The 57116-nt window shown below is 41.2% G+C and overlaps 2 protein-coding genes across 4 annotated transcripts; one reads left to right on the top strand and one right to left on the bottom strand.

The window, feature by feature from the left end:
* Positions 1-26177: 26177 nt before the first annotated feature.
* TIFA (TRAF interacting protein with forkhead associated domain) lies at positions 26178-31023 on the top strand. 3 transcript variants are annotated; one of them, XM_063135246.1, is made up of 2 exons: positions 26178-26265; positions 29196-31023. In XM_063135246.1, the coding sequence occupies exon 2, from the start codon at positions 29220-29222 to the stop codon at positions 29757-29759; it is 540 nt and encodes a 179-aa protein (XP_062991316.1). In that variant the 5' UTR covers positions 26178-26265; positions 29196-29219; the 3' UTR covers positions 29760-31023. The 3 variants fall into 3 exon arrangements, with proteins under 3 accessions (XP_062991316.1, XP_062991314.1, XP_062991315.1); XM_063135244.1 differs by lacking the exon at positions 26178-26265 and adding an exon at positions 27062-27316; XM_063135245.1 differs by lacking the exon at positions 26178-26265 and adding an exon at positions 27062-27327.
* Positions 31024-33113: 2090 nt separating this feature from the next.
* AP1AR (adaptor related protein complex 1 associated regulatory protein) lies at positions 33114-53052 on the bottom strand. The gene is made up of 10 exons (XM_063135405.1): positions 52912-53052; positions 48234-48282; positions 47576-47602; positions 45705-45730; positions 44183-44279; positions 42190-42288; positions 39756-39808; positions 38907-38980; positions 38026-38154; positions 33114-36194 (listed from the first exon to the last, which is right to left on the bottom strand). Exons 1-10 carry the CDS (start codon positions 52989-52991, stop codon positions 35929-35931), a joined length of 900 nt encoding a protein of 299 aa, XP_062991475.1. The 5' UTR covers positions 52992-53052; the 3' UTR covers positions 33114-35928.
* Between the last annotated feature and the right edge of the window lie 4064 nt (positions 53053-57116).

Raw genomic sequence — 57116 nt, 5'->3', positions numbered from 1 at the left:
CCTACTTTTAGTTTTGTCGCAGACTTGAGATCAGAACACTATACAAAGAGTGTTTCTTTTCCTGCTTTTCTGCTATATATCCTCTAGGTGGCACTGTGGTATAGCGGAATAGCGCAACTACACAAATGAAAAAAGCAGTTTCTTTTGCATTTACAATTAGATGCCGCTCTAAAAAAAACTTGTCAAAAGTGTTTGCTAGACAGAGAAGCGAAACTGGAGGCTCATGGCATCATCTAAACAACCTATAAACAACGTGGATGACGAGCACACGATAAATGCTTTGTGTAGAAAAGGTATTTGTGAAAGATCCATTTCTTTCCACAGTTATGCTGTATAGGGCTTCCTGCTGCAGTGCTGTTTTACTATTCTTACACAAAATGTAGAGGACCTACTAGAGTTGCTATTCAAAGACTACAATCCTAAACACAGTTGTTTGGGAGTAAGTTCCATTGAAATAAAGGATCATTATGCTGCAAAGCATCATGTATTAAAGCACAGAAATGATATTCCAGCTATGCCACTATAGGTTTACCACATATTCTAACTCCCAGGGTCCATACTATAGCTATGCTACCTCCTATGATTTCCATATGACTTTATGATATTGGATGCTTATAATATAAATTAGGCATAGTGCCTACTATGGGCTATGCTACTTCTTAAGTTTATATCTTTAGGCCTTGTAATAGTCAAGAGTTGCTAGCATGTTCAACAGTTACTCCAGAAGAGGTTAGAATGTGAGAATTGAGAAGTCAATTTTTAATTCAAATTATAGTCCATGTTGATACAGATATTTGAATGAACTAATGAATATACTTCCATATGTGTGTATAGAGAGGGGGACATCCTTCTATGACCACCACACCTATCCAAAAACCAGCTTCTTCCAGGAGGAGGAGGAGTGGGAAGCAGATCTGTAATCCCATAGAGGCATGATCACATGCTACCTTCATGCCACCTACTGAAGGCTACAGAAACTGCTTCAGTTGCTGTGTGTGTGTCCTCCTCAGATGGGTACATGTATACTATCTAAGGTGCCCATCAACTCAGGGCCTCAGTGTGCCTCTTAGGAACCCCATTGCACAGTGGCTGGGTCCTCTAGCTACAATAAAATCAATTCCAGAGCTATGTGATCCAGCATTTTCACCACACAGATGATTGGGGGCAGTGATGACAAATCACTGGCCTCAAGATGGAATTCCCCCATATGAAAGAGACCAAGTGGCATCTCCATACCAAAGGGGACATGTGGCCCAGATTTTACAATGTCAGAGTTGAGCTCTTCATGTTAGAGTCAACACAGTCAAGACAGGGAACAAACCAAGGCTCTGGAAAGTCTATCATTGTCCATACAAAGGCCCACCCTTTACAAGAATGTAGGGTTTGGGTCCAGCTCCTCTGTAGGTGCACCCCAAGAAGACATGGGAACTGATTCTGAGTTAGATGGATAAGGGAAGGGGGAAGGTGTTCACAAGGTTGCAGGACCTGGAGTTCTGTGAGAATAACAGAGAGGAGGATACCCAGGTGCAACTTAATCATCTGCAGGATGGCCAACCAGGGCCCCTTGAACTCATGAGAATGCAGGATCCTAATGAGGAGGAGAGGCTGAGAGTAAAGGGATAGATGTCAAATGAGAAGGGAGAAGCAATGCAGAGTCACAAGGAGTTCTACGAGGTTGCGGAAGGGACACCGCAGTTTGCATAATAAAGCTGTTTGACTGTCAACACAACTGGGCTGCTCGACTACAAAGGATGCCAGTAGTTGGGCACTCAACAAGGAAGTCTTCATTAGCAGTTCCTGTTGAGCAAAGCCAATGGCAAAATCAGGTGGGGTGAGCCACTCTAACACTGGAAACTGTTCGCTGCCCAGGCTGTCCTGCACAGAACCATGGATTCCAAGTTCTGTCCCCAGAAGCTCATACACTGACTACGCCAGCACGGTTTGAAATGAAGACATACCCACTTATGTATCAACGCATTATCATAAAGCATAATGTTAGGTTGGTGTTAAGAAGACATTATGTTGGCATTGCAAGCAGTTTAAAATCTGCAAATGTTTAAAATCTGAGAATTAGTTGATCAGCAGGATTGGGTGGGAAGGATGTGGTAAGAGCTTGTAAACCTTAAAATACAAGAGAGAAAATTCATCACAGGGACACAGACAAATGTAACCTGTACAAATGTACAATAACAAATGTAAATTGTCGTAATCTCTAAGGGAATTATAATCTTGTAAGTAGAAACACAGAAAGCTGCCTTAGACTGAGTCAGGCCATTGGTCTATCTAGCCTGGTATTGTCAGCACTGACTGGCAGTGGCTCTCCAGGGATTCAGGCAGGAGTTCTTCTTGCCCTATCTGGGGATGCTGAGGATTGAAGTTGGAGCTTCAGCATGCAAAGTGCTCTACCACTGAGCTTCAGCCCCTCCCCAAATCATTTCTCTTTCTAGATGTATTGTCCTGTAGTTTATTACACGGAATGTGTGTGTGTGTGTGTGTGTGTGTGTGTGTGTGTGTGTGTGTGTTGGAAGTGTTTCTCTCTACTTGTCTAAACCACAAACAAATATTTGTCTAAAACCACAAACAAATTTAGAGCAGAACTAACAACGATGCCTGAAAAGTACAGCTGGTTACAGATTCTTTTTCTTTCCCTACAGCACTTTGAAGCATGTGCTTGTTAAAACTACTTTGAACCCGTATCATTACGCTACACTGCATTTTGTATCTACTCACTCTAAACGACTAGTTTTCGTCCCTTTGGAATTGAATAGCAAGAGTCCTGTGGCTCTTCAGAGGGGAGCAGGTCTGAGCACCAAGCACACAGCTTTTTAAAAGGTCAGATTCAAATTTTAACTTTCAAGATAATGAGGTTTGTTTCCTTATCAAAATTAGCAGAGCCACATTTTATATAGACTTCCTTGCAGTTTTAATTTGAACTTTAATTCAAAACTGAGTTAAGATGATCGGGGTGTATGTGTGTAAGATACCAGGTGTGTTTTTAAAATGGATTTAATGGTGTGTGTGTGTATATATATAGCTTAGGTCTGGATGGTATTAACTGGATTAATGCCATTGACATCTCTACCCATTTATACCTGCTAGGCATTGGGTTTTCTTTTTACCTTGCTAAATTTTTTAAAAAATAACCAGAAACTCCTTGGGCTTCCTGTATCAGTAACATGCCAAATGGAAGTCAAAACCGTTTTCTTAGAATAGTCCACCAATATCTTTTGTTTTTTGCCATTTTGCAGATATAGTGTAGAACACAGCTAAAAAAAAAACAAAAAACCAAAACCTGGTGTAATGAGAGAATGAGAGATGAAGCAGCTATTTGCTCGAGGCTCTATTTCCATCTTACTTTTCTGGTGAAAAGATTAAATGCTTTCTTTTTGCAATGCTCCGTACACCAAATGGCACTGGCTGTATTAAAATAAGGAAAACCCGGACTCAAGGAAAGCCCCTCCTAAGGCAAGCTCTCTTGTTAATATGCACGAACTTGAAAGGGTTCCTTTTCTCCTATACAACTACAGTGTGTGTGTGTGTGTGTGTGTGTGTGTGTGTGTGTGTGTGTGTGTAAATTGCAGGGGGCTCATTGGCATAAATCTCGGCTGTGACCTCTGAGGTAAACGGGATTTACATTACTTTCTGACAAGAATTAAATGAAGGCCTTGTGGATATATGAACAGCCTTCTAGACTGCAACAGATGGGCATGAATGTGCTCCCTAGGCAAACTATCAGTGACATCTGTGTCCTCCAAATTCTGGTGGTCTCAGCCAATTAACAGGCAAAATGGGGGGGGGGGAAGGGGCATAGGAGGAGGGCCGGTCCCTGCACAGTCTCCCTTCTTCCTTTAGTAAAAGCTGAAGCAGAAGTGCTTGTGTTTAGAAATGAGATCAAGAGTAGCCTGAAGCAGAGAGTGGGTTTTTTTTTTAAAGGAACTATAGAGATAAGCTTTTCAGGAGGGACTTAGATTATATTAGATATTACTAAAGCAGCATAAACCAAATGACCTTTATATATCAGTCTTCCTCATCCCCCGAAGACGAAGAACCTCCAATGCATGGGTGGCATAGTTTATTCTGGATTTACAGAAATGAGGTAAAGTTTAGAAGCGGGGTGGTACGTAGGATTGCAGGTAGACGCAAAGCAAAAACTTGGTTTCTCCAGTGTTCTAAATTTTGTGCACTTCCTGGATTCCTAAATGGTTCTATTTCATTTCCAGAATCTGGAGCCAAGTGTTATGGACTTTATGGCTAGCCTCCCTCTACGGACAGATTATGGTGCAACATTCTTAGGCTCACACAATGATTTTTTTTTTTAAAGTGAGCCACGTGAATTCATGCATGTGGAAAGGCTATGACTGAATGAGTTAACCACATCAATTCCAGAATTATTATTATTATTATTATTATTATTATTATTATTATTATTTATTTATATAGCACCATCAATGTACATGGTGCTGTACAGAGTAAAACAGTAAATAGCAAGACCCTGCCGCATAGGCTTACAATCTAATAAAATCATAGTAAAACAATAAGGAGGGGAAGAGAATGCAAACAGGTACAGGGTAGGGTAAGCAGGCACAGGGTAGGCATCCCAGTCTTTGACTGGACCTGTGCACCTATCTCTGAGGTGAAAAAACATAAAACTTGGAATAAAACTTTATAGTAACATATTTGCAGGGCACTCTAAGGAATATTATAAAAAGGCTATTTAAAGAAATTGCAGCATTTAGGGCCAAACTACACATGATAATAGAGGATTCCATTATTAAACACAACAACAAAGCTTGTTGACAATACCTCACTTTTAGGCTATAATCCTATGCAGTTTCCTATGAATATGTGTTACTGATTACTATGGAGCTTATATATGGATGTTCAAGAAGTTGCATTTGCTAAGGTAATACAAGTGCAGCTATTCAATTTATAAGGGAGAATTGGTAGGTAGCTTGTCGGTTCCACGCACTTCCTCCTCTACAAATCCGCCCTCCCAGGCTGTTAGCTGCCCACCCCCCGCAATTGCTTTTACCAATCTCATGCCCAGATGGGGCAAAATGGGCTAAAAATAGCCTGGAGTCATTTGCAGGGGAAAATGAACAGATGGTTGAATTACTCTCTGCCTGCCTATGCTCTCCTTCAAGTCCCCTCCTCACCCTGCATTAGGAGGCAAACACGGGGCCAAATGCATAACATTGATGGGGAACCACTCGCCTAAGGGCCTAAGCTGGATCCCTATCTGACCTGCTGGTTTCCCTGTCTTATCCCTGATCAGTGAGTGGAAATAAAGCAGTTTCCTTGCTCCTCTCCCCCCTGCTGTAATCATGCTTCATAAAACACCCTAGTGATGCCAATGGAGGCTTTTTAAAACATAAGAAGAGCCATGATGGATAAGACCATGGATCCATCCTGTCCAGCATTCTGTCCACACAGTGGCCAAAATGATGCTCACAGGAGACACACAAGCAAGACATGAATGCAAGAGCACCCTTCTGCCCTCTTTCTCCAGCAAATGGTGTACATAGGCATACTGCCTCTGAGCATCATCAGACGGGGGTGGTGGTAAATCACGTTTCCTTACTGTCACTCCCCCCCCACTTCTGTCCCACGATGCTTCCTCTTTCTTCACACAGGGGAAGAAAGAGGAAGTAAACAATGACCATGTGACCCATTCAGTGGCTGTTTTTATCCTGCCGCTTTTCCTGCCCACAGCAGAAAATGGTGGCACATTTCATTTTTTAAAAAAATTGGATTTAAAGGGGTCTATTTTGTGATGGAAAGAAGGCAAGAAGGAGCATGGGAGGCGGACGTCATTGTCAAAAGGACCCACAAACATCTGTAAGTGGGAAGTAACGAGCATGCAATACAACGCTCATCTGATGACGCTCTCTGATACTGGAGGTATTATACAACCATGATGATGATGATGATTAATTAATTTATTTAAAACATTTGTATCACTAGGATCTCAGGGCGGCGTACAGTAGCCTTTGTCCAATCCTCTTTTAGAACCTTCCAAATTGGTAGTCATCACTACATCTTGGATTCCATACTATGTGCTATGTGAAGAAATACTTCCTTCTGTCTGCAATGTGCGGGAGGTGGCACTTTGTGGGGGTGGCTGCTAGGGAGGAAGGGGTGAGCCCTCCCCCAACACTGATAGGTGAATCACTACTGGTAGTAAGACATGGCCCAGTGGCCCATGACAGAAACCTTGGCATACAAGATGGAGCATGTGTACTCTACATTTCCAGCGTGTGTGTGTGTTTGTGTGTGTGTGTGAATGCTGGGTAACCATATGGGAACCCCCACATTGCTTGAGATGAAATTTAGTCATAGAATCATAGAATAGCGGAGTTGGAAGGGGCCTAAAAGGCCATCGAGTCCAACCCCCTGCAATGCAGGAATCCACCCTAAAGTGGAAGCATAGTGTTGGATGGCAATCTCAAAACACACCCACTTTTCTCGTTAAGCTTCTGTCAATGAATTCATCTATTCATTAGCCCCACATTCAGTCTACCCTCCATGTGCAATAACATGGAGGGTTTTACAAAGTAAAAGAAACATGTGGCCAAAGGCAGGCTCAAACGAGTCACAATTTAAGGAACAAAAGCACCTGTTGTTTTCCACTAGTAATGACCTTAGTAGTACAAGTTTGGACTGTTTCGCTCTAAATACAGCCATCTCACAAACCACGGCTGCATGCGGAAAAGGGAATCGACATTAAGAGCAATAAATTTAAAAAGCTCGTTAAAAAAGACATAATGAATTTGGTACACCACATATTTCTACATCAAAGTTACCTTTGAAGTGACCCAGCTCCAATCCATGAACGAGGGAAACTGCTTCCTTTCTGATCTGATCTTACTTGGTGGTGTCCAATAAAATAGAAGTTAAGGAAATTGTTGTTATCGGAATATGGCCAGAAGAAGCCGTCACTCAATGACAGCCTTGTCCCACAACAACAATTGGGGAAATCATCAGGAAGAAGGCGAGGCCAAGTTTTGCAAGAAATGAAATTGTGGGGGTTTTTTTTGGAACTAATCTTGTCCTGCCGCTGTGGTCACCCACAACTTGCTGTGTGAAACAGCTTAGCCTTTGTCAATGTTAACAGGGTCTTGCAAAGGCTCGTCTTTCATGAATATGTATCATCAGCCCTCCATGTCTACAGAGACAAACTCTTCAAAACCGCAATAATATTAAAACAAAACAAAACAAAACCCCTCACCAACCAACCACCAAAATCCTAAGCTACTGGGCCGAGAGAGCAGAAATGCTAGTAAGTAATGTGAGCTCACGCTTTTGAAATGAAGCAACGGAAACTTTCTCTTCTAAACCTTTCTTAGGGCTCGATGAAGCCTATAGAACCTCCTAATTCTTCATGTGCAAATGTGCAAAACCTGCCATGACCTCTCAGGGGAAGAGAGATGATTATGCATTTTAGAGCTCTAGCAACATGCATATATAACAAATATTTGACCAGATGCATTGCACAGGTACCGAATACTCAGTTTTGCTTACAATACTAACAGTGTGTGAACGTCCAAGTTGCAACGTCCAAGGTGCAAGTTTCCTCACATGGATTAGCAGATCTGATGTGAATAGGGCTCCTCGTGTAAGTAAAGATTCCTGGCAAATCATAACATTGAATTGGTCTCATAATAATAGGTAGGACCTTTGCAAGCAATTTTTAATAATAAGCTAATGTTTCATTAATATACTTTATATATTTTAACATTTATTATGTTTTGAGAAACAGATGAAAGAAGGTTGTCTGAAGTGTTTTGTATTTGAGATTAATTTATAACCTGGTCCCACTTTGAATATCTTAGAATATTAAGTGCTCTTCCTATAAAAAATGAGTCTCTAACAGTGCAATCCTATAGATATCTACTCGCAGTTAAGCCCAATTCAATTCATTTTTATAGGCAGGGCAATGCTTTTCAAAATCTTGGATTCCCCCCCCCCCCATCATTTTTGCAACATTTTTTTTATCGTTTGTACAAACCAAGGCAGCTTAAATGAAATTTTCGAACTATATTGTATGACTATGGGTGATTCCAGGTGAGGCTTTTATTGTGCAATCACACTGCCTTATTCATGGAATTTTGTAGGGGGTACAGATATTGGCCCAGTTCACATGTGATGATAATATACCTGCAGTAAGAGCAGCTAAATAAACCACATACCTCCCATCTGAGGTTTGTTCACCTTTTAGTGTGAACTGAGAACCCTAGCTTGTCTGTTGCACATCTCTGCATCACTCTGGCTGCCTGCATTTCCTGATATGAAAAGGGTTTATGGGATGAATTACCTCATGATGTCTTTTCCTGGGCTTTAATTGAACTGCAGGAAGCTGGTGAGGCGACCAGCTGCCAGAGAGAGTTGTACAACAAAAGTCACAACACTCACACACACTCCTTGGGCACCTCATAAGCAAGGTAAACAAAAAAGAAAACCCCCAAACCGCATCCATGAGGAGTCCTCCAAAATTTTCTTCTCTTTTTTTTCTAAAGCAATTTTTTTTCTATCTAATTGAATGAGAATGGTAAAAAAAAAATGTAAGGCATTTTTGGCTCAGTGCTACTTTGAACACATTGATTTACAGGGCTGTTTTAACGCTAATTTTTTTTTTAATGGACCCCAGAATTATTGTTTTACATGGATACTACTGTTTTTATACTGTTGTTTTTATGTCTCTGATGGTTTTTAAATTTTGTATACTTTTAATGTTTACTGTTTTTAGCTTTTGTGAACCGCCCATAGAGCTTCGGTTCACAAAAGGGATTGTATATAAATGTAATAAAATAAATAAATAAATATTGCAAGATAATATGTGAAGGGTGTTCTTCCTAATGTTTAGTCAAAGAACTTTCTGACAGTACAAGCTGTTTGATAGTGGAACAGGCTACGTCAGAAGATGGGGGACTTTCCTTTGTTATAAATTTTTAAACTGAGGCTGGATGGCCACTTACCAAGGATGCTAGAACAGCAGATTTCCTGCATCAGCTAGATGATTTCTTAGGTCCCTTCCAACTATGATTCTATACTATATGGATGATGATGACAATGATGATTAGCAGCAGCAGCAAAATATTTTTTTATATACTGTAAAACGTTAAAGCAGGGGTTCCCAACCTTTTTGGACTCATGGGAACACCTGGGAATTTCAGAAACTGCTATGGGCACCACCACAAAATGGCTCCCATGGAAGATGTGGCTAGTCACATAATGGCTGCCTTGGGACCGTGGCTTATGAAAACTGGGAGAGAAATAGTGAGGCTAGAGACTGGGAGGGAAATAGCAAAGGAGTAAAGAAAGAGCAAGGCGAGAGGCTAGGAGGGGGAGAAACAGTGAGCTAAAGAGGAGGAGAAGGAGAGAGAGAGAGAGGGAGAGAGATCAAAGCTAGAGGAGAGAAAGAAGACTGCTCTAACATCTCCCAAGGATTTTCTAAAACATTTTTTTTTTTAAGGGAACAGGTAGGGGAGCCTTGTAGGGGATGCTGGAGGTCCCTGCGGGTGCTATGACACCCATCAGTGTGCGCTGGGGACCCCTGTGTTAAAGTGTGCATATTAAAGTGTGCATGTTTCTCAAATACGCGCCAAGAAACCAGTATTAGTATTTGCTACTCTGTAATGTCTGAAGTGGCCTTGTGCTTCTCACACTGCACTCTGTGTGACCAGAGGCTGACCAGTTTTCTTCAATGTTCTTTATGCGTAACTGTAGGAATAAATAATGCAGTGAAGTAATGAAGAAAAAGGGGAAGCTGTATAGGAACGACTTTAGGTATAGTATTTATGCACAATACGTTTTAGACTACAAACTCCTCCGGACAGAGATCTGTCCTCTTATATTTTGTAAACAAGCATGTACATTGATGGCCCTACATTAATATAGAAATATCATACAGTACTTGAAGCAATGAAGCATGAATGTGATTTAGGACAGGTAAGCAGATTAAAGGGGCAGGGAATACCCCTTTAATAAAGGCGAGTTGCAAAAAAAAAGTTCCGCCATTATAAGCCACAAAATTCTATTGCATATAAAAAATGACACCTGTTGTGCTAATAACCTGAAATTTTGCACTGTCAGGCATTGAGAACATCTGCCCTGTGGACCAGATAGCGCTCATGGGGATTTCCTACCTGGCCAGCTTCTAACCCTACCCCCTCTGGGGGCAGGAAAAACCCCTTATAGCCAATCACCAGTTACCTGTGAGTAGACCTGTAGTGTCCTCGTATTCGGGATGCTATTCAATCCTCTTTACTTATGAGTAGACATGCAATCCTCAGAAGTAAACCCTACCATATTCAATGCTGCTTACTCCCAGTATGTGTGTATAGGATTGCAGCCCGAAATGGGTAAAATAGATGCAATGCAATAATTTAAGATATAGTGTGCTCTTTCTTTTCCAAAAAATGGCCCAAAATTGCTACTCGTTGTGAATCAATTCATCTTAGGTTGCTCGTGACTGTTATTTTAACTACGTGAAATAAAACAAAGGGAAACCACAACTGAATTTAGCTTTACTTAATTTGGGGAGGGGGGAGTCGGGGTGGTGGTGTTGGCCGCCGCCGTAATCTATCTCAGACAAGCTACTGTTGTAAAAATCTCATTTCCACCCTTCCCATCTGATTAACATGAAGATAAAGAAATTTGTTTCTCAGAGTGGACTATCAAGGCACTAAGCTCGGTTTCGAGGGTTTATGTTATAGTGCAATGTTTGCTGTAGACATTTCCATTTCATTAGCATATTCTGCTTTACATGAAACCCAGCGATGAATACTCCCCCTGATCTGAAGCTAATCCTCTTTAAAGAGCTACGGGCTATATTACATGTGGCCACAGCCGCAGTGATGCCATCACTGAATCGCTTTGAAGCCTATTGAACAGTGTTCTCTTGTGAGACCTTGCCCAGGCCTATAAACGAACTGTGTTGTGAAAGCCCACTGTTTTTCATGAGGAAGAATTTTTATAAGGGGACAGAAATGACCCCCACCCCTCCAAACGAGGTCACAGCACTCATGAGAGAAAGTTGGTGTTGCACCACTTTCACTACTTCTAAGCAACAATTCATAATCTCCATCATCCAAGATTAAAGAAAACTTTATGTATTTAGTAATCAAATACAGCTGGGCAAGCAAAAATTAAAAGAAAATTGCTCATTTAGCACTTGAAAATTCATAATTTACCAAGATAGTCATCTTCTGGGGATCACAAGGATTTATAACACAATTTTAGGGGGATAGCTTTCTGTAAAAAGGAGCTGCTGTGCGGTGTACCGCAAGGTGCCATCCTTTCCCCAATGCTATTTAATATTTACATGAAACCGCTGGGAGAGATCATCCGGAGGCATGGGACGGGGTGCTATCAGTATGCTGATGACACCCAAATATATTTCTCTATGCCTTCAATAACAGCGTCAGCTAAGGATAGTGTGTCTCCTCTGAATGAATGCTTGGAGGTGGTAATGGGCTGGATGAGGAAAAACAAACTGAAGCTGAATCCAGACAAGACGAAGGTGCTCGCTGTCAAAGGCCACAACCTAGGTTTGGAGGTGTGTCAACCGGTTCTGGACGGGGCTACACTCCCCCTGAAAGACTGTGTTCGCAGCTTGGGGGTGCTTCTGGATCCGTCGCTCCAAATGACAGCCCAGATAGATGTGACAGCCAGGAGTGCCTACTATCAGCTTCAGCTGATACGCCAGCTGCGCCCCTTCCTAGAGTTGGAAGACCTAAAGACGGTAGTGCACGCACTGGTAACTTCGAGGCTTGACTTCTGTAATGCGCTCTACATGGGGTTACCTCTGTGCCTAGTCCGGAAACTTCAATTAGTCCAAAATATCGCAGCCAGGCTGGTCACTGGTACACCTAGGGGTGACCACATTACACCAGTTTTAAAATCTCTTCACTGGCTGCTGATTAGTTTCCGGGCGAAGTACAAAGTGTTGGTTATTACCTTTAAAGCCCTACATGGTTTGGGTCCAGGCTACCTGTGGGATCGCCTTCTCCCTTACAATCCGCCCCGCACACTCAGGTCCTCTGGGAAGAATCCACTTCAGCTAGCAAAAACTAGATTAACAACTGTTACCCAGAGGACCTTCTCTTCTGCTGCTCCCAGACTGTGGAATGGCCTGCCGGAGGAGATTCGTCAACTTGACAGTCTTTTAGAATTTAAAAAAGCAATAAAGACTGATCTATTCCGGCAGGCCTATCCAGTGAAATTTTAGAATGTTTTCAGGATGTTTTAATCATGTATGGTAAGTTTTAATTCGTTTTAATGTGTATTTTATCTCATGTTTTTATACTGTTTGTTTTACACTTTGAATTGTTTTAGTTTTTGTGAACCGCCCAGGGAGCTTCGGCTATTGGGCGGTATAAAAATGCAATAAATAATAATAATAATAATAATAATAATAATAATAATAATAATAACAACAACAACAACAACAGAAAACCAATTTTCTCTTGAGTTAGGATCCTTACATAGCCAAAACAGCACCTTCTATATGCAAGAGAAAGGTAGCAGCAGGCTCAGGGAAACCCCAAGGTTTGCAAAAATACTACTACTACTACTACTAATTAAAAAAAACCTGTGAGGGGAAAATAGCCCACACAGCTCAATTAGGACTGAGCATGCTCAATGTTCACAGAATTTTAACTGGTATTTTGGGGGTGAGGAGAATAGAAAACTGTGGGGGAAGGGGAACAGAATGGTGTATCCTGGGAAAGGTCATGGCTGACTGGCTAGAATCCTTGTCAAGAGCACTCCACATTGTAACACTTGGACATTTATACTGCATGGTTTTAAATAAGCATAAAATAAAAGGGTAGATTTCAAATTCTTGGGGGGCGGGGGCGGCGGCAAGTTTTACGGCATTTTTATCTGTTAGGAATAAAATCCCAAAGAGGGATTTTAAAGAGAAATTATGGGTAGTATCCAATGTTAGTCCCACGTACAGTAAACACATTGAAATGAATGAGACTTAAATTAGTCACTTAGGTCGCAATCAACAGATATGCAGGCGATGCGTGTGATACAGCACTTAAAAAAACAAAACAAATGACCACGTGTAGCGCATGCAGTTCATAATTTCTTATAGATTTTAAAATTGTAAAAATTCTAACATTTAAAAGTCTCATTCATTTCAATATGTCTATTCTACATAGCACTAACTTTGGAATACGACCCTATGTGTTGAACTAGACTTGTGAGAGCTTCAACGCATATCAATATGCTTTCCAAAGGTTTCCTATAATGTGTTGTGTGGCACACATGTAGAAGCATCCCCAGAACCACCTCAGCATGCACAGGGGATTCCAGCAAGATTAGGGCCCATCCTTTGCCTAGCAGATGATTGGCAAGTGTCGTGCACCGATTGAGCCAGTGTGCTGTAGTGGCTAAAGTGTTGGACTGGGAATTGGGAGACCCGGGTTCTAGTCCCCACTCAGCCATGGAAACCCACTGGGTGACTTTGGGTCCGTTATGTACATACTCTCAGCCCAACCTACCTCACAGGGTTGTTGTTGTGAGGATAAAATGGAGAGGAGGATGTACACCGCCTTGGTTTCATTGGAGGAAAAAAAGGTGGGATATAAATAAAATAAATTGTGTTTGGGGGTGGAAGGAGAACCTGTCCTCAGTTTAGGCATCCAATAATAATAATAATAATAATAATAATAATAATAATAATAATAATAATAATAATTTCTTATCCGCCTCCCCCTTTGGATCGAGGCGGGGAACAACATTAGAACAGTAATCAATACATCTTAAAAATTCTTGATTTTACATTGATCTGGATAGGCCTGCTGGAAAAGGCTAGTCTTTAAAGCTGCCTTAAAATCATACAGAGAGTTAATTTTATGAATCTCCTCCCGCAGGCCATTCCACAATCTGGGGGCGACAGAAGAAAAGGTCCTCTGGGAAACTGATGTCAGCCTAGTTTTAGCTGACTAAAGTAAGTTCACCCTAAAGGACCTGAGTGTGCGGGGCGGACTATATGGGAGAAGGCGATCCCGCAGGTAACCTGCACCCAAACCATTTAGGGCTTTAAAGGTAATGACCAACACTTTGTACTTTGCCTGGAAACTAATTGGCAGCCAGTGGAGTGATTTTAATGTTGGGGTAATATGCTCACCCCTAGATGTACCGGTGACCAACCTGGCTGCCATATTTTGAACTAGTTGAAGTTTCCGAACTAGGTACAATGGTAGCCCTATGTAGAGCGCATTGCAGAAGTCAAGCCTTGAGGTTATCAGCGCGTGCACTCTTGCCCTTCCTAACAAGATGATCAGTGATGTGATACAACCCGGCTCATACACTAAAGACCAGGACTGCAGAATAGGGACACATCCAAAATCTATCATGTCCAGTGTGTGTTGGCCATATAAAAATGTTCATGAGCTGGCTTGCAGTCCTGAACTTAAGGAAGATAGGTCAGTAAAATGAAAGCGCTGAATGACACATCTTCTCTTCTCCGCATGGCCCTTCCAAATGCTATTTTTGTGCCAATAATATCGGCAGGCTCAGCCCCTAAAATTGCAGTGAATGTGCAGCAGTTCTATACTGCTCTGTCAAAAAAAAAAGAAAAAAAGAGAGAGTTCAGAAATAAAGTAAAAAGCAGAGCCAGCTAAAAGTGCAGGGAGGATTCAACAAGGCTCTTGATCTATCTTCCCTGTTCCAGCAAAGAGGGCCTTGAGCTCTTTAATGACTACAGCTGCTCATGAGGACTACAAAGGCTAATAGCCGTATCGTGAGATGAGTCATAAACACTGTGGTTGTCACAGTCATGCCTACCTCCAGTAGACTGATTCCCTTTATACACCAATGTATTGGTTTGGCACTCACCCATGTAATTACCGATACCACTTGTGATATAATTAAATAAGAGGGAGGGGCCATAGCTCAGTGTGACAGAGCACCGGCATTGCATGCAGAAGGTCCCAGGTTCGATCCCCGGCTTCTCCAGGTACGGCAAGGAAAGAATCCTGGAAGAGCCACTGCCAGTCAGTGTTGACAATACTGGCCTAGATGGACCCATGGTCTGACTCAGTATAAGACAACTTCCTATGTTTCTAATCTGGCAATTTCATGTTAAATGCATGTGGGTTTTTTTTAAGCACTTAATAACGGCCACCAAATGCAGGGCTGTTTTAGGTTGTTTGTTTTATTAGTGCAGCTATAGTTGTCCCCTCTCTCCAGATTGGATTGTATCTTCACATTGGACATATAAGGCCGCCTTTTATGGAGTTCGACCATTAGTGTATCTAGCTCAGCATTGTCTATTAGCAGAAGCTCTCAAAGTTCTTTCCCAACCCTACCTAGAGATGCCAGGGATTGGGATCTTTTGCATACAGCACGTGCAGTCTGCTTCTGAGCTACAGCTGAGTTACCTGATCTCCTCCTCCTTCCTCTATCTCCCAAGCCATACTTCTCTGTTACCAAGCTGCCACTATATTATTATTTACCATCATTTATCAATTCAAAGTAGTGTACCACATATATTGCTTTATAGTCTATATCTCATTCACCCCCACCAGAGTCCTTTGAAGTGGTTCAGTAGGAGCTTTAACACTTTCTTTGGAGGTCCTTTTATGGGTACTTCCACGTTTAGAGTTTAGGCAGGTGGCAACTGGATAAAGATTTTCTTGGTGGCGGTGCTCTATTCATGGAATATTCTTCTCAGAAATGTCCCCAGGTGCCATCACAAGTTTCCAGTTGATAGGTAAAAAAAATGTTATTTTTCTGAACATTCAAGGGGCAATTTTGTTATATTGTTCTATCTGTCTTAACTATTTCAAAGTTGTTGATCTTTGAGTTAAATATATCTATACCTACTGAAGTTGCTGCTATTTTTCCTTTGTGCAGTTTATGGTGTTCTGCTTTGGTAGTGAAAAGCTGAAAGGGAGATGAGACTGATTTGCCCAGAAAAGCCCTTTTCAAGCTGATCAATGGTCCATCACAGTAGCCAACCAGATATCTCTGGGAAGACCAAAACAGCTTGTTAAATTCATGACTGAACATGGATTTGAAGGTAAGTCTCTCAAAACGTTGTCCTACTCTGTCCACTTTCTCTCACAATTGCAAAATGGACTTATGTCTTGCACCCAACATATTAATTCCTAAGGGTGGTTAAAATGACTCCTTAGTAGTACTTCACGGAAAAAACAATAGAGCCAGCTGTAAATTTGATGCATTGCCTAAGGGTTCAGATCCACAAGAAAGTGTATTAAAGAGACCTCCCAGTGAAGTTCACCACAGCTACTCCTTCTTCTTCTTAGCCATAAGAGGCAAGCATCCAGCAAACCAGCTCAGTGGTTGTAGAATACAGGCTCTTCATACAGAAGATTCCAGATCCCTGCCGGAAATCCTGGAGAGCAGCTGCCAGATAGTTGAAATAACATTGATCTAGGTGGGCCAATGGTGAGTTTCTATAACGCAGTTACCTATTGTTGTATCCAAAAAGAGCCATCCTCTTCCACACCTATGTTCCTACAAAGTTCTCGGAGAAAGGGCTATTGGAATGACGAATCACTGGAGTGATTGCCTAGCATCCATCCAGGTACTTCCATTTCTAGATTGCTACAGGCAACAATGAGCTAGTAGTGGCTAAGAGGATACACACACACCCCTAAAGGATCAGTTTGGGTTACCTGAAGGATCATCTCCTCTCATATATATACCTGCCTGGACCCAAAGATCATCCTCAGATGTTTCTCTTGGTGGACCTGCCAAATGCGGTGAGGTGGATGGCTACTAAGGAATGGCCTTTTCAGTGTTGGCACTCCAATCCCCTCCCCAGAGAGGCTCGTCTGGTGCTTATGTTACAGTCTTTTTAGTGCCAGATGAAGAAGACCTTTTTATTTACCTAGGCCTTTTAGTCCTTCAGTTTTTAAAAGATGTCTTATTGTGTTACTGTTGCTGGCTTTTACTCTGGTTTTATTCTGTTTTAAACGTTTATAGGTTTTTATATTATGTTTTGTTATGTTTTCCGGTTTTATGTTTTGTGAACTACCTGGAGAGTTTATGGGCAGTACAGAAATTTAATAAATAAATAAGAGAGGATGACGAGAAGAGTGTAGTGATACCACTGTAGCACCTCTCTCCCTGCACTTACTTGAAAACTGGGGAAATCTGCCATCTAAAGAGGCAGAATCTGGGTACAGGATTCATTCCTTGTACTTTTTTTTCATTTCTTGTATTTTCAGTTTAGCCCTAAATTCCTGCAATAAGCTTGCAATCCCATGCATAGTTGCTTGGAGTAAGCCTGATTAAACTCAGTAGCACTTCTTGAATAAATGTACACAGGATTGGACTGCACAATTCACTGGGGTGGGTGGGAAGCAATTAAAATGCTTCTGCCTGTTTCTGTTTTACTAGCGCTCCTCACCTGGAATCAGGATTTAGTCCCCTCCTTTATCTTTTCTCTTCTATTTCCTATTTTATCTCATTTTGAATCAGCAGGACATTTAGGCCGTGTCTTTGTTTCGCTAAAGCATTGCTTTTCTCCCTCGCATTGCTCTGTAGTGTTTCCAATACAACACCTCCCTTGTCACTCACTCCGCATTTTTCCCCCGGGGTATAATTCTTTCCAACTTTCAAAAACAATTACAGCCACAATCTCACTATTGGGTTTTGCTGGAGAATGAAGAAGAGGAAGCTTGCGTTGCATCTGCTGTTGCTGCTGCTGCACCTGCTCTGCAAGTGAACAGAGGATTTAGTCTCCATGGTTGTCAGTCCAGAACTTTCAACCCTGATCTTGTCAAAACATATGCACGCGAGTAGTTCTGTCGAAATGAGTGAGATTACTCATGTGCATAAAAGCAATCGCGTGCAGAAACCCTGGCAGGATCAGTTTCTTAATAAGAACTAAATCCTTCAGAAGAAGAACAAACAAACGAAGCATTGATAATAGATCCTTGGTGATGGTGAAGCACGTCTGATGCAACATTGCCATCTAGAGACTGGAAAGCAAATGCATTTGAAATAGTCTTCCTTTACGAAATTCATCAGACGAGCGTTTTATCGCATGTTCGCTATTGCCCAGTCACTTTTTTTTGCAGGTCCTTGAGATGATGCCGTCCACCTATTGCGCGTCTCCAGCTCCTTCTTGCCTTTTTCCCATCACAAAATGGACCTTTTTAATCCCACTTTTTGGGGGGAAATGGAATTTGTCACCATTTCCTGTTGTGTGCAGGAAAAGAGGCACAATAATAATGGCCTTTGAATGGGCCATGTGATTTTTGTTTATTTCCTCTTTCTTCTCTGGGAAGAAAGAGAAAGTATTGTGGGACAGGAGCTGGGGTGGAGAAACGATGGGAGGAAACCACAATTTTCAGCCCATCCGATGAGGCTCTAAGATGTACACAAGATTTTGTACAAAGAGTGATAGCATGGATCTTTGAAGAACTGGGCTTATCAAGAAGATCATCCCATAATTAGAGGGCCAGCACCGAAAAGGCCTTAGATGCTCAATGTAGTATATGAGTAGGCTGATGTCGGGTGATATGAACCTACCCGGCAGGGCTTTTCTTAAGCAAATTTTCCAGCTGCACAAATGTGCTGTCAGACACCCACACCCACACCTGCCTAAGCCAAACACATTATTTCTGTTTCACAACTGGACAGATTATCACCAACACTAGCAGCACTTTAGACTTAAAGACAGACTGACAGGGCCATATGGACACCCATGAAGGATGACAGACCAAGAGAAGTGCACCATTGGTTGTCACCTACAGCCCCCAATTGAACCCATTGCAATGGATCATCAGTGAACTCCAACCCATCATCAGCACAGACACTTCTCTCTCACAAGCCATGGGAGGTCGACCTGTCCTGGCCTACAGACCACCTCGCAACCTGAAGCAGATGTTAACCAGCAATAGGACAGAGGACAGAGACACAGACAGACGGACCAGGCCATGCAATAGACCCAAGTGCCAACTCTGCCCCCACATCTATTCAGGCAACACTGTCACAGGACCAACAACATCAGTCACACCATCAAGGGCTCTTTCACCTGCATCCTTATATAATTTGTTACATGCCATCCCTGACTTTGTTGTTAAGTTCTTAATAAACATATAACACATGTCTTATTTTTTCACCACTTTTTTCAACTGCACATCATCAGATTTCCAACTGTACATTTCCACCCTCCAAACTGAACATTTTGTGTCCAACTGCACACTAAAATAAAAACCCTGCTACCTGGGATGGCCGATTCCTTCTAGGAACGGCCATCCAAGTAGGAGCAGAACCACTGAGCGCAATGTGAGAGAATTAACATGTGAAATGTACGGCTTCCACACAGGCTCTTTAGATTTTCCCAGTACCCCACCGCCAACCCCAAAGACCTGTACTTTCACTCCCATTCACTTCCATCACTTTGCTTTTGAACTGAAGGTAATGTCTTCTTACAAACATTGTACACAGTTACTTGAAAAATCATCAGTGTTATTTACTTCCAAGAAAGTCTGTTGGATTAAGGGGTAAGAGTTCCTGCACATCTGGTGTCTCTGTGTGTAATAAACCAATGTTCTTTGAATTATAAATGATTAATTGACAAGATACATGACTCAAACCTTCTTAGCTCTATAGATACCAATAATAAAGTAATAAAATCTACATCATCCAGAAAAAGGTTGCTTCCTCCTGACTTGAAAAATACACATTTCTTTTTAGTTCAAAGTGTTATTGAGGAAATAAGATACAGAAAGTGAGGAGAGGTTTGTGGGAAAGAACTACATGAAAAACAAAGCACAGTAAGGCTCTCAAAGATTGCTCAAGAGTGGAACTTCCCAGAGGCAATGTGCAAACAAAACCTAGCTAGGCATAGCTATTCTCGTGACTCTTGCATGGCATTTGGAGAACTGTAGAAAGAAAATCTCTCTTTCAGATACATAGACTCTTTTCCAGAGACACGCATTTAAAACTCTAGAGAGAAGCCTACAGGAGTCTCTAACTCAAAGTTTTGTGTTTCTTTTAAATGCAGCAAATTTATAAGAGAAATGCTGTGAATCGGTTTAATAAAAAGAAATGTATAATGTGGGTAGTTATTGAACTTTATTGCATTAGTTTTGTATGGTTTTCACCTTGTACGCTGCCTTGAGAGAGTTTTATCTCCTAAAGGTGGCCTTGAAATAAATTTTAAAATGTAATAGTATACATGGGGAGGAGTTAAAGTTAAATAAAGAACTTTAATACTAACAACTTTGATGAGACGAGTGAAATGAACTTGGATGTCCATAATGAGAGACAGAGCAGGTGGGCTAGACTGACATGTTGTGGATGTTGGGGTGGGGAAATCAAGTCATTTTTTCATTCAATGATAGCATGCCTTGAAATGTATCTAATTGGAATGATCTGTTGAATGAAATTTTTACTGGTACTGTGATCAGAAGTGGTCATAAACAGATGCACATTGTAAGTCACCAAGGTTTCATGAGTAGGATTATCAGATCGCTAGTGGTAATAATAAATTTAAATCTGGTGACTAACAGGGAAACTCTCTAATATATTTCATCATTGGAATAATAAAGTGGTTTTTTTAAAAAAATTGTTGGCAACACAGGAAGACAGGGGGAAGGGTTTCATATACTGCTAAATTGTGGTTTAAAACTATGTGCATGAGCAGAATGAAGCTTGAATAAACCTTGAGTGCTCCCCTTACCTTCTCCTCCAGCAAGGCTGGGAGAAGGAATAAACAGGGGGCCTTGCTAGACGAGGCCTTAGCGCGCTTTGAGACCCGGTTTCCCTGCTGTGCGTCCAGATGACGCACAGGGGAATCCGGGCTCAAGGCGCACTGAAGACTCACTTAGCGCGCCATAAGCGAAGTCGCTTATGGCGCGCCTTTTCCGCAGCCCCGGCCTGAGGCTGGGGCTGCGGAACGTCTAGGAAGGTCCGTGGCTTTTTGCGGCTACTTGCTTACTCGCGAGTAGCCGGGAAAAGCTACGAGCGCTGTGCCCATCGGGCCGGGGGGATCCCGGGGGAGGGGAGATAGGGGGGGCGGAGGGCGACACATGGGACGGCGAGGGGGGGGCGGAGGGCGACACACGATGGCGAGGGGGAGTGGAGGGCGACACACGGGAGGGCGAGGTGAGGGGGGGCGGAGGGCGACACAGGGGATGGCGGAGGGCGATGATGGGGACGGGGAGGGAGGGCGGATGGGGGGGCTTAAGTAAAAAAAAACCCTTACCTTCTCCGGAGTCTTTGGGCCGCACGTGGCCCCTTTAAAAAAAAAAAAAAAGGCCGACGCTGCAGGGCTTCCATAGTCCCTGCGCGTTGGCCGTCTAGGAGGCTGGGCGGCGCACACTAAAGTTAGCGCGCCGTCGCCCTGCCTCCCTGCCGGCTTATCCGGCCGGGTCTAGCAAGGCCCTATGACTCAGTTTGACCAATTCCTGGCTTGTTGTTACATGCAATCTAGGAACTACGGATTAAAATAAACTCTAGTCAATTGCTAAACATCCAGCTACAATCCCTGGATAGTTTAGCTGGCTGATTTAACAAACTAGAAAACATAACTCCTGGCTTGCACATAAAAATCTCATATAAAGTCAAACCACGTCCACATACACCACATTAATGGCATCCAATGTGGAATTTATTTATTTAAAATATTACTTGGCAGCCTCTCAAGTACAACAATAAAAACACATAAAACAGATACACAGAGCAATAAAAACACAGCAACACAATAAAAACAGCAATAGAAACCAACAACAGAATCGGCAATGAAAACCGCAACCAGCAGCAATCATATTAGGAGAAGGCCAGAGTAAAATAATGTTTCCGAGGCCTTTTTAAAAGCCTGCAAAGGTAGAGCTGTTGGGAGTCTTAACTCTTTCTTCCCAAGTTAAAGTAGAGTGAGAAGCGTCTCTCAGCCAGAACGCAGCAAAGACTCAAAAAGGCTCAAAGAATCTTTGTTTAAGTTAAAAACAAAGTCTTTACTTGCATAGAGGTTTAGTTACAGCAACATACTCACAGACAATCATAATAATATACAGCAGCAATACAGTTGAGTGGCATCAAGATGGGGGTAATGAAAAACATACAAAACACAGCTACTTATATAGGGTAGATCTGTACAATGATGAAATCACTAATTGATTAATTGCAAAGCACCTTATGCCAATAATTCAATAACTGTCCAGCTGTAACCTTGGCATTTAGAAAACACACTCTTTCTGGTTGCTTCACTTTTTCTTCGTGCCACCAAGCATTTGTAAAAACAGTGGAAAAAGAAAAACTAGGTCCAATCCAGGATCCAACAAGAGCATAGCGGACCCCAGTTGGCAACTTATCTAGAGGTGAGGAGCAAATGCAGAGAAGGCCACACGTGGGAAAGGCATCCACATGGGTGTCACTGTAAAGCATCACATCAGCATAATATGTGAAGTAGATGACTGTTATGTGGCCCTTATCCAGAAAACTACGCAATAGGACTTATGACTGAACAGAGTATACGAACTTGTGTAAGGGCTAGAGAGTCGCACATTCTGGCCCGCCCCTAAGCCTCCAGCCCGTCTCTCCCTGTTTTGCCCTTAATGGGCTGAGTGGCAAGCTCTGAACAGGGTTCTACTCCTGTTCACTTGAACTGGAGTAGAACTCTCCGTTCGACTGAAGACCCTGTTCTATCAGCCTTCCCGATTGGGTGCAGAGGGGTGTCCTACTCCTGTTCAAGAGAACATGAATAGAATTCTTCCTGCAGTCTTCCCTCCTCAGTGCAGGGAGGTCTGTGACTGAGGGGCCAGGGTTGGCACGTGCAGAGACATTGGGAGCAGGGAGAATGTGCACAGCCCAGTGCCCCTTACAGGGATTTGTATTTGCATAGCTCCTGAACAAGAATAACTCTAGGGCTAAAATCAGTGTAGGCTAGTGGCTCAGATTTAGGTGGGGCTGTGAATCCATTCTGGCTTTCAGTCAGAACCATCCAGAACTCTAAAAGAACTATCCAAAGTGCTGAACCCTACCCCCAAAATGGGTTCAACACCTTGGATAGTTCCTTTAGAGTTCTGGCTGGTTCTGACTTAAACCCAGAATGGATTCACAGCCTACCGAAATCAGAGCCACCAACTTCCACTGGCCAAACTAGATGTTGCACAGGAGATATTTACGACCTGATTTTAAAAACAACAACCCCCCCCCCCAAAAAAAGCAGCCAGAGCCTCTGTAGGTAGCTGCCATAATAAGCAAAGGAATAACGCGGGAGGGAAGAGCAGGTTAACCATTTTCTCGATATGCTAATTTACGCTTAAATCAGAATGTGGCTGCTTGCATCCTTGTTGGGCCTATATGACAGTCAGATCATATTACACCAATTCTGCACCAGTAGCCAGCACATTTCTAGGCCAAGTCAAAGTGTTGGTGTTGACCTTTAAGGCCCTAACTGTTTTGGGTCCAGGTTATTTGAAGGACTGCTTACACCCATATGAACCTGCCAAGAGTTTAAAATCATTTGCAAAGCTCCTACTCACTGGCCTGCCACTAGGATCAGTAATGTCAGCAGCCACTTCTCTACGGTGATGTGGCCTTCTCTGTGGTGGCCCCTATCTTATGGAATTCCCTCCCAAGAGATATATGTCTGGCTCTCTCCGTGGCTGCTTTTAAGAGGGTTTTAAAAACATACCTGCCCTTCAGTTGTTTTGGACTTCAACTCCCATAAGCCTCAGCCAGCATTGCCAATGGTGAGGAATACTGAGAACTGTAATCTCAAACATCTGGAGGTCACCAGGATGGGGAAAGCTTGCATACACAATGCAAAACTAATGTATGTTTGTAAATATATATATACTACAACACATGAAGCAAAACTTGCTTTAACGTTAAGGTGGAAGTTTATGTTTTGTCCATCAAAGGACGGAACAGGTGACAAAGGTTCAGCAGCTGAGCTGATTTTGTATAAGTTCAGCTGCTTCTACTGTCATTGTAGCCCAGTAGGCTTTGTTTGGAAATGTAACAGTATGAGCAATAGTTACAGTAGAATTTAAGAATGAATTCTAGCAAGTAATACATATTGTAATAAATAAGTAAATAAATCCCATACCTTCTGACCAAGCTAACTTAAAAAGGGCTATATTGCATTACCATCATTCTATGCAACTCTTCTTTACAACTGGCATGGGAGTTACTGTGGATTACTCCAATATATATGATCATTTCTATAAGACATAGTTAGCTCAAGCTCTGTAGGATATGCCTAATATATTTGCGGATGACTTACTGCTGAAACTCTGTTGGGTGAGCAAGAGACAGAGAGAGAACAAAATGGGGGAACATATATGATCTGGATTACACTTGATATAAAAGTCTTGTAACTTCCTTGAACTCATTAAATTAGAAGTTTTCTTTGCTCACAAGGTTATTGGAATTTTCTGTCAAATGCACAAAGTGTATTGTTTAATCGAAGTCTCTTGGTTAAACAAAGTTGGAGGTTGAATGACATAAACAAGACTTTACTGCTCAAAGAACGGTTATTATCAGTTGTTAGCAATAAGATTCATCAGGACAGTATGGAAAGAGATTTTGTTTTTACCATAGGAACTGTGCTTTAATTCAAAGATAGCGTAGTGAACACTGTATACCTTTCTTGCATTAGATAATTTTTTCAAAGAAAAATGCAAAGGAGTTGTGAAACCTCATGCCTTCCCAAATTTTCCAATAACTCAGGGGAAGAGAAAATAAAGAGTATATAATGAATCCAGAAGTCAGGCAAAATGCATAGCGTTGTGACATCACCTATAGCCTTGTCCAGACATTTTGGACTCCCATTAGCTCCTGCCAGCATGGCCAATGGTCAGGAATGCTGGACAATGAAGTCCAAAACATCTGGAGACTTTCTGCTCACCTTTGTCCTAGAGCAGCTTTCCCCAACTTGGTGCCTTACAAATTTGTTGGACTGCAACTCCCAGCAACTGGCTGGGGGATGTTATGAGTTGTAGTCCAAAACACCTAGTAGGAATCAGGTTGGGAAAGGCTGACCTAGCATCTGTTTCTCTGTCCAGAGACCATGACTGGCCATTGTGAATTCATCTCTGAATTGACTTCTCTCAGCTGTTTAGGTGGGTATCCTTGCTGATTATGCCTGCCTGAGATTTGTGGTCTGTTGGAGGAACCCTATTGTGTGTCCCACCAGTATGAGACATACAGTATGTTTGGACATGGGAGAGGGCCTTCTCTGTTGTGGTACCCTGGTCATGGAATGTCTTCCCCTTGGAGACACAACTGGTGCATACACTGGTTTTGTTTTGGTGCCAAGTTAAAACATGGCTTTTTATCAAGGCCTTTTAGGGGTAAATTTGCCTAAAGCTACACATACTTTTATTTGTTTTATTGCTTTTAAAAGCATATTTATTTATATTAATTTGTTAATGGTTTAATATATTTTAATCAGTGTAAATTATTTATTGTTTTATACTGTTTGAATCGATTTTATCTGTGCACCGCTCTGAGATCACAATGATATAGGGCGGGATACAAATGTTTTAAGAAAATAAATAAATAAAACCTAAAGCTAATGACATGATAACACTATCTTGCTCTTATGATGGCTTCGGTAAAGCAGTTTCTATTTCGGGGGATGGGACAACAAATGGAATATAATTGCATAATGCAGATGATAACTGCTATAGGCAGTTATCACTACAGTTGCCCTTCCAAGAAAGTATGTTTAAACAGGATGGTCCCCAAGCCTCACTTTTTAATCACCCCATCCTCACAGATTTTATTCTTAACTTTCTGTTGTCTCAATACTTCCCTGATATTATTTGCTTCTGGAATGAGGCAGTCTACAGGGAAGCAACGATGATCATGAAAAGTTTGGAAGAGAGGTGGGGACCAGAAATATTTTTGCCGCAGTCTTTTCAGAACTAGCAGGGGGGAAATGTTCAACCCTGCAATGCTATAATATTATCCTTTATTGACCTTTTGTTTGAAGTAACTTGATATCTCTTGGGCTATGCCGTTTATTTGGTTTTCGTGGAAAACGCGTTCCGTTTCCCACTCCTCCGCTTCCCCCGAGAAAAAAAAGGGAAACCCCGCTGCACAGACATCCCACACTGCAACTGATGCTCGCCTTCTCCACCCCCTCGAGTCCCCCTCCCCTCTTTTGGGGGCGGGAAGACAGGAAGGGGACGTGGGCCTACGGCGGGTGCATCCTTCCTCCAAGTTAGAAGCGAAAGCAAGAGCTGAGAGGTCGATGCTGCAGGTGTAAACGCTTCTCTCATCGAAGCCCTCGTTGCTTGCGGAGATCGCTGTGCAAAGGTGAGAAACAGCACGAAGGAACCGACGCGTGCTTTTAATTCAATCGAATCCCCAGTCTCTCTCTCTCTCTCTCGCTATCTAATACAGCCTTTCACAGCCTGGGGCTTTCCAGACGCGTAGGACTACAACTCCAAGCTTGGGGAAGGCTAATTCAAACACATTGAAGTGTCTTTGCGGTGTCTTTGCTCACAGGGCGGCTTAAAAGAACCCAGGCCAATTAAAGGCGTAGTCCTGTGCATGTTTAGACAGACAAAAGTCCTACAACTCCCAGCATTCTCCAACAGATAAAGAGTCCTACAACTCGCAGAATACTCCCCCCCCCCCAGCTAAACACGCAGAGAATTGTTCCTTAAAACACCAAAACAATGCTGAGAGTCGTAGGAGCTTTTTCTGTTTAAACATGCTTAAGATTGCGCTTAAAACACCAATACGATGCTGAGAGTTGTAGGAACTTTTTCTATATAAACATGGATAAGATTGCTCCTTCAGACACCAAAACAATCAAATGTCTGTCTGTATATGTATTTTTCAACAGCAGCTAAACTAAGATATGAGAGGAAGGGAAAACACCAGAGGATCAAAGGAAGCACATGCCTGCTTGCTTGGCTGCTCGCCTTGGTCTCTGGCCCCTGACGTTCTCCAGCAAGCGGGGCGGGGGCCGTCAGCAAGGAGGCCGAGGGTCTTGTCGGCGTCAGGGCGGGACTGTCGCGCCGCTCCGTTGCGCGCTCAGGGGCCTCAGCCGGAAGTGCAAGGCAAACCGAAAGTTTCGCTGGCATCTTCCGTGCTGCTGGGTACAAACACGGTCGGGGCTGATGCAGCTGCAGTAGCGGGGATTGCGCCACCCTGGGTCTGCTGGGTGCGCATCTGGTGCTAAAAACAAGGTTCTGCGGGGATTCCCGGCTAAAAGAAGTGTCCCTGGCCCGGCGCTGTGAGTGGGCGGCGGCATTAATATGGGCGTTATAGGAACATCCGCTCTTTCTGGGGACATTCCCAGCGCTAAGAAAACAGGACACTCCGAATAATGTGAGCGCTGACGCAGCCCGACGATCAGGTAAAGTGAAGGTGAGGGCATATGCACACAGCGCTGCATGCGTTTACTTCGGAGGAAGTTGAACTCCGTGTAAAGCTACAGTTGACGTTAGTCGTTTCCTGCGGAAAATCGTCCTCTGCCTGCGCTTTGGCCCCCTCCCCCTGGTGTTTTTTGCTGTAAACAGCAGGTGGTGGTGGTGGTGGTGGGAGCAAAAGGCAGTCCGCAGGGAGAGATTTTCTGCTAAAAAACGGCCAGGGAGTAATCAGGAGCATGTTCTGGATTGGGGCCCTGCAGGTGCTATTTCTCCAAAATAAAAGCAGCCAGGTTAAACATGCTCAGATAAACATAGCTAATGTCAGAGACCCCTTGATTCCAAGGGGATCCGATAGTTGAACTGGCTTGCTTTCCTGTCACGTTCTTCTGCCTGGTTCCTAGGGAGACGGAGTAGTCAACACATAAAAATCCCAAGCCACTTCTAAACATAGAGGCATTTTTGCTCTAAACATACCTCTTGCTTACCGAGATTCAAAATTCAAGGGCTGTGTTGGTTGATTAACAACACTCTGAAGTACATGTGTGGACCGATCCTTTGCACGGTTATGTGGAAAAAGAGCCCTCTGGAAGGCCAAGCTACATCCATCGGACTCCAGCAGAAGGCCGAGCCTTTCCTTTGGTCCACTGTGAAAGGGTGGTAGTTGATGGGAAGAGTACATGCTTTGCATGTAGAAAGGCCTGGCTCCATCCCTGGCATTGGCAGGTAGGGCTGTGAGCATCACTCTACCGCTTGGCTGGCCTTTCCTCTATGGGGAAGCCAACGCAACACCCACCCACCCTGTGCCAGGCTTTCCAGGTGAGAGAGGGTCAGGACAGCCTCATGACCTCTGTCCTCTACCTGCCTTTCTGAAAAAGCCGGCATGAAAGCAGTTTGTTATATGGTGCTAGTCAGAGGCACCCCAAGCGCTTCTGACCAATGTTGCTCAGCACTTGTACCCCACTTGCTTTCCCAGTGGGAAAAGCAGCCAGTTGTTCCAAGCACTTTTGTGTAGTGTACTCTGTACAGCACCATGTACATTGATGGTGCTATATAAATAAATAATAATAAATAATAATAATAATAGTGTCAATCTCCCTATGGCTTTTCTGCTCCGATTTAGGGAAATTGAGCTAGATGGGAATTTTCTCGAACTGCTGTCTGAAACTCTGCTGCCAGTCAGTGATGATGGTTTAAGGCAGCTTCCTCTGTTCCCCTAAAACCTGTGTTTGTCACAATAGATTTAGTAATATAATCATTCCCAGACAGTTGGCACCAAATGCCATCTGAGACTGGTGAGCAAAAAAAGGTGGTAGTATTTTATACTTGGTGCACAAGTTACCCTTGTACTTGGAACTAATCAGAACCCACTATGTTTGGTTGAGCATTATTTTTGATGGAAAGGCTGGATATAAATTTAATAAATACAATAAACAAACATTGTCCATGAGCTTCAGACTCGTATGCTTTGGGACAGTTTTAATGATGATTCTGGTGGGATCCATTTTAAATTAACTGTAATTGAGTTGTTAATGTTGTATTGTGACAATTGTATTTAAATTGCCTACACTTTGATCGGCAGTGTATTTGTGGAAAATGTAGTCTGTAAATAAATTGACTATAACAAAGATGATCTTAGCACTAGAAATAACTCTTTCAGAAAAGCTGGAGGTTAAAGCTTCCATTTCTGTGCTCTCTCCATCTGCTGTGAACCGCCCAGAGAGCTTCGGCTATTGGGCGGTATAAAAATGTAATAAATAAATAAAATAAATAAATAAATAGGCTATTGCAGCTGTTCATGCAGTTTCACAAATAAGGGTCAAGCAGGCTTGTTTTTAGTCATGTAACATGGTGGGCTTTTTCTTCCAGGACGTTTTGAGGATTAGTACTGCCATGTCCTCATTTGAAACTACAGACACTGAAGAGACAGTTACCTGCCTTCGCATCACGGTCTATCATCCAAGACAGGAGGAACAGCAAGTGTTCCGTGCCTTAGAGTTTTGCCAGCCGCAGCAGCTGAGAGCAGATGAGATGGTTAAGTTTGGAAGGGACTGTAATGTCTGCCAGTATAATTTTGTCGACCCACGGGTTTCACGCATTCAGTTCGCCCTGCTGTTTTTCAGACACTTCAACAGCTCAGAGTTTGGCTTTCAGATAAAGAATATGAGCAAAAAGGTCAAGCTAATCGTGGAAAATAATGAACTGGCCTACCTGAATAAAGTTGACCTGCCGGAGACATGCACGATTCGTTTTGGAGATTACCAGATGCTAATGCAAAAACAGGAAGGACAATCGGAGGACTATTTCAATGTTCGCTTTGAATTGGCCAAGATGTCGCTGTGGCAGGAAAAAAATCTATTGTTGCGGGCACCTATACCTGATACTTGCTTTTCCTATGCTGATTCTCCAGTAGAGATGGATGAGAATGAATAATTGGCAAAAGTCTCATGAGAGATTGATTTCAGTGTTCTATATGCAATGCTTACCTTTTCCCCCTGTGTTTCATACCAACTGTACATTGTTGCCCACATTTGCACATTATCCTGCACTATGTATAGGTTAGCATCATCCTTTGTATTTTGCCACTTTTCTGACATTTTGGCATCATTGCTTTAGAGCCGCTTTCCTCCTGCTCCTTACTGCCACGGCTAAAGCCATCTCCGGGAGAGGAAGCAGCAGTCAGCCCCCCTCAGCTCTAGCTGAGAGACTCCTGCCCTCCAGCTACTACTGCCGAGGACTTGGATCCAGTTCCATGATCTGCTGAACTTTGTAATTAACAACATAGTGCATGGCTTGGCTTTTCCCCCCCTCCTCCCTCCCAACCTCCTTTTGCGTTGTATCTTTTAGATTGTAAGCCTATGGGCAGGGACTCTCATTTGTTATCTTTGTATGCAACTCTGGGAGACTTTTTGGCAGAAGAGCAGGGTAAAAATGCTATAAATAAACAAGTGATATTGCTATATTAAAATCTTTCGTATAGCCTCATGCAGATTACATGACCCAGCAATGGTAACCGAAGCTCTATGCTGCTAATGTTACTTTCCAAGACAAAGGGAAAAAACAAAGTTCTGCTCTTGAGCACCACCATCTTTTAGACCCTGCAAAGTTGTTCACATGAAATAGAGTAAAATATTTAAAGACTCCTTTTGTTTCATAGCTTGACATGTAGACACTCTCCACTTCCTATTCTTGGAAGAACTGTTGATACAAAAGAAATTGCAACTTGTGAATTTATTTTATTTAAGGAATTTCTGTTCCACTGTTCTGAAACCACGGTAGTGTCGAGGAAATGTGTGAATGGGCTGTTTTATCTGTGCCCACCCTGTTTTGATGTAAGCCCTTTCTATTAGAAATTAAGTTCTATAGCAATTTGATGCAAACTGTAGCTGAAAATATATTGAGCAACACAGATGTTCCAAGATTGCAATACCCATATACATATTGTTTTTCTAGTCTTAGAATTATCTGCACTCTGCACATGCATAAATGCCTTGTCTATCATTGGTTATTGTATTGCAAAACTGTATTATGATTGGTTTATTATATGAGGAAGTTCTGTTGTTGCTTCTGAGGATGTTACCCTATAAGTATCTTAGCTTTGCTTACAACTAGTGGGCAGTCCTTCATATCCTCTAGGGTTTGCCACCTTGCAGCACTGCAGGCTGCTCGTAATAAAACTTTTCCAAGATGAGAGAAATTGTGTCTTGAGAGTCTTTGACCGTCACTCAGTGAACCAAGGGAACCTGCCCTTTCAGGTTCTTCCACAGTAGTCCAGCATTATTTCTCACCGTGGCCAAACAGATACTTCTGGGAAGCCCATAAGCAGGACATGAGGATAATTGTGGCGTTACACCCCACAAGTCAGTTCCCAAATGTGCGTCTGCGGTTTGTAAGTCTGTGGGTTTTAGAATGTTGGCTGAGTGGGTGGAGTTAGAATGTCTTGGGAGGGGGAGGAGTGATATATAAGGGAATGACTGAGGGGATTGTGAGGGATTTTTTAGGTACTCTTAGAGTCTTTAGTGCTCTCTGTGTTTAGAGTGCTTAAGTTCTGGGAAATTTGAGGGTCAGTGTAGAGAGTGGCGTCGAGTGTGGTGTGCACAGAGTTATACTTTATTATACTGATAATAAAGAAAGTTCAAGAGTGATTGTGTGAGAAAAAGGAAAGCGCATGTGTGAATGAGTGAAAGGATTGTATGAAAGGTTTCAAAAAGGGTTTTAAATGGTTTATTTGAAACAAAGCTTGTGTACTTTTGAAAATAAATTTTGATTGTTTTGTTTTTAAACTACCACAAAAATCCCACGTGTCTGTTTGGCATTTATCATCTAAAGTTTACTTATTTAACACCCACTCTGACAATCATTCACCTCAGCACATATAACTCACAGTGTTTTATTTTATATATAGAAATCCTTCTCCATTTAACCCCTTTCTCCACATAGTTTGGAGGAAGGTGGTTTTTATCCCTTGCCTCAGGTGTATCGAGCGGTGGTGCTTGGCTTGAGCAGGGAGTAGCTGCAGCCGGGTCTGTTGTTCAGAGCCTGTGTCGTGACAGTAATTACCCCTGTCCTGTTGTGCCCCAGCAACTGGTATTCAGGGACATGTTGGCTGATTCTGGAGGTAATACATAGCCATCAAGATTAGCCATCATAGCTTTATTCTTCATAAAGTTGCCTAATTTCCATTTAAAGTAATTTAAATTGGTAGTTGCCCCACCCTGTTGCAGAAAATTCAATATACACTCTGTGAACTACTTCCTTTTCTCTGTCCTGAATTGCTCACCATTCAAAGCTAGTGGAGAGCCCTGGGTTCTAGTATTGAGGGGGAATTTAAACCTATCTACATTTCCTGTACCATGCGTGATTTTAAGCACCTCAATCATGTCGGTTTACTCTTTTTCTAAACCAAAACGCCCATATTATTACCTTCTCTTGTAGGAGAGCTGCTCCATTCCGGTTGCCCTTTCCTGCATCTTTTCCAGCTCTACAATATCCTTTTTGACATGGGGCAAATAGAACTGTGCATAGTATTACAAAGTGTGGTCATAGCACACTATTAGCAGCTTTATTTTTAACCCCTTGCCCAATGATCCCAAACAGTCCATTTATTACTAGTCTCTACTTGCTCTTTTAATTACCCATTCATAAGAGAACCTATCTTGCAATGACTATTGACATTATACTATCTTGAACTGCACCTTTCATATCATATATTGTGAACTTTAAGATGTTTACTTGGCAGTGTCTAATTGTACTTATAAGCTGTAGCCAGCCTTGGAGTGGACAGGCCAGAAGAACAGGCAGTTCTTCACACAGCACATCATTTTTGGATTTTGCTACCACAGGATGCAGGGATGTCTTGCTTAGACAGCTTTAAAATGGGATTAGAGAAATTGAGTTCAATGGGATTTCTGCTCAGGTAAGTGTGCACAGAATTGTGTCATAAATCTGTTAATGACGATAGTTATGATAGCTGTATCCCATCAGCTGCTTGGGCTTTGCAGGGGTATCTTGTTGAACATTCTAGAAACAAGAGTAGATGGAATCATTGCATTTAATCTAGTAGCTCTTTTGGTCTTTTTATGTTCTTAGGAAATTTGCATTGTTGGGAGACGGGGCAGGGGAACCCCCCCCACACACCCTTAACAATTCACAAGTTGATTAAAGGCATCAACATTAAATAATAAGACTAATAAAGTGAACTTGAGGGTAGAAGTCCATCAATGCAGCTGTTTTCTCAAAAATGAACAATGGAGTAATAAAATTTACAATATAAGCAGTAATATGAAGTTAGTTTTCAAGTGTGTAAAAAATTTATTCACAGCTTGAGAAATTTAAATTTTAAAGACTGATAACATGAAAAAGTCAGGAAGAGACACAGTAGCTTATGTTAAACCAAAAATATACATTTGAAGTGTACAAATCTCTTATAATAAAGCATATTACAGGCATTTAAAATGTAGAGCTCAACATGTGAATATTTTTAGCAAGATAGCTTCCATTTAAGAAATGCAATACATGAAGGAAGGTTAAGTTGTGTCAACTGTCATATGTACATATGGTCAATATCTGTCTTTTTTTTAAAAAAATGAAAGGCACGGGGAAAGAAATCAATCTATAGCGATCCTGGCATATTACATGGGTTAAAACAGCTATACAAACATTTGATAATTTGTTTACTGCCACTGACCACTCAACATCCATAATTTATTATTGGGGCAGTGAATAGTATGTTTAAAAGAATAAATGACCATTCTGAGCTTGGAATCAAATTCTATTAATCATGATTATGGGAGCAAGGAAAGGTAATTGGGAAGAGAGACAAAAAAGCAGTCTTCCTCAAACTTGTACTCTCCAGAGATTTTGGATTACAGTTTCCATAATCCCTAACCCTTAGCCCTGCTGGCTGGGGATAATAGGAATCATAGTCCAAAATGTCTGGAGCACCCCATGTTTGGAAAGGCTGCACAAGAGGTAAGTTAATGGATCATAATGCAATAGTAATGAAGGTCTGTTACAGGGCAGTGAGAGGGCCAGATACTGAGACTGAGGGCTCATCTACACTAAGCAGATGTTCCACTATGAAAGTGGTATGAAAGCAGTATATAAAATGAAGGTGCCACACTACTGCTTTATAGTGGTATTGAAGTGCACTGACCACTGTTGGGGCCCACTGACACATACTAAATTACTGCTTTCATACCACTTTCATAGTGTTATATCCTGCTTGGTGTAGATGTGTTATGGGCCCCAACAGTGGTCAGTGCACTTCATTACCACTATAGAGCAGTAGTGTAGATCCTGCAGTGCACTTCAATATCATTATAAAGCAGTAGTGTGTTTCCTGCCTTTTATATACTGCTTTCATAGTGGAATATCCCGCTTGGTGTAGATGAGCCCTGAATCTGAGTGTTGCCATTATTAGTAAGTTTATGTGTTTCAGCCAGTGGCCATAACAAAGAGTTGCCATTCGTAGCCAAGCTTCAGCAGGAAAGATATAGCTTAACTAATGCTGATCATAATTTCTGGGCTGTTGTTTTGTTTTTCCTTGTTGCTGTAGCAGCTGCTTCCAAGAGCCAGGGACCTACTTGTACATATCTGCATAGCTTGATTCTTATATACACACTGCAAAGAACCTTTATTCTCCTTTCAGGGAGCTAGAAATGAGAAATCCTTACAGTAGGAGTAGAAGAACTACTAATACAGCAACTCAAGGAAGAGGCAATCATGCAAAATAGGTACAGTCGCTCCCCAATCTGCTGCACTACTGAACATTGTAATACTCAGGTTTGCTAAGAATCAAACATTAGTGTGGCAAACACACACACTGGTGTATTATTAAAGAGCAAGCACCATTCCAAAGCAAATTTCTTTTCAGGGAAACAAAAAACCCAAAGGCCATTTCATAGGAAGATACAGAAGTTTTTCCACACTTCTAAAGTACCAAAAAATGTAACCAACACTAAGGAGTTCTCTTGAAAATTAAAATCCAAAGGACTCTTTGTAATACAAATAAAATATATGGGCAACATCATCATTCTCAATCATCGTTCAACAATAATTTAACTCTTCTTACGTTACTGCCTTTATCACTAATCTTACTTTGTTTCATGAATGGAATGTTTACACACTTGGGAAAGATATATTTGAATTGGAATACCAGTTTGTATTAATACATCCACAGAAAGTAGTCATGCTTTCCGTCTTCCACATCAAAAGAACACAATTTTTTGAGTTATAGCTATTAATATAAGCTACTATGAAGTTAGTAACTGTTAAACAAAAATAATTTTGCACAACTTAAAAACATATACAGTTAAAACCTTTTTATGAACAGCATTTGGCATTTCAAATTGGGGTAAAAATGGAACCTTTGGTTCTCTAAAGTTTTACTTACAAAAACCATTATAGTTTCCAGTGATTTAAATGGAGATGTCATCAAAAATTTCTACAATACTTCTCTATTCATAGCTTGTCTTGTCTTATACAATGCTTTTGACAACCTTTTTTAATGTGAGAGGTTTTGTGCTTGAGATCTGATCATTTTAATAATGTAAATAAATACATAGGAAGAAAGATCAATTTGACATGTAAAATGATTTTTAGAACTGAACAGAAAAAAGTTATAACATTGCTGTCTAGTTTTATCATTCAAGTATTAAAGTGTTAAGTAGACTTTCTACTGGAATTATTATGCTAATGTTAATATTTAAAGAAATCAAATAGAACAAAATCACCAATTAAAACATCAAGCTGCAATGCTTCATTTAGTGCAGACAACTGTATGCTAAAACCCAAGAATAGACGCAACAGAATCACTCAAGTATTTTCATAAAAATTCAAAGGTAAATGTTAAAATTGCACTTACAATTTTGAATTCAGATAGCAAACCATACTCATTCTTTAACTGACATACATTATAACATGGTTTCATCTTTTTCTAGAATTCCGGAGCTCAGTTCACCAAGTACTGTCACTGTGCAACTTCCTTGTTTTAAGGAGGCTGTTCAGCAGCAATGATTGGAGGGATTGTGCACAATACATATTTGTAGGTTTTGTCCAACTTCAACCATTTGGTCAGATAGCCAAGCGCCACATGATTTCATTATCTGTCTTGCTGATCAGCATCAGGGTTTTTTTTGTCTGATGCAGACAGTTCTAAAACAGGGTTTACAAATCCAGCATATTCTGAGTTGCCATTATCATCCATTTCGGCACTAACAAAATCATTCTCCCATTCCAAACCATTAGAGTCATCAGAAGCAGAAGTTGGATTACTTCCAGTTTTCTTGCTGCTAAATTTTAGTGCTGCCCGGAGTATATCTTCTTCAGTTTTTGAACGTTCTCGCAATGGGATCATTCTGTTCATACCTGGAATTTAAGAAATTGTTTTAAAAGCAATATATTTGGGTTCAGTTATCTACTTCCAACAGTTTAGAGATTCAAGTAGATGTATCTTGAATTAAACAGCCAAAGAAATGAAAACTTATTGACTAGGTTAATGTTTTCGAAAATATTTACAATAGGTAGGGCTACAAAGCTTTCCCATCTAGAATTTGCATATGTATATTGCATTTGCATATTCATCTTGTCACTGCAGTTTCAGGACACCTAGAGCAGAATCCTAGTCGATACTAGCATAAGCTAGTGCAGTTTTCTTCACTGCGAGACCTGAGGGCCATTGGCAGCTCCTGATCACCTCACGTGTAGAGCTCTCCACCTGCCTGCCTCCCTCTCTGTAGTACCTGCTCACTCAGAAGGGCTCTCTAACTTTGCTTTGTAGTTTGCTTTAATGGTGAGCTGGCTCTGTGAACTGGGCTACTTGAGGTTTTTAGGGTAAGATCAGAAGATCTGCCTCCCTTTTCATTAACGAACAACGCTAAAGGTGGCTAAGCAACAATTTTTGTTTCAGGAAATGAAACGTCACGTATACTTGCGGCCTTTCTGGCTGAGGGTCAAACAGAAACGTTTTCTAACTGGTACCAATTACATACTATGTAAATTACATAGGCAACAAAAAGATGAATAGAGAACTGCGCTGCATATTTCCTACGTATGCAAATAAACTGGAGACACAATGTTTTGTAAACTTATTTGTTTACCTTGCCCCATTGTAAATATTTTGCTGAGGACACCAAGATCGTATCAAAATTATTTCTTGTTCAAATATAATGTAGGTTAAACCTTCTTTTCCATTCAAGATACTTACCTGTAGAAATGCTTACATTCTACATAAACAAAACCAGTCTAGATTCTACAGCAGGGCTCCACAACATTTTGGGCCATGATGGCCAAATCTGATATTGCCAGGGTGACTTGAGACCACACATAGGCACACCTGGAGCTCAATTCAACAGATACAATAAATCCTGCATTTTCTTTTCAGAAACAATGTTTTGGCAAGGACTGAGAAGGTATGGTATTAGAAAACCAGTAAGCTCACAAACACAGAGTGAATATTAGCCATGACGGAGAGTGTATAAATACTAATTAAGCCTATCTTCTTTAAAGTCCTGCCCAGCCTGTTCCTGCAGGTTTTGTTTTAACTAGTTCATGTAAAGCATTTTAAAACTCTTCTTTGTAAACCTGTAATATCAAACAACTTTTTAAAAACTTGCAATCTTTTTTGCAGTAGAAAAAATACCATGCTAGTTCTGCAAAGTTCCCTTTGTTTTTCATAATGAAAATAAGCAAGCAGTTGGATTGACAATAAAGTTCTCACAATTTTACAGTTAAAATCCACAAAGAATGCAACCTAGAACAGCAATGGCACAGAAGTAACTATCATGGTGGAACACTTGTATTTTTAATTAGTTGTCTTAACAGGACATCTAATTTAAATTCCTTTAAAAAGCATTTTAGAACAATCCTGTAACAGATTTCACACAAATGCTACAGTTTTGTTCAGGTTTTTCCAAATGTTTTAATTAAAATGGCTAATTATGGCAATTCCACTTCATACAGTGTTTATGTACAGACATGTATGTACCCTTTTACGTTCTTTTACCATTTACCTGACATTTAACTTTCTAGACAAGGTACTGCCAAGAGAAACTATAGGAACTAGCTTATGCCATTTATGAAACAAACAATATCATTTTGAGGGTATAATCCAACAGTATATGCTTAGATGTTCAAACAGTGCAACAATATTCACATTGCTTATATCAGTGAAATTATTAGTATAGCACAGAACAAGTACCTTCTTCATCTTCCCATTCTAAATCTAAGGAATTACTATCATCATTTCCACTTGTTGATTTCGTTTTGGTCATTAAGTCACAACTGCTCTCTGTATTTGGTGTCAGAACAGTAGCATCTGATGAGAGCCCTGTGATCAAAAAACAATTTTATATATACCGTCTCTATTAAACAGATAATACACCAGTCCAATAGCTTCAAGGTTTAGTAACAATAAAAAATACAAATATATTTAAAGTTCCTGTGAGCAAATGCCCAGTGGGACACTCCTGCTGTAGGAAGTGGAAGGGCAGGCAATTTTTGTGTCCTTTCACCTACAGACCCTGTACTTCCCAATACTGTGCTCTGGAGGGTTAGGGAAACTGTGCAATAGCGCAGGAAGTGTCACAAAGTGTGACAGGGGAAATCAGCAAAAATGATCTCCCCCTTTGCCTCCAAGCAGGAGCCATTGTTGGATCTCAGGCCATTTTGTCTGCATTTGGCAACACATTATCTGGTGTATATATTCTAACACCACAATATTTTGATGGCACAAATACCAGGAAGCATCTTTAAGAAATCTACAACTATAACTGGAGTCAAAATGTCTTAACATTTTACTTTAAGGATACATATGAAGACTCCTCATTAAGAAAACCAAGGATGTCTACCGCAGGTCAGGATTTGTTAAAGGTAGATGTTAAATTTACGATTTTTTTTTAAAAGGAAGCGTACTGTATTTTGAATAGCTGCAATTCATAGTCCACATGTCAAGTGTATACCTACATGCAAGAGGTCTAAGGATATTTTATATCCACTATAATAACTGTGCTTAGCAATTTAAGCTATCTGTGCTTAGCAATTTAACTACACAACACACATCTCTCACACACACAAACTTACTGCTACTTCGAAAAACTTCATACTGTAGTTTCACATTTCTCATAGAGGAATCAAAATCCTCTTCTGTCGTTGAGCTGTAAAAGAATTCGCAAGTTCAGAGAAACAGCTTGCTTACAACACTGAGTGCAATCCAACAGGACTGATACCTAACAGCTGGATGGTTCTGATCCTGGAACCTCGGTCTTGCCCTGCTGGCAAGATGAAGGCAGGGCAGAGGCTTTCACAGCCTCGACATCTTCCATTTTAGCATTTTGTACTAGAAGGGCCTCTGAGCTTGCTTATCCTGCTGTAGGCAGGGACAGAAACAGAGATGCTTGCGGATTCATGTCCGACACGCCCCTTTCCTCCCTCTACCTCTTCTTCCAACAGTGTGACACCGACCTCGGAAACGGAGCCGTCATGGAGCTTTCCATGATGGCTAGGAGGGCTGAGGGGGAGGGATGGAAATCCAAGTGGAAATTTCTTCCCTTCCCAAGGTTGTAGCTCTGTCTGTGGCTTCAGGGAGGGGGGAAATCTGCCATATCCTGTGACACTAGGATTGCTTTAACAAAATTTCCTACAATTTTATTTGTATTTTATGGGAATGGTCCTAGAGAAGAGGCTGCAGGATGATCTAAAGCATGGTTGACAGTCTTACCAACCACAATTACATTTATAAAAAGGCAGTTTTAATATGAGATTTAGTACTTTCAGCACATTGCTGCTCACCTTACCATTTTTCTCTCATTTCCTCTAAACTTGTAGACAAGGCAACACATGTGCATTTCTCTGCTATCTGAAGCTAATTCAAGAGTTATTTGCATTATATTTATTTATTTCAAGTTCCTAAAGGCTAACTGGGTATCTTACCTTTGGGTATCTCCATTATTTTCTCTTTGTGCTAGCCTGTGCAGCCTTCGTTGCTAACAAAAATAAGAAGGAACAAATGTTTCAAGAAATAAACTCAAAAGAAAAACAATTCTAGAATCCACTTTAACCTTAACTTCTTTCTCCAAGTTAAGAGTCCATTTAAATGGTGTTATGACAGCATATGAACTTCCATGCCATATCAACTTCTACAACCAGCAATTTGCTCAACAAGGTAAATTGTATGATCTAATATCATGCACACAGTGCCTGATGGATTGTTTCTCATTAGCATCTAGATAATTTTATTTCTGGCATTTCTACTCTGCCTTTCTATAGATAATGTAATCACACTTGAGGGTGCGCCGTCTGAGAATGAACTTCTAATGCAGTTAAATGTCGCTAGTAATTTTATTCTGCTTTCCAGCTTAGAAAAATATTTTTTTCTCCCATTCTTGGGTCTTCTGCCCTTTCATTGGCAGTTCTGACTATTTTACAGCAGTTTAAGAATAAGGATGTCTAGTCAAAATTAGGAATTAGAATAATTTGTACTTATATTTGAAAGAATACCATTAGTGCAATTCATATTTTAACAAATGTGGAAGAAAGCAAAAATATTTCTCTTGCTAAAATAAAGATGAGCTTGATTATTTACCAAAGTTTTGTCTTCTGCCATGTTCTCTAAATACAAATAGGTAACACTTAGAAGCTGCTCACTAAGTTGGATGATTGTATTTAAATATGCAATATCTGATGCAACCAACACTACAGACAACAGATAGAAACATCAATAGGCTGTTAATATCTTCTTTTGATAAAGACATCTCCAAATCTTAAGATTGCTGGAAGTAATCAACAGAACAGAATATATTTTGTAACCTATGTAATTTCACTTTTCATAAAGCATGTAGACCAAGCCACTGTCACACAAGACTCTTTATTACTACTGGGCTGACCTGAAATGGCTGTTCTTAAAATGTTCTATTGTCATTTATGAAATCTTCATTAATTGCTTATACTTGTATGTAGCTTGCTCTTAAATTCCATGGTCCAAAAGTCTTTGGGGTGGCTGTAAGAAACCATGTAATATGATATAAAGAAGAAGATTCCTTTTTATTCCATAATACTAATCCGTTATATTCCATAGTGCTCTAGTACTCTACTCACCTTTGATTTAAAATTCCCCTTTTTCCAAAATGAGTTAAAGAAGTCAGGGAAACTGTGGTATAAAAGCTGTCTACAATGTTGATTTGCAAAACAGAATCAAATGGTGGGTTTGAAATTCTAGTTTTTAGTCAGAGCTTAAATTTGTTCTGATGTCACAGGAAACTGTGATTTCAAAAACTAGAAAATACCTCATGCCGGGTGCTCAAGAAGAAAAGGCAAGAGTACTCATTTATTCATGATCCAACAAATTGTGGTTGAAGTAGCAAAATATTAATTGAACTGGGCCAATATGTAACTGTGAATATTAAATTCTGATGGATGCATGAGATCCATGTTTCAAATCCCTGCATTAGAAGTTTAAGGCACGCTTCTCTAGGATGGGTTATGGCTACTGGGGAGGAGCTGAAAAGGAAACAAGAGAGGGGGAGGTAAAAGAAAGCCAGAAGAGAATGGGATGGGAATATAGCCACAAGAGATTTAAGAATGATCAGTGGGAGTCCTTGTCAGTGATACCTACCCACACGTTGTTGTTATTATCCTGCCCTTCCGCCAAGGAGCTTGGTGTAGCATATACGATTCTTTCCCCACCCCATTTTACCCTCACAACACTGTGAGGCAATTTCAGCTGAGAGATGGTGAACTTGCTACTTATCAATGAAGTTCATGGTTGAATGGGGATTTGAACCCGAGTTTCTCCAATCCTCCTACAACACTAACCACTACAACACACCATCATTCAGGTTCAGCATAGGATCATGTTGCATCTCCTTCACTTGCTTTCAGGATCTCTTTTGTGTGCGTAGTATTACAATATAAGCTCCTTATCCTAAATTTTGCCACACAATCTCCCTGCTCCCAATCTACACTTTCTACCATGCTCAGACATAGTACTAGGTTTACACTGACAGTTCAACTCAGAATAGTTAAAAAATTCACCTAACTTCCATGAATAGACATGCTGTCCATATAACTAAAGGATATATCCTACATTCTTTTGCAAGAGAAGTAGGCAATTATAATCTCAAGAACATTCTAAATAACTGTCCAAACGTTATCTACTCGCCCGAAGTTCAATAGTATGAAACTTTTAAATATATATATATATATATATATATGTCCTGTATAAAATACTCAATAGCTTACAAGAAAACAGAAACTACTACAAACAAAGCTTCACCTTGGATGTTCTGTTTAAGAAAGCATATAAAACTAAGAGCAAGATACATAACAGAGGCTCTGATACATATATTTTGGGGTCTTCTCCCCTCACCTCCAAGAGCTTTCTCTGCTTTGCTGCCCTGGCTGCTTCACGCTGTGCAGCATATAAAGTCTCCTCTTCTATTCTTAACTTCTCCTCTTGTATGGCTAACTGTATATGAACAAAATAATAAGGGTTAACAAAAGAGAACCTAGCTATCTCTCCTATGAAAATAAGTTCACTCAATTTAAAGGAAAAGTTATTCATAAAAAATATGGAACAAAATTCATCAATAAGACTTTTTTTAAAATCACAGAAGTCCTTTCATACTATCTTCTAACATCAATTTTAATTAAATTATGCATATTACCTTGATAAATAAAAATTCCTTGAAAAGCAATTCTAGTTGTGGCTTATAAATGTATTTCAGTGGTCACATAACAGATATTTGTTATATACTTTAATTCATGACAGACATTTAAACCATTTTATCGTAACTGCATTAATATAGGCAAGTTTAGGGAGAAGACTGAAAATGAACTTTGAGCATTAAATACAATTAAGACATAAGCAAAGCATTAATTTAAGCCTGTTTCATGCTGCCTGGATACATTAGTCCCTGAAGGAGGCTAATACAGCATGGAATTAATACAAAGCATGTTATTTACCATGGAAGTTGCTAACTTAGGCAGAGTTCTTGATACCTGTGTGTGCTCAACATATCTACATACTGAATGCTGCTTCACATATGTACATTTCCAAGTACCTATACACACAGCAGGGAACTGATATTAATCTGAGCTACCTGGTATGTATGCCTGCAAGACAGACGTTGCTGGAAGCACATTTGTTGCACAATGCAGTTTTATGGGTGCATATATGTTTTTGCATGTATAAAAATATAATGCGTGCTACACTTCACATGCTGGTATCCGAAACAGAAATTTTCACCTCTCTTCCCTGTCCCTATCATCAAGGTAGGATTGTAGACTCAGGTTTGTCAATAAATTTCTTTCCCATTCCAAACAACCTTTGTTGGCCTTTACCAACAAAGGATATGCAAGTGGCTTGCATATCATCTTTCCATGCTTCCATTGCGATGTCCAAAGGAATACTTATGCACCTGCTCACTCCATGTTGAGATGTGCTTCTGGTTCATACTCTCTCACTTATTTAAAACATTTCTATACCACCCCTCAACTAAATATTTCAAACACATTTTTACATTAGCTCATCATACACAACAGAACTGCAATAATCAATGAAATAGCTGATAGCTGTAAAAGGTAGAGCTAAAAACAGTCAACAGAAAACATTTTAAAAATATATCAAAGCTTGGGAAAATAAAAGATTAAGACACCAGCCATGCCTCCCTGAGGAGACAGTTCCAGAACTGGAGTTCCAGAAGCGGGATGCCACAACCAAAAAGGCCATCTCATGCATCTCCACAGAGAAAATGCAAGAGTTGCCACTTTGGACATACTAACCCAGTTCAAACAATTGCTCATGGCTGATGAAGCAGGGAATGAGCATCTGAGCCAAACTCACCTCCCTTTCTTGTTTGTATTAAGCCAAAGTTCCTCATTACAACTGCACTGGGGAACTCAGGCTTAAAATGGCTTATCCTGCCTTAAGACAGAGTTCCCAAGTTCAGATGTAATACAAGCAAGAAATGGAGCACTGAAGTGGCGTGTAAGGGGAGGGGAGGGAACGCTTGTTGTCTGAACCAGGCCTAGATCAAAAGTGTGAAAAAGCACTTGTGTACCCTATGCTGGCACTTCCTTGTAACATTCAAAGCTACCCATAATCAAGTGCTTGTATACTACCTTTTTTGTCCACAGCATTTCTTTGTGTTTCCTTCAAAGAGCTGCAGTTAAGGTTCCCACTCCCCTAACTACTGCAATTTCTCTTATTTTTTCTCTTTCACATCCTGTCCTTTCAACTTTTTGTTAAAAATATCGACACTGCTTCACTCACCACACCAAGCTTCCATCTTTGCCAGCCAATTGCGGAGACCATTATTTATGTATAGAAGTGTGCTTCCATGAACTGTTATTATGCTTACCTCTGCCTGAAGTTTATCATCTAGTGTTCTTTGTTTTTCAGTAATGGAATTGTAGTGCCTTTCTCTTAGATCAGCAATTTCTTCTTCAGTCAAAGGTCTGAAGAAAAGGAAGAAGAGGTGGCACATTTGTCAATCCAACCCATCTTAGGGCACTATGGGTTGTATCCAATGGTGATGGATACAGATTTTGCTTTTCCCATGATACCCTACTCCCCGCAATGGGCTGTAAAGGATTGGGGACCTGCCAGAAAAGATTTGGAGTGTGCACAAGGACTACAGGAGGGCGGGGAGGAGAGGGCAGAGAAGCACTGTTGCGCAAGTGGACTTCCACTTATGCAAGGGCTGGATCCAATCTCATTTATGTGACAGCAGGCTTTCACATGCAAACCTCAGATGGATGAGGAACCATGTGCACAAACAAGTCTTGTGCATATGGTTCCCCTTTCTGGGCCAACAGCAAAGGCACAGGCAAGTAGAGATCTTTCAAATTTTTTTTTTAAAAACCCCCACCAATCAGGTCTTTGATGGAGACATGACTTTGAATCCATTGAATCTAGCACCACACCTAAAAACTGTTTTGTATTTAGTTATAAATACTAGGGCTGTGCAAAGACCCCTGATTCAGCTCACAGGCCAATTCAGAGCCCCCGAAACAGCCCGGATCCGCTTTGGGGGTTGCCCGCCTCGCCTCAGTGCCAAAGCCGAGGCAAGATTCAGGCCTTCAGAGGTGACTCAGCCTTTCTGGGTATCAGCTGTGCAGCCGGCACCCTAAAAAGCCTCCCTTTCCCCTCTCTCCCTGCTGCCATTGCCGCCGCCTCCTCCTCACTCCTGCTGCCACTGATGACACCGACGCCGAGAAGAACCAGGCCACAATTTTAAGTTGGCCATAGAGGTACTAAACTACGGTGGCCATAGAGGTACTAAACTTAAAATCGCGGCCTGGTTCTTCGCGGCATCGATGACGGCAGCCGGCAGGAGCAAGGCGGCAGTGGCAATGGCAGCAGGTAAGCGGCCCAGTGCCGCTCTGAGGGGTCCCGAGGTGCTCTAAAGCTTCGGAGCCGATCAGCTTCAGCTTCGGGGCACCTTGGGCTGAACCAGAACCACCTCAGAACTGAGGTGCTGCACAGCCCTAATAAATTCTGTCAAAAATGGAAGAGGGAAGCTGTAACTTCAAAAATGGAAGAGGGAAGCTGTAACTAAAAAAAAGGAAAAGCTGAAATGCAAGCAAGGTGTTTCTGTAGTAACACATAAGTAAAATGTGTCCAATATTTTAAAAATCATACTGTACATTATTTCTTTTCTTATTTTTTGCATGTTTTTATTTAGACTATGAGCAGGGATATGCTTGTTTTTATCCATGGCAGCAGGGATCGGCTGAGTTTTATCTATTATCCTGTGATCAGGGACCTGCTTATTTGTATCCATTCTTTCACAACAATTCATTATAAAAAAGATGAATCAGGGAGAATACACAATGGGGCAGGCGAGGGGGAACGGGATAAACCACTTTATAAACTCTTACCTTTGGCTGCTTCCTGGACTTTCACCCTGTTAAGACATGATATGCTTTGTTGAAGTAATTTACAATAATTCCATTATCAAACTATCTTCAAAACAAATCTAACAAATTTGATTTAACAAAATAAAAAATAAAAAATGAACCTTTTAAAAAAAATCTAATCAGTATTAAATGTATCAACAAAAATGTATGGAAAAAATATTGTGGATATATTTTCATTCAAAAATTCTTTAAATCCTTGTATAATCTTGGTTCGAAAGAGCAGGATGACACATCATGAACACAGCTGTCTTTGTAAATAGCTCTGCTCAGCAACAATTCTAGGAAATATGGATCTCAAAGCAATTATCAACTCTCCGTTATAGGAATATCACTTGTGTGAAGTTCACATGCCAAGTATTGCTCTCATTCGTATCCTTTTCCAGTTATTCCTTAAACTTCCTAAGTATTCCTTTGCCTTAGGGCTAAACAAGATGCAACAGCAACATCTCTCTTTGTTTAAGCCCAGTCTGCCCAAATCACATATAAAACAAGGCGTATGGGCTGTTGATTTTTAGATCAAAAGGGACATGTGTGAGGTGCTAAATCCTCTTCTTTCTTACAGCCTGTATCCCTACAGTTGTTTCTGCACTCATTCCCCCCCCCCCAAAACTGAATTCCAATACCAAAAGTGAAACCGGCTGGGACAAAAATGCTTGAAAGGAGAGGCTATACATGGTGGGGTCACTTCGCCTCATTCATTTGCTTTTTTCCCCACTTATAAATTGGAGATCTACCCTTCACTTCAAACTTAGGTCACCCCAGTTATTTATAAACACATCTGCTGCAATCACGTCTGGTTCAACTGTCAGATATAACATGGACTACTACAGCGTCAGACATTTTCCTTTTCTACAAAACATATACAGCTTTGCAACAGAATGGAAACTCATGGGCCTAGGCTACACTGTGATTACATACCGTATTTCTTCGATTCTAAGACACACTTTCCCCCCATATAAACATCTCTAAAAATGGGTTGCATCTTAGAATCGTGGGTGTGTTTATTATTTCTTAGAATCAAAGCTTTTTTTCTGTTGGTGGTACTGAAATTAGTGTGCGTCTTACAATCGTTGGCGTCTTAGAATCAAAGAAATATGGTACTATTATAAAACATTTCCACCCAACTCTCCAGCCCCAAAAGTTCCCTGAGTGTAAGATCAACAACAAACAAGACCAACAAGCTTACAGTTTAACGCCAGATAAAAAGAAAATTAATGGGTAAGTAAACCGAATCACCAGTACTAAAAGTTATAGTTTTTATAAGGATGAGCTTGAATGAAAACAGTTGTCAGAGAGAACAAACCAAGTTGAGCTATTGAGCTGATGGAATGGCCCGACAGTCCCTTCTCTCCCTCTGCTATAGGCAAGAGCCCAATGTAATGGCTCTCTCAGCTAACATTTATATAGCACTTTCAAGTGTTCAAAGCATTTCACATACATTGCCTAGTAATAATCCTTACAATAACCAGGGACTTCCTGATTTGTAGCTCACAGCAACTATGCTACACAAGCTCTCATATATGTTGACTTACAACTGAACTACAGTATCTTGTATCTTTGTATCTAAAGAGGACAGGATTTTGATGACAAAAGGCAAAAATAATTCAAGAATATAGAAGTAGGAGAACCCCACTAGAGGACAGAAGTTTGGGTGGAGTCAGAGGAAAAACTCTGCTCTCAATATTTAACGAAGCCATACAAACCTGTTTCTTTCCTTATGTTCCAAACACACTACCATTTTGGACCGCCCTCGTTTCATATTTGCTTTAGGAGCTCATGATCTAGTCTGCATAATCTTTTTATGGATTTTTAATAAGCAGGAAAATACTTACCTCATCACTTTCCACTAGATTCTCAAACTGCAAATAGATACAATAATATTTCAATTAAACTAAGAATTACAGTTCCAAACTAACATGTCTTTAGTCATGTGTACTATCTAATAAGTTCCTGGCCTCGCTTATCTACCTATGCAAACTCAAGATAAAATAGGTGTTGCACAAGGCAAAGCTTAAAAGCATAAATCCTACGAACACACATCTAGCTCATACTTACATTTGTTATGTTACTAAGTTCTTGTTTTTTTCCTATTGAAAAAGCAGCCATAATCTTGGGTACCAAATGTCTCCAAAAATCATCTTGTAAAGGTATCAGGCTCAAGCCAGACTAAATCATACAGATACAGTGAAATCAATGAGACAGGACAGTCATGATTAACAAGTCCCACTGATTTCAATAGGTTTTCATCATGTATGACTTAAGGTGCAATCCTCTTCATATTTAGACAGAAAAAAGTCCTACAACTCTCAGCATCACACAGCCAAGCATGGCTGGTGGGAGAATACTGGGAATTATAGTACTTCCTTCTGTCTACATATGCACAGGATTTCACCCTAAGTCTTTTGCATAATGTTTCAGCCAGCATTTTTTCTCCTATTAGTTCCAAAGTGTGAACAATAGTAAGCATTGAAATTGAAAGCTTTTACTCACCTCTATAGTGAAGTGTTCTCCTGTTGGGCATGTCCTAAAGTATTTTGATCTAGAAAATACACCAATATTATAACAATTAGTTCAAGAATTCTTAGAACAGTTCTTCCCATTACAACCTTTCAACATGAAGACCCCTATAGTTTCAATAGTTGCCTATGAGGGAATTTTAAACTACGTTGGTATTCTGCTCTCTTCAAGTATTCGCTTCCACAATGATAGTAAAGATACATGTGATTGGTCCTTTCAGTTTTATGTATACACAACATAGAAGAGCATGAAACCATGAATCCTAAATAAAGCATCAGGATTCATGAGTATCACTGCTTCTGGCATAGTCAACAACACCTCATTAAAGGAAGATTAGAGCTCTGCCTTGCAGCACAATCCAGTATAGGTTCCACTGAGTTAAATGGCACTTCCTCTTAGTCAAATGGATCCCACTCCTGCAATTCATATGCATAAAATAAGGCAGATAAAAAAGATGCTACAGCAGTAATGCCATATGGAAACCTCTGGTCCAGAGGAAACATCCTACATTTGGCAAATGGCAAAGATCCACTTGGCTCTGTCCCTTATCAGAACACTTTCTGCAGCACTTATTAACAGAGCAGGCAGGTACAGGGTGAATCAGCTTTCCTATCTCTCAAAGAAGCACAAACCTATTAGGATACCTATATGAAGAGATGCCCCATCTTCCTCCCAGGTAGCACTGAACCGCTTCACAAGAAGGTACAATTTTAAACAAAATATCTCTGAAATATAATTTATATAACTCTACCTTTATACTGAAATCAATGAGAGAGAGAGAGAGAGAGATAATAAAAACAAGTGTTTCTCTTAAAAAACCCCAAACACAACCTGCTGTCCCCCGCACTTTTTAAAAAAGTCCTTGAGTGCCATGTTCTCCAGTCCATGAGGAGTGTGGCATTCACCCTGTGAAGAATGGACTGGTTCAAGTGTTAAACTTGGCTAGATTCACAATAATGGCATGGGCAATCTATGTATGTCCCTGTCATCCACGAACTCAGGCACTTGCTATTCCAGAGAAATTTGGAATTGTGCTATGGGATTTATCAATTTATGCATAATACGAGACAATGGCCTGGTTCAGACAACATGCTAAACCATGCTGCTTAACCACAAAATGGCATTCCCTTAACCATTTTGTGGTTAAGAAGCATGGTTTGGTGTGTTGTCTGAACCAGGTCAATGAGAGTCGTCTTTATACAGCCTATTGGATATGTGGCAGCTTACATCAAATATATAATGGGTTGGATTCAATTTTTGAGAGCAGAGGGGTGGCATTTTTTTTTACCAATTCCTCCTGCACCTGTCTGAAAAGCTGCTCTGGAGTTGGGGACTCTAGGATACTGTGGGAGGTGGTACAGGGAGGCTATGGGGGAATTGCAAAATCGGCTCCCACTCTTCCTCCAGTGAGAGCCTCCACTAGATATTGAGTCCTTTAGTTCACAGAAAGGACACTTTGGATCTAAACCAATGAATTCAAAAATATGCTGTGCCTTCTTATAGTATGCTAATCCTTAGTTCATCTGGAAGCATAAATAACCTATAAAATAACATTTGGAATGCTAAGAACTTGTTTAAGTTAAGATGTATTCATTTTTAACTGTTTAGGGATAATAAACCTATTGCTTTATAAAACACAAGTGACAGAATATGCTGGCTCTTGTTATTCTCCTGATACAATAACAAAACTAAACCCAGAGCTCTAATTATATTTATTCCCAGAGGCTTTTTAAGAATGATGTTGTCATCTCTCTAGGAGTAAAGTGAAAGCTGACAATGAGGCCGCTGAAAGTAGACCTGACCTAGTTTCTAATTATGCCTGCAGAACACAGACAATGGATATTTTACAACAATTTAAACAGAATTTCTAGAACATAATTTAACTTTTGAAACATAAAAAATCACTTATGACAAACTCATGAAGGATAAGGCCATCAATGTCTGCTACCTCCAGTATCAGAGGCACCTCCACTATGAGTCTGCTTCTGCATATCAGTTGCTGGGCAGCAGGAGAGTATAACTGTGCTCATGTCCTACTTGTGAGCTTCCCACACACAGCTGGTGGGGCACTATGTGAACATAATGCTGGACTAGATAGCCTTGGGTCTGATTCAGCATGTTCCTTCTTTAGTTATTGTAGCAATTCATAAAATAAATACCAGTGAACCCCAACATATTTGGATACCAGGATTACAAAAGATCTGGAGATCTTTAAAACAAGCCTTCCCCAACATGGTGCTCTCCATATGTGTTGGACTACACCCCCCTTCACCCCCTATGAGTATGGTGAATGTATGACCATGTTGGATGTGTAGGATATACTGTATACAAGCGAGTTGTTAATCTGACTGTATATTCCTCAAATATCTGCAGGCAGAACAGGGTTGAGAATATGTATGTTCCAAATCACAGATCAAGAACAGTTCTTTAAAAACCTAAATTCATTGTTTTATACTCCTCATGGTTTCCAGATTCTTAGGGGTGAATCAATGTATTTTACAGTTCAGGCTAATAAGAATATTGCAGAATGTTCATGATCCATAGTTTAGCAACATAGAAATAATATGCAAAATGCACTGATGCAAATTAGCTGCAGTTCTCTAGCCCACAATACATTTTCAATATGGTTTTCACTGCTGAAGAATCTATCCATCCTGGCATAAAAAATGAACACACTTTTCTCCTTTAATGTATTTAAAACCATTAGGAAACATCAGGAACATTATTTCTTTATACATAGTACAATGAAACCACCTTTGGCAGAGGCAGGGTTGGAAAAAATAATACAGATCTGGTTTCCCTGGGCACCTAAGAGGTTTGCTTCTGACTCTCTCTCATTCACCCATAATAACCCCCCCCAAAAAAGAACGCCACCCTACAAACTATGCAGAACATCATGTTAAATAATGGCACAATCCTGCACATGTTTAGACAGAAAAGAAGTCCTACAACTCCCACCATTCCCCAGCCAGCCATGTTCTATACCATACTGGCTGGGGAATACTGGGAATTACAGGGCTTTTTTCTATCTAAACATTCATAGGATTGCACCCTAAGCTAAAACGTTTGTGGCATAATACTTCGAGATCAAATAAATGTGTAACAAAGAAATAGACAAACCGAGTTAACGCTTTTATAATCTTGGGAACAATTCAGAGATGAAACGGACCTTTTTCGGAGCAGGGGCTTTTTGCAGGCAAACATATATTGTAAGCAAAGTCAACAACAACAACACTTCATTGAAGGAAGAATAGAGCTCTGCTTTGCAGCACAATCCAGTATAAGTCCCACTGAGTTAAATGGCACTTCCTCTTAGTCAAATGCATCCCACTCCTGCAAAAATCCCACTCCTGCAATTCATATGTGGTCAATGGATGAGAAAGATCAATATGAGCGGTGTAGTCTGGATCATCCTCCCCCAACCTGGTGCTCTACAGATGTGCTGGACTACAGCTCCCATTGGCCATGTTTACTGGTGAATGATGGAAGCTGTAGCCCAACACAGCTAGAAGGCACCAGGTTGAGGAAAGCTGATCCACACCAACTATTGTAGAATAGCAGCGCCCATCCTTCACAGCATTACTTGGTACCTTTTCTTCTAGGCACTGTTGCCTGGTTTAGCACTATTGTCATTGTCTGGATGCAGCCAAGGAATTTGGTACAAGCTGAATTGGAATCAACTCTAGCTGAATTGCCATAGATACATAATTACTCTGTAGACTTCGGAGTATATTGCATGGAGACATATTCTTTTTTGTTACTTGCAATGAGCTTTCGGGGTGGCTATAAAGTCTGCATATATAAATGTAAAATTACAACTATTCTTTATTACAAATTGTGACTGCAGAAAGTAGATGCAGAAATAAATATCACTTATACCCATATTAGGAAAAAGAACCTGTTTATTCCACACACACACACTCTGCCATCTCAGCCATGAACAAACACCAGTGATCCTTGAGTGACAGCAGAGGCAAACAGGAAACAGACATTTCGTCCCTTGTTAAGAACACAACCAGAGCTGGATCAGACTGAAGGTGAATCTATCTAGTCCGGTATCCTGTTTCCCACAGCAACCAAACAGATTTTACCAGAAACCCTCCAAGCGGGGCGTAACATTTTACCAGAAACCCTCCAAGCAGGTCGTGAAGGTTACAGCCTCCCTCACTGCGATCCCCCAAGACTTTGGCCAGAGCATCCGTTTAGCATCTGTAGCTCTGATGATGGGGTTTTTGGGGGGGTGTTTTTGGTCCCGCACATATGATTCTCTGTACACATTAAGCGGCCAGCTAGATCAGATCAAAGGTCCATCCACTCCATATCCTGTTTCCCTGCAGTGACCAACCAGAAACTCGCAAGGCTTGAAGGTAACAGCCCTCGCCCGCCGCCGACTCATAGTCGGAGACAGACTGCCTCGGAACATGGAGATTCCGGCTCCTCCGCCATTCGTTTGCTTAAGCCCCATCCCACCCCCTCTCCACATTTTCTTTTTAACGGGCACCTAAGCCAGCCGCCAATCGCCGCATCTTGCGGGGCGCACCTGAAGGGTCCTTAAGCCCCATGACAATCCAGCCTTGGTTCCACCTCACCCCGGACAGGCGGAGTTAAAGCTCGCCCGCCCCGTCGTCTCCGCCGCTGCACCCGCGCTTACCCTCCTCCTCGTTGGACGCGTCCCGCTTGCCGCTTCGGGAAGAGCCAGCAGCACCACTGCGCCGCCCAGCTGTTCCCCATGGCATGTTGAGGGCGCGGGCGCTCGCACGCGCACGCACTCACGCCGGAAGGGTTGGAGCCGCGTCCGTTGAGTCACCAGCCGCCGCAGAGCTCGTCGACGCTCCGTCTGCAGCTCGAACCGCCACCGCCTAACGGCACCCGCGGCCGCGAGGGAGAGAAAGGGCGGGGCCACGGCCGTGACGGCCAACGCTCTCCTTTGTGCGCGTGTGAAGGGGAACAGAGGAGAAGACTCGCACGGCTACGTTAGAAAAAACGATGGAGGCTCCGTTCCGCCCACCTCACGCTGTCCGGGCCAGGTCGGCTGTGGGATGCAGCCTCGGGTCCCGCCCCACTGCCCCTGTCATGTTATGCCCCGCCCCTGTCATGCCCTGCCCCTTTCTCATTCAGGGCTCTAGCCAGCACCGAGAAAGGAGAGCATGCGCAGATAGAACGTTCTGGCTCCTCCCCTCCCTATGCCTTTACGCATGCGCCTGCCCACGGGTAAAAGCATGGGAGGTGGTGGTAGTAGAATTACTAATGCCTGTGTAGAATGGGAATCTTGGTGGACCATTACTTCAGCAGCGGGGGTGGTGATAACGGGAAACGTATGGGTGAAGCGGATACTCGAAATAGTCATGCATAGAAGATGCCGGGATGCCCAGGGCTCAGTCCCAGAATATACTTCCAGTGCCAAAACAAAACCGTGTCATCTGGATGCACTGCTGCTGCTGTTAGATGGTTGATTTATGTGGCCCACTGTTGCAGAGTGTATGTATATTGGCTGCTGTTTCAGCAGAGTTTCTTGATTTGTTTTAAAGCTGGCTCCACTCACATCTTAGGCGCCTCGCGATTCCCTAGTTACTCTTCTTGGAGCTTTCAGCTCTGGAGTGCTTAATTGATGGTTCTATTTTGACCTTGGCAGCAGCTGTTTTTATTGTTGGTGCTTCACTGTCTCCTTTGATTTGTTTCTGTAAATTTATACTCCACCTTAACTTTGGAACAAGGAAAAAAATGTTAAAAAGCCGATACAAAACATTCTCTTAAAATCCATTTAAATGGGTAAAATATTCCAAATGCTTGAATGCTAGCCCCAGGTGCTTCCTGACAGAGGGCTCCTAGCAGTACAAATCAAAAGGCATTGTGTGCCTATTCTGTCTTTTCCTCAACAGATTATTTTCTGATAAGAAAAAAGATGTAAGAAGTGGTAGAAAGGCATGGGGAAGTTACACATTCCTGTAAAATTCCATGTTTAAACTGGGGTGATTGCAGGATAAAACCTTTTCCAGAAGCACCCCATGGGCTTAACTCAGCCCCCCCCCACAACACCCATCTAAAAGGATTAAACAATATTGACAAGTTACAATGCAGTCCACAATCCAGTTAAACCAAATTGCAAAATAAATGCCTATTTATGCAACTAAGTCAGCACATTATAGTTGTTTTGTAAATACTATGCTTGGTGGCTTCCAACCCATGATAAGCTGGTTATATTTACCAAACAATCTGCACCGAATATGGTTTGATGCATACTTTGGGGAGCATTGACCTGGGGCTGCACTTACAAAGAAGTAAATTTCCTTGAAATCAACGAGATAGACTTCCAGCTAAACATGTTTAGGATTAGAGAGTGAGTCTCCAATCTTGATTGAATTCTGGATGGGTTCTCAGTTCTTTCACTGCTGTGCTGAACAGAATAATCAGAAGGAGAAGATTTGCTGCCATAATGGCAAAACAGGGTGGGTTTAGACATAACACCAAAACATTCTTTGCTCAGGTAGACAAGAGTTTTAGGCTTGTGTGCTCCTTTTTCACTTTAGACTGGTCAGTTTCACCCAAATGTCTTGTCAGTTTCAAGTGAAGACCTTTGGCTGCTTCTGAATCCATGTGTGGCCTTTTCCATCCTACTCTGCCCCTTTCTCCTACCCCCTCCTTGCTCTCCATGGGGGTGGGGCTCCTCCTAACATCACAGACACAGGCTATATGTCTCTTCCCTTATTGATTCATCTCCCTAAAAACATGTGTTGCTCTTGTTCTTAGTTGAACAGGAGTTGGTGGGGGAAGGACACAGATCGTACTTCCATTCCTTTGAGCATGTGAAGCTGAGTGGGGGATGGCAGGAGACACAAGCAGGGGGAAGCAGAGATGGAAACTTTCTCCATGGGGGTGGTGGAGATCCTGCATCTCTCCACCTTTTTCTTTTCTTTTTTTTAACAATGGGGGGTCCAGTTTTTATTGGGAGCCCCCACATGGGAAAGGATGGCTTAATCCTCTCACTAACTGTGAATTCCCTCTCAATTTCTCTGTCAGTGGAGGTCCTGGCGCTGCGTTTGAAGTCTCCTCCGTACACTGGAAATTGAGATGTCTACTTCTTACCTCGCTTCTCTCCCCCCCAGCCCCCCCATTCCCCCCTTTTTTAAAGTTGCAAAAATTAAGACTGCAATCTGAGGGGCTCTAATTTGGAAATGCATTCCATTGAACTCAATGGGATTTATTTAATAAGTAAGCATGCAAAAGAGTTGACTGCAGTCTTACTTAACGTTCTACGTTGGTGTTCAGTAACAAGAGAAGCAAACCCCAATCCCTGTTGTCAAAGGGGGAGTTGTCCCCACTTCAAACAACCAATAAACGATAGGAGGAGGTACAAAGAAGATCTGGGGGGTGGGGATAACAACATGTGTGAGTGAACTTCAATGGATCTCCACAACGTGCCACAGCAGAGGTGTAAGTTTACAAGTTTTCATATGCTATATAAGCACTATAAAACCAAAATGGGATAATTTGGGGGTAAACCAGAACAAAAGTGTACATGGGATGAACCTCTTTTAGTCATTTATTAATTTATTTCTGCGTTCCACTTTTGTCCAAATATAGGGTTTGTGGATTCAGATCTAACAGCCAACCATGTGATTTGCTAATCCCCCAAAACTAAGTTAAGAAATTGCTGCATGTGAAGGAAAAAACAAGAAAGCCCAGATGGCCTTATAGGCCCCTTCCAACTCTACTATTCTATGATTCTATGGTACATGCAAAGAAGGCAAAGCTGTGTTTGGCATTTCTGAAACATACCAAAATATTCGAAGTGAAAGCAATAACAAACAACTGACAAGTATTTTGTGTGTGTTTGCGTGTGTGTTTATGTTTTGCTGTAAAGAACATATGAACATTGATAGCATTCTATAAATTAATAAGGTTACTTATATACCGTATTTCTTCCGATTGTAAGACACACACTAATTTCAGTACCACCAACAGAAAAAAAAATCCCTAAGTCACGCCTGCGATTCTAAGACGCACCCCATTTTTAAAGATGTTTATATGGGGAAAAAAGTGTGTCTTAGAATCGAAGAAATACGGTAATATGTAAAGGAAGAAAATGTAAGAAGTCAGTCTTGAAGGCATGTTTTGCTGATTGTAATAGAAGGAGAGTAGAATTAAGTTATAACAACACATGAATTAGGAAACAAATCAGATGTAGCGCAACACAAATGTTGAGATAAAGTTCAAAGATAATTACTGGACCTTTTCCCATGATGATTTGCTATGGAATTTATGTTTCAATAGCACACAAACACATTTTTCTACAAAGAAGAAACAGTAGCAAATCATAAGTGACAGACACTATAAATTGCAAATGGTCTCCAGAGAAAATTGAAGGACAGAATGCAATCATATCTTACCCAGCATGTGTCAAAACCAGTGGTGTTTTCACAGTTTACATTAGTACACTGCTGCCTTGTTTATTTTGTATAAACGTATTCATTTTCTGATGTAAAAACACCACTGAAAATTTCCAACTAAGAACATGCTGGCTGTATATGACGGTACATAAATGAAAGTGTATCCAAACTTAGACTTCGTTCCTCCAAAATTGTCTTGTATTAGATCAGAAAATGTGTGCTGTTAGTTGAACTGGAAATTAGATTAAAGGGAAGAAGGAAGATTGAAGGCAAAAGAAAAATACTTTTCCTTTTTTTTAAAAAAAAAAAAGGTTTCAAAATGCCAGGTGTTAGATTATTTTCGGAAATGACATCTTGTTTCTTACAGCAAGCGTGTTATAACTTTCTGTACCCTGCATATTCCCAAAGAAGGCAGATCAGAAGAGTTAATATTTACTTGTCCATTTGTGGTCAAGCTATTAACATTTTA

The sequence above is a fragment of the Elgaria multicarinata genome, chromosome 10, assembly GCF_023053635.1.
Source record: "Elgaria multicarinata webbii isolate HBS135686 ecotype San Diego chromosome 10, rElgMul1.1.pri, whole genome shotgun sequence".
NCBI lineage: Eukaryota > Metazoa > Chordata > Lepidosauria > Squamata > Anguidae > Elgaria > Elgaria multicarinata.
This window is presented reverse-complemented; position numbering and strand designations above follow the sequence as displayed.

Excerpts from the sequence above, each read along its gene's own strand:
- TIFA (XM_063135246.1), top strand. The coding sequence starts at position 29,220 with ATGTCCTCATTTGAAACTACAGACACTGAAGAGACAGTTACCTGCCTT.
- AP1AR (XM_063135405.1), bottom strand. The coding sequence starts at position 52,991 with ATGGGGAACAGCTGGGCGGCGCAGTGGTGCTGCTGGCTCTTCCCGAAG. Across the intron at positions 47,603-48,233 it reads GAGAACACTTCACTATAGAG|TTTGAGAATCTAGTGGAAAG; the intron begins GTGAGTAAAAGC and ends ATCTATTTGCAG. Across the intron at positions 45,731-47,575 it reads ATCTAGTGGAAAGTGATGAG|GGTGAAAGTCCAGGAAGCAG; the intron begins GTAAGTATTTTC and ends ATGTCTTAACAG.